Source organism: Triticum urartu, chromosome 2, assembly GCF_003073215.2.
Source record: "Triticum urartu cultivar G1812 chromosome 2, Tu2.1, whole genome shotgun sequence".
Classification (NCBI taxonomy): domain Eukaryota; kingdom Viridiplantae; phylum Streptophyta; class Magnoliopsida; order Poales; family Poaceae; genus Triticum; species Triticum urartu.
Window position 1 is genome coordinate 396,295,175 of NC_053023.1, and position 72,089 is coordinate 396,367,263.

General features: G+C 48.8%; 2 protein-coding genes across 2 annotated transcripts; both read left to right on the forward strand.

Annotated features, from left to right (window-relative positions):
• The first annotated feature begins 19,026 nt into the window (after window positions 1-19,026).
• LOC125541580 lies at window positions 19,027-20,075 on the forward strand. Its single transcript, XM_048704950.1, has one exon. It carries the CDS (start codon window positions 19,190-19,192, stop codon window positions 19,781-19,783), a length of 594 nt encoding a protein of 197 aa, XP_048560907.1. The 5' UTR covers window positions 19,027-19,189; the 3' UTR covers window positions 19,784-20,075.
• Window positions 20,076-29,980: 9,905 nt separating this feature from the next.
• Window positions 29,981-31,251, forward strand: LOC125541581 (ribonuclease 3-like). The gene is made up of 3 exons (XM_048704951.1): window positions 29,981-30,239; window positions 30,380-30,535; window positions 30,697-31,251. The coding sequence occupies exons 1-3, from the start codon at window positions 30,129-30,131 to the stop codon at window positions 31,120-31,122; spliced, it is 693 nt and encodes a 230-aa protein (XP_048560908.1). The 5' UTR covers window positions 29,981-30,128; the 3' UTR covers window positions 31,123-31,251.
• The last annotated feature ends 40,838 nt before the right edge of the window (window positions 31,252-72,089 follow it).

Below are 72,089 nucleotides of genomic sequence, written 5' to 3' on the forward strand. Positions count from 1 at the left end.
TGACTCTGATTGCTGCCTTGATTCCCTTGGTTGCCTTGGTTGCGCTCTTGGAGAATTTGCATGATCAGCTGTGTGTTTGCATTGGTTGCGGGCATCACAGCTTGCCATGCCTCTGGAGGAGGTGGAGGTGGTGGCGGATCAGGATTCGGAGTCGTGCGCGTTGGAGGAGCCATCCTGAAGAGGTTGACCACCATTAGCACATTGACAGAGAAATATTGAAGCTGAATCCAACGGAATGAAAATTGCAACATATAGTCTTCACATCCGAACAAAATGAACGAATGCATTCCTCTTGAAATGGTCACATATCCATAAATTGAGAAGCCACGTAGAATTAAGGTAGAGAAATAAATCAACAAGGTACGGATCAAGAACGAATAATCGGTAAGAAATCCCAATCTCAAACCAATATCCGTGGAAGAAGAACTAGAGCTACTAGAATTCCCACCTATGAAACTCCCGAACCTTTCCGGTTATGCAATCAGGTGTTGGGGATACAGGGGAAGCATAATATCTCACCCAAACTAGCAAATCCTACATCCAGCTGTATCCATCCTTCAACACATAACCAAGAAACCTTCGGAAACCATCTACCTCAACCTTCGAAAAGCATCTGTTATACAAGTTATGGCGATACTCCCGAACTCCCGCCCCAGTACTAGGTGGCGTCGAGGTTATCTCACCAACGAACTGCATAAAAGAGATTTTCGATGTCGGCGTACTAAACTCAGGTATTCCAGAACTGCAACGATAAAATTATGATGACAACACCTCAGAGCTCAACTCCCCGGGACACTTCCACTAAACCCCTGACAGGAGGCACCAAGACAATGTTCTCATCATAAAACCATCGGAACGATTCCAAGATACCCGCGTGATCCTAAAAAAAATTTAGTGAAATTTGAGAAGACAAGAGTCAAATCTCTACGTCAGGATGCCTTACCAGAGCGATGAGGAGACTGGGAAGTAAAAAGAATTCCTAAACTCTCCGATATATAATTCCTAATGACTCAAAACATTTTTCTAGACACAACTCGGCCGCTAAAAATGATCAAGCAATGGGGCTCCTAAGGTCGGGGAAGGCTCTGATTACCAACTTGTAACACCCTCGATGCGACTATAGCTCCCACGTGTCGAGGCACGACTTAGAGACATAATCGCATTGAAGGTGTATGTCGCAAGTTAGGCAATCTTCACAACATCCCATGTAATATAAATAATAAAGGGGCGATAACATAGTTGGCTTACACTCGCCACGTCAATCAAGTACATAAATAACATTACATCATCCAAACACTCATGGCCCGACTACGGTGCCAAAATAAAAGAGAACCCAACATGCGACAACGGTCCCGTTCACCCCCAACTGGGCACCACTACTGATCATCGGGAAAGGAAACATGGTAACGTTGAGAGTCCTCGTCGAACTCCCACTTGAGCTCATACGCGTCTCCTGGAGCGGAATCATCAGGCCCTGCATCTAGTGTAATAGGAATCTGTGAGCCACAGGGACTCAGCAATCTCGCACCCTCGCGATCAAGACTATTTAAGCTTGTAGGTATGGCAAGGTAAACATAAGTGAAGCTGCAGCAAGCGACTAGCAAATATGGTGGCTAACTTATTCGCAAAAGAGAGCGAGAAGAGGAGGCAAAGCGCGAGCGAGAAACTAGCAAGCAACCTGCGCAAACATTACTCCAACACCGTGTCCACTTCCCGGACTCCGCCGAGAAGAGGCCGTCACGGTAACACACTCAGTTGATTCATTTTAATTAATTAAGGTTCAAGTTATCTACAACAGGACATTAACAAATTCACATCTGCCCATAACCACGGGCACGGCTTTCGAAAGTTCAATCCCTGCAGGGGAGTCCCAACTTAGCCCATGACAAGCTCTCACGGTCAATGAAGGAATAGATCTCCTCCCAAGACGTTTCGATCAGACTCGGTATCTCGGTAATTCAAGACAACTCCGACAATGGTAAAACAAGTCCAGCAACACCGCCCGCTGTGCCGACAAATCCCGATAGGAGCTGCACATATCTCGTTCTCAGGGCACACCGGATAAGCTAAGCGTACGGGAGCCAACGTAACCCAAGTTGCCAAGGGACGGCCCCGCATGGTGCTCTAGGTTGGACCAACACTCAGAGGAGCACGGGCCCAGGGGGGTTAAAATAAGATGACCCTTGAATCCGCGAAACCCAAGGGAAAAGGCTAGGTGGCAAATGGTAAAACCAAGGTTGGGCATTGCTGGAGAAGTTTTATTCAAGGCGGACTGTCAAGGGGTTCCCATTATAACCCAACCGCGTAAGGAACGCAAAATCCGGGAACATAACACCGATATGACAGAAACTAGGGCGGCAAGAGTGGAACAAAACACTAGGCGAGAGGCCGAGCCTTCCACCCTTTACCAAGTATATAAATGCATTAAGATAACAAAGTAATATAATGATATCCCAACAAGTAATTAAATGTTCCAACAAGGAACGGCCTCCAATCTTCACCTACAACTAGCAACGCTATAAGAGGGGCTGAGCAAAGCGGTAACATAGCCAATCAACGGTTTGCTAGGACATGGTGGGTTAGAGGTTTGACATGGAAATTTGGGAGGCTTGCAATAAAGTGGTAGGCATCGTGGCAATGGCATGGTAAAAGAGCGAGCAAACTAGCATAGCAAAGATAGTAGTGATTTCGGGGGTATGATCATCTTGCCTACACAGCTGTCAGAGTTGACTAGATCCTCAAAAGCAAACTCAACGGGCTCCTCATTAGCGAACTCGTCTCCCGACTCTACCCAAACAAGACAAACAAGCAACAAGGATACAATCAACTACGTGCAAACTCAAACAACACGATGCAAAGATGATATGCTTTGCGGGATGCGATGCGGGATGCAAAATGCAAGATATGATAGGAAATGCATGAACCTGGCCTCAACTTGGAAAACCAAGTGTGCCACTGGAAAGATGAGATGAAATCGCTTGAAAACGATATAAAGAACGCCGGAATCAGAGTTACGGTTTGGAAATGGCAAGCGATTCAAAATGACACCGGTCTGCGATTTACAGCAAGTAGGCATCTAAATGCAATGAGATGAACATGCTACAGCACCCAAACATGACAACAAAATACATTGAAGGGATGCACACAAGATTCTTAACAAAAGTCTAGCACTGAGCTACGGCCAATTCATCCATTAACAGGTTCAAATAAACATGGCAAAAATGCAAATGACAAACAGATCTCAGACTTTGTGAAATTAACACTTGTCTGGAATTTCAGATCAGGTAGCCCTCTTCAGAGCAACAAAACTACATGCTACAGGACCTGAACATGGCAAAGTAAAGAATGGCATGGAGCTATTCAAAGAGCTTAACAAAAGTCCCTTAGTGACCTTGAGCCAAAAGGGATCAGAAAATACAATTGCAAGCATGTGAACATAGCAAAACATAATCAGTTTCAGACTTAGTGAAAAACTGACACATGCTGAAATATAACTCAAGTAGGCATGTTTACGAGCTCGATGCACTCACTACGGTGCAAGTCATGGAAAGACAAGCATACACCCATCAAGAAGGCACAGAATGCAAGCTAGACATGGCAAGAACAATAGCATAGCATGCACGGATCAACTACAACATCACCGGCAAAATTGCAAACAAGTTGACAATCTGCCCAGACTCACAAAGTAGCAAAAGTAGAGCTCGATTTAGGGTGCTCCATAATTGCAAACAAAGACATGGATGGATAGAGCACTACAAGATTAACAAAACTCCCTTACTGATCATCCTCAAAAGAGGCACGGATCACTAGGAAACAACAAGAACATATGGCATCATGAGATAAACAGATCCAGGACTTGGTGATATTACTAAGTCCCTGAAAACAGAATTAGCAAGTGCACCACTTTGCAGGCTTGCACAAGTCATCACACACATCCTAAAAATACATGGGTTGCACCTCTGGAAAGATGACAAAACCCTTAACAAAACACATGTAGAGCATCAGGTCATAGCATGCACACATTAATCATGGCAAAAATGACAAAAGTGCTAAACGGAGTAACAGATCTGACAATTAACTCAAGTAGCCCTCTTCTAACAGCATTTCGGGCATCAAGATGAACTCAAATGAAAATGATGCAATGGAATGAAATGATGTACTCTCTGAGGTGAACATTTTGATATGCTATATGCATGAATCGGAGCTACGGATGCAAAGTTACGGAGCCGCGAACATGAGCACTTGGATCGGAATTTCTAGGACTTGGTGAAAAAAAATCAACCTCCGGATTAGGGTTTACTGTAGCATCCGGATCTGGATCCGATCTCGCCAGGGCACGGGCGCCGAGGTTCACCGGAGGAGGCGGCGGGGCGAGGCCGGTGGAGCTCGTCGGCGTGAGGGAGAGGAGGAGGACGGCGGGGCCGGGCAGCGGACGTCGAGGAAGCGGGCGCGGCGAGCTCCGGCGGGGGTTGGTGGCCTCGGGCGGCACGGACGAGGCCGGACCCGGGCGGCGCGGCGAGCTCGCCTGAGGTGGCGTGCGACGGCGCGGGTCGCCGGAGCAGAGGAAGAGCGGGGCGGCTCGGGCGGCGGAAGGAGGAGGGAGGCGCGGCGGAGGCACGGGCCGGGGAGGGCCTCCCGCGGGCCGTGGCGGGCTTCGGCGGCGGCGAGCAGGCGACGCACCACGCGGCGGTCGTCGGTTGGCGGCGGGGAGGAATCGGACGTGTCCGTCGGTGCAATTTTTGTCCGGCGGCGCGCGAGACGAAATAGACTAGGGTTTCGGGGAAGAAGGAGATCCGAAAATCGGGGGGGTGTTTAAATAGGCATAGAGGGAACTAGGAGAGTCCAAATGAGGTGCAGTTTTCGGCCACGCGATCGTGACCGAACGCTCTAGATGATGGAGCAGAGTTAGGTGGGTTTTGGGCCAAATTGGAGGGGTGTTGGGCTGCAACACACACGAGGCCTTTTCGGTCCCTCGGTTAACCGTTGGAGTATCAAACGAAGTCCAAATGATACGAAACTTGACAGGCGGTCTACGGTAGTAAACCAAGGCCGCTTGGCAAGTCTCGGTCCAATCCGGAAATGTTTAATCCCCACACACGAAAGAAAGCTAGAAATGACCACCGGAGGAGAACGAAGCGCCGGAATGCAAAACGGACAACGGGGAAAATGCTCGAATGCATGAGACGAACACGTATGCAAATGCAATGCACGTGACGACATGATATGAGATGCATGACAACGATAACAACACACGGAGACAAAACCCAAACCCGAGGAAATAAATATAACTTAACGCCGGAAACGGCAAGAGTTGGAGTACAAATAGGGAAAGTTATATCCGGGGTGTTACAGCTATTGTTGCAAAGAGGTTAAATCTTAACCGTACTAAGGGCCCCGTCCTTGGAGGCATCTTCGCCTCGCGCCTCGCTGCACACTTTAATATACCTATTAGGCATTATGAGAAGGAAGAGAAGTTGATGCCTCTTGTTTTTCTAGACTATAAGAGTATGACAACGCATGATTTTATCGTTAAGAATAAGGAAAAGATGCTTAAGTACAAGCTGATATTTGATAAAAATCACCCTGAGACTATTACTTTGCCTGCTCCTTCCTTGTTTGACTTATCTGCAGGCAAGTACCTTGTTCTGCCGGAGGCCATTCACGCCTACCGAAACCCCACACCAGCTACAGAGCCAGAGCCGGAACCACAATTTGATCCTCACCGGCAGTCTGTTTATCAGTGGAATCCGGAAGAGATCGCCAACCAGTGGCACCAGGGGGATTCATCTCAGTATGACCCCAACTACAACTTTGGATATCCGCCAGGCCAGCCGTGGCCATAGACCAACTTAGGCCAAAAGCCTAAGCTTTGGGGAGTATGTATTTCTCACCGACATTACATTCATGTTCACACACTCATGCTAGTTGTCGGTGCTCATACTTTTTCATTGTAATATCCATGCTAGTTTATTTTCCTTTTTTATGCTTTCTTCTTGTGTGTTTGATAAACCTTAGAAAACCAGAAAAATTAGTTGTATATTTTTAGCTAGTTTACTTTTCATGCTGTAGTAGTAACTAAAAAGAAAACCCAAAAAGATTTCTTGTTCTTATTTTTGCTTGTTGGGAGCTTTCTCGTGTAAATAGTTTTATTTCTTTTCTTTTTCTTTGGGGATCGAGAGGAGAAGACCATGATTAAAATGATTGAGTGGCTCTCATATGCATTATTGTTGATCTAACAAAGAGCCCATATTACCTTGTCTTCTCTCTTGAATTGAATGCTTGCAGATTCCAGCTTAGTCCAATGCACGTGCACTATTATTATTATCCACACTATTCGATCGTGCAAGTGAAAGGCAATAATGATGATTATATGATGAACTTATTGAGATGAGAAAAGCTGGTATGAACTCGAACTCTCTTGTTTTTGTAAATATGATTAGTTCATCGTTCCTGATTGAGCCTGTTATGAAAGAAACATATTTGCAATGACAATTAGAGATTATAGTTGCTTATGCCATGCTAAATTAGCTTGGAGCTTATAATGGTTTGCCTTGCGTGCCAACATGCTATTAAAATGGTTGTGATGTGGTATGATAGGGTGGTATCCTCTTTTGAATGATTCAAGTGGCCTGACTTGGCACATGTTCACGCATGTAGTTGACACAAAATCAACATAGCCTCTACGATATTTATGTTCATGGTGCATTATATCCTACTCATGCTTGCATTCGGTGTTGATTAATTTTAATGCATGTTCATGACTGTTGTCGCTCTCTAGTTGGTCGCTTCCCAGTATTTTGCTAGCCTTCACTTGTACTAAGCGGGAATACTGCTTGTGCATCCAATTCCATAAACCCCAAAGTTGTTCCATATGAGTCCACCATACCTACCTATTTACGGTATCTACCTGCTGTTCCAAGTAAATTTGTATGTGCCAAACTCTAAACCTTCAAATAAACATTTTGTTTTGTATGCTTGAATAGCTCATGTATCAACTAGGATTGTCTGTATCTTCCATGCTAGGCGGGTTATTCTCAAGAGGAGTGGACTCTGCTCCTCACTCATGAGAAAATGGCTGGTCACGGGGATGCCCAGTCCCATGCTTTATCCAATCAAATCAAAATAACTGCAAACAAAACTCCCCCGGGACTCTTGTTAGTTGGAGGCACTCGTTGTTTCGCATGGATTGATGCATGTTGGTGGAGGGGGAGTATAAACTTTACCATTCTGTTTGGGAACCGCCTATAATGTGTGTAGCATGGAAGATATCAAGATCTCTCGGTTGTTATGTTGACAATGAAAGTATACCGCTCAAAATATTATTCATATCTATTTCAAAACCGAGCTCTGGCACCTCTACAAATTCCTGCTTCCCTCTGCGAAGGGCCTATCCATTTACTTTTATGTTGAGTCATCATCCTCTTATTAAAAAGCACCAGTTGGAGAGCACCGCTGTCATTTGCATCCATTACTATTAGTTTACATTGAGTATGACTTGACTGGATCTCTTTTACCATGAATTACAATGTCTAGTCAGTCCTTCATCTTTAAAGGTGCTCTGCATTTATGTTTTGCGGTCTCAGAAAGGGCTAGCGAGATACCATCTTGTCATATCATATCATGATTGTTTTGAGAAAGTGTTGTCATCCGAGATTTATTATTATTGCTCTCTAGTTGATTATGTCATTGATATGAGCAAACATGAGACCTATGTGTTATTGTGAATATGGTTAGTCCATAATCTTTGCTGAAACTTGAATGCTGGCTTTACATATTTACAACAACAAGAGCAAACAGAGTTTGTAAAAGTTTTTCTTTATCACTTTCAGTTTATCAACTGAATTGCTTGAGGACAATCAAAGGTTTAAACTTGGGGGAGTTAATACGTCTCCGTCGTATCTACTTTTCCAAACACTTTTGCCCTTGTTTTGGACTCTAACTTGCATGATTTGAATGGAGCTAACCCAGACTGCCGCTGTTTTCAGCAGAATTGCGATGCAGTTATTTTTGTGCAGAAATAAAAGTTCTCGGAATGACCAGAAAATCAATGGAGAATTATTTTGGAATATATAAAAAATACTGGAAGAAAGATCCACGTCAGGGGGCCCACCACCTGTCCATGAGGGTGGGGGCGCGCCCTACCCCCTAGGCGCGCCCCCTGCCTCATGGGCCCCCTGACGCTCCACCGACCTCAACCTTGACTCCATATATTCACTTTCGGGGAGAAAAAATCAGAGAGAAGGATTCATCGTGTTTTACGATACGGAGCCACCACCAAGCCCTAAACTCTCTCGGGAAGGCTGATCTGGAGTCCGTTCGGGTCTTCGGAGAGGGGAATTCATCGCCATCGTCATCATCAACCTTCCTCCATCACCAATTTCAAGATGATCACCGCCGTGCGTGAGTAATTCCATCGTAGGCTTGCTGGACGGTGATGGGTTGGATAAGATTTATCATGTAATCGAGTTAGTTTTGTTAGGGTTTGATCCCTAGTATCCATTATGTTCTGAGATTGATGTTGCTATGACTTTGCTATGCTTAATGCTTGTCACTAGGGCCCGAGTGCCATGATTTCAGATCTGAATCTATTATGTTTTCATCAATTTAAGAGAGTTCTTGATCCTATCTTGCAAGTCTATGGTCACCTATTATGTGTTATGATCCGTTAACCCCGAAGTGACAATAATCGGGATACATAATGGTGATGACCGTAGTTTGAGGAGTTCATCTATTCACTATGTGTTAATGCTTTGGTCCGGTACTTTATTAAAAGGAGGCCTTAATATCCCTTAGTTTCCAATAGGACCCCACTCCCATGGGTGCAAGTTCTTTTCCATAAGCACGTATGACTATATTCGGAATACATGCCTACATTACATTGAGGAACTGGAGCTAGTTCTGTGTCACCCTAGGTTATGACTGTTACATGATCGATCGCATCCGGCATAATTCTCCATCACCGATCCAATGCCTACGAGCTTTTCCATTTATTTATTTTGACAGAAAGACGGTAAGGGAACCCCCTACAGTATAATTGGTGCAACAACCCCAAATTGCAAGTACCATGCCTTGAACCTGGGTGGGTAGGAAGGCATCAGCTTTTCCATTTATTGTTCTTCGCTTATTTACTTTTCCGCTACTACTATTACAATCACTACAAAACTCAAAAATGTTACTTTTGCTACCGTTACCTTTTGCCACCGTTACCACTACTATCATATTACTTTGCTACTAAACACTTTGCTGCAGATATTAAGTTCCCAGGTGTGGTTGATGTTGGAAATATGCCCTAGAGGCAATAATAAATTGGTTATTATTATATTTCCTTGTTCATGATAATCGTTTATTATCCATGCTATAATTGTATTGATAGGAAACTCAGATACATGTGTGGATACATAGACAACACCATGTCCCTAGTAAGCCTCTAGTTGACTAGCTCGTTGATCAATAGATGGTTACGGTTTCCTAACCATGGACATTGGATGTCGTTGATAACGGGATCACATCATTAGGAGAATGATGTGATGGACAAGACCCAATCCTAAGCATAGCACTAGATCGTGTAGTTCATATGCTATAGCTTTTCTAATGTCAAGTATCATTTCCTTAGACCATGAGATTGTGCAACTCCCGGATACCGTAGGAATGCTTTGGGTGTATCAAACGTCACAACGTAACTGGGTGACTATAAAGGTGCATTACAGGTATCTCCGAAAGTGTCTGTTGGGTTGGCACGAATCGAGACTGGGATTTGTTACTCCGTGTAAGCGGAGAGGTATCTCTGGGCCCACTCGGTAGGACGTCATCATATGCGCAATGTGACCAAAGAGTTGATCACGGGATGATGTGTTACGGAACGAGTAAAGAGACTTGCCGGTAACGAGATTGAACTAGGTATTGGATACCGACGATCGAATCTCGGGCAAGTAAAATACCGCTAGACAAAGGGAATTGTATACGGGATTGATTAAGTCCTTGACATCGTGGTTCATCCGATGAGATCATCGTGGAACATGTGGGAGCCATCATGGGTATCCAGATCCCGCTGTTGGTTATTGACCAGAGAACGTCTCGGTCATGTCTGCATGTCTCCCGAACCCGTAGGGTCTACACACTTAAGGTTCGGTGACGCTAGGGTTGTGAAGATATGTATATGCAGTAAACCCGAATGTTGTTCGGAGTCCCGGATGAGATCCCGGATGTCACGAGGAGTTCCGAAATGGTCCGAAGGTAGAGAATTATATATAGGAAGTGCTGTTTCGGCCATCGGGACAAGTTTCGGGGTTATCGGTATTGTACCGGGGCCACCGGAGGGGTCCCGGGGGGCCCACAGGGTGGGGCCACCTGCCCCGGGGGTCCACATGGGCTATAGGGGGTGCGCCTTGGCCTATATGGGCCAAGGGCACCAGCCCCTATAGGCCCATGCGCCTAGGGTTTCCATATGGGAGGAGTCCCACTAGTGGAAGGCACCCCTAAGTGCCTTGGGGGGGAGGGAAACCTCCCCTGGCCGCCGCACCTAGGAGATTGGATCTCCTAGGCTGGCGCACCACCCCCCTTGGCCCTCCTATATATAGTGGGGGAGAGGAGGAATTTCATACACCAGCCCCTGGCGCCTCCCTCTCTCCCCGTTACGTCTCTCTCTCATAGTATAGGCGAAGCCCTGCTACTGTGACGCCCTGCATCCACCATCACGCCGTTGTGCTGCTGGATCTTCCTCAACCTCTCCCTCTCTCCTTGCTGGATCAAGGCGTGGGAGACGTCACCGGGCTGTACGTGTGTTGAACGCGGAGGTGCCGTCCGTTCTGCACTTGATCATCGGTGATTTGAATCACGACGAGTACGACTCCATCGACCCCGTTCACTTGAACGCTTCCGCTTAGCGATCTACAAGGGTATGTAGATGCACTCTCCTTCCCCTCGTTGCTGGTTTCTCCATAGATAGATCTTGGTGACACGTAAGAAAATTTTGAATTTCTGCTACGTTCTCCAACAGTTGAATTGACAACTCAGCTGCTAATACTTGAGAATATTCTTTGGCTCCCCTTGTGTCGAATCAATAAATTTGGGTTGAATACTCTACCCTCGAAAACTGTTGCGATCCCCTATACTTGTGGGTTATCAAGGCGTTGCGATGAGGCCAGACACCGAACCCGGAGGCTCCCTGAGGTTGATAAGGTCGTGAGGCCGCCCTCAGTTGTTTATCACCGGGACGGACCATGGCGCTTCCGCCCTTGCACGGGCATAGCCGCTCCTCGGCAGTGTCAACTGCCAGTGCGGAGCATGGTGCTTCCACTGGAATGTGGGAGGGGACTCCCTACTGTGAGAGCCTCCGGGGCGTGTACAACCCCGCCCTGACACGTGGCTTGCACGGCAGGGCTAGACGAGGTGTGTCTGGGCACTCGTGAGCCAGCGCGGAACTCACGAGGCCCTACCTCAAGGAGGGTTGCACCTGGTCTTGATTCTTGTTTGCTGTGGTGGTCCTGCGAGGTGGTTAGACAACCTGCGTCAAACGAATCTCCTGAGGTTATCGCGTGATAAGGTCAAGCACCAACGGCCCCAGGAGGTGATGTGAACGGGACCGTCCCGCCAGACAGAGCTCAGCCGTTGGATTTATCGACGCTGCATGGACGGGCCCGAGCACCGACGCCGTGCCTAACCCTCTCACGCGAAGGGTTCTGAAGAAAGACGGTCGACGCGCGGCTCCCGTGGTAGGTGACGATTAAGCAGGTGATAGTCATAGATAGGTTAAGCATGGAAAGCAAACATGCCACTGGGTCAGGCCCGAGCGGCTTGGGGATGATGCAGCCCGAGGGGCGCCCCCAGGAAGGTAAGCTAAAGACATAAACAAGAAGGGATACATGCCACAGGGACGGACCCACGCGGCCTGGTAATGATGCAGCCCTGAGGGCGCTCCCAGCTAAATAAACTTGGAAAATGTCTCATGATTCTGTTGATGAAGGAGTGTTGGGGCAGCTGAAGGTACGCGGCGAAGGGGTTGCTCCTCACGAGTCGCCGGGGCCCTGAGCCTCGGGAGGCTCTGGGGGTCCAGGCGGTTCCTTGAGGACCGTTTCCATCTCCGCCAGGACTGCGTGGTGCCTGGCCTCCTGACCTACCATGACGCTCCGCAGGTGGCACTGGAAGGCAGCAGCCACGCTCGGCAGGCCCAACGGCATGCGAACGTAGTTGTGAGGTGGACCCTCGCAGCATCCAGCACGCGAAGGCTAGAAGCGCTCCTGAGACGCGGCCCTGTTGAGCCCTGGGATGTCGATGCAGACGATAGCTCACCACCCTCGTCGGGGTGGGGAGCAGCGCCAGGTGAGCGGTGATCGCCGTGCATGGCCCTCGCATCCTGAAGTTCCTGAGTGGTCTTGGTAATGAACTCCTGAGCGTTGGGCGCTCCTCGCCCTCTGTCCTCCTGAGGGAAATGTGCCACGAAGCATGCCTCCAAATGGTGCCCGAGCGCCTCCCTCGTAATGTTGGCAAGGTCTGAGGCCCTCCAGAAGAGAGCCCCCGAGCCCTGCCCAAGGAGGGCGCCGGGCGCGCCTTCCTATGCGACGGAGGGAGGCGCCCAGGTGCGGGCGCTGATCCTGACATGGCGCCACTTGCGGCGCCGTTCTCCTGAGGCCCAGCACAGAGTAACTGCTTCTTCTTATTGGGGATGGCCTCAGGAGGGTACTCGCCCTTGCTGTCGGGGTCGTCGATTGCTGCATCTTGGAAGGCACGCTCGAGGGAGCACACTGCGTCTCTTTCTTCGCAGGGGACTGTGATGATGTCGCCGCTTCCTAGCATCTTTAGGACGTTGTAGCTGTGGTGGGTCACTGCCATGAACTTAGCCAGGGCTGGATACCCGAGGATGGTATTGTACGGAAGACGGATGTGGACGACGTCAAAGTCGATGAGCTCAGTGCGGTAGTTGTCGCACTGTCCGAAGGTGACTGGGAGGCGGACCTGCCCTATCGGGGTGGTGGAGCTATCGGTCACTCCTTAGAAAGGCTTGGTAGGCTGAAGCTGATCGTAGGGCACTTGAAGGTTGTCGAACATCTCGACGGACAGGACGTTAAGCCCTACGCCGTCGTCGATGAGAGTCTTGGTGACCTGCACGTTGTTGATGACGGGTGAACAGAGCATCGGGAGAGCGCCAGTGGTGGCCGCACACTTGAGCTGCTCTGCCGAGCTCAAGGTAATAGCGCACCTGGACCACCTGAGCGGACGAGTAGCCTCAAGCTTGGGGAGGACTGCGTTCACCTCGCGAGCAAACTGCTTGAAGATACGCTGTGAGGCTGGGGCTTGAGCTCCGCCCAAGATGCAGGCGATAGCACGCGGCTCCTGGAAGCCCCCCAGCGCCCTCGTCTTGATGGTGGTCGTCATTCCTTCTTGATGGTGGCGGCAGTGGAGGAAGCCCAGCGTTGCCCTAAGGACGGTCCTCGCGAGGCTGATCCCTCTAGGCACCCTCGTGACGCTGATCCTGCCAGTGGTCCTCACGAGGCCGGTCGCGCCACTCCTAGCGTGGGCCCCGGTCGTCCCAGCGTCCTCCGCCATGTCCTCCTCCTCGGTCGTAGCCTCGGTCGTTGCGCTTGGGGCATCGACCAAAGCGTCCGTCGCAAATGGCCCTGAGCTCTTGACAATCGTTGGTGTTGTGGTTATGTTCGTTGTGAAAGGCGCAGAACGGTCGACTGCTCTTGGATGACTCAGGCTGGTCCCTACCGCACTTCGTGTCTGGCTCTGCCATGAGTACGGCCGCTCCCTTGTGCTTCACGTCCTTGGCCTTGGCTTTCTTCTCCTCTAGGTCGGCAGCCGGGAGCTCGAGAAGGGAAAGGCGCCCTTCCTCAGCCCTCGCGCACTTGGTTGTCCGGTTGAACAGCTCCAGGGATGTGCATAGGTCCTCGTGGATGGCGAGCTCCTCCTTCATCTTGACGTCGCGGACGCCATCGGAGAACGCAGAGATGATGGCCTCGTCCGTCAGCTTGGGGATCTTGAGACGAACGTTGTTGAAGCACTATATGTACTTCTGGAGGGTTTCCCCTGGTTGTTGCTTGATGCGGCGCAGGTCACCCACGGCCGGGGGGCGGTCGCGAGTGCTCTGGAAGTTGGCAATGAAATGGTCACGCATCTCGTTCTAGGAAGAGATGGAGCCTGGAGGTAGGTTCAGGAGCCACGAGCGTGCGCCATCCTTGAGAGCCATGGGGAACTAGTTCGCCATGACTTTCTCATCGCCGTTGGCCGCCTTGATACTCAGCTCGTAGAGCTGCAGGAACTCCGCGGGGTCGGAGGTGCCGTCGTAGCGCGCAGGCTGGTCTAGCTTGAACTTTCCTGGCCAGGCGACACTACACAGCTCGGGGGTGAAGGCGCGGCAGCCCGCCGTGGCCACCGCGGGTCATCGTGGAGGCAGAGCTTGGTCGTGGTGCCCCTACGTCGCCGCAGCACGCGGCGCATGGCCCTGTCGCAGCAAGCAATCCTGGCGTAGCGGAGCTGGGAGTAGTGGAGCGTTTCCTTGTGGACGGGGAATCTCTTGGCAACTTCTTTCTTCGTGCGCTGGCACATGGCGCGGTGGGTCGCGCCGCTGGGCTGCACATCTTGGAGCGAGGACGCCGTCTTGACGCGGGGGAGGCTAAGGTGCTCCCTGAGCCGCACGCCTCGGCGCAAGGGTGCCATCTTATTGCAGAGGAGGCGGAGGCGCTCTATGAGCCACGCCGCCCGCAGCTGGGGGCGGGTGAGGTAGCGAGAAGGATGGTGCAGGAGAGCCTCCCGCGGCGCTGACGAGCTCGGCGATGCTGTCCAGCCAGTCCTCATAGAGGTCGTCGACTGGACGGTAGCGCAGAAGCTCGCGTGCCATGAGCAGCGTGGCCTGCGCATCCATGGGTGTGTGGCGAGCGTGAGATGACGAGCCGGCCGGAGTCAGCAACGGGGCGACGGTGTGGCCGTCACGGCGCATGGAGGGATGCAGCGAAATGGCTTGCTGCTCGTTTGCCGCCGGACCGGTGACGGCGTTAGCGGCGGGTGACGGAGAACGACAGGGAGGCCCGCCTATTGGGGCTATCTGAGCAACACGGGCGGCGAGTGCGGCCCGGCGCTCTGCGCGAGTCCGGCGAGCGTCGGCCATGAGCTTGGTGGAGTGACGAAGCGTGGGTCGATGAAGAAAAAGGTTTCGGCGCACCCCTACCCGGCGCGCCAAATTGTTGGATTTCGGGTTCCGGTAAAACCCTTAAGGTTCAAACACTGGGGTGCGCACGAAAATCTTTCCCTACCGAATCACGCCCACAACCTCGCCACGATCTCTAGCCTAGCTCGACGAACTCGCAACACAAGAGACACAAGATTTATACTGGTTCAGGCCACCATTGTGGTGTAATACTCTACTCCAGTGTGGTGTAGTGGATTTCCTCTCGGACTGAGGATGAACAGTACAAAGGGAGAAACAGCCTCCTGAGGCAAGGTGTTCTTGTGCTTGGTGGGTGTGTGGATGGATTGGATCTAGTCCAGGATGAGATGGTTGAGGCTCTATTTTCGTTGACTCCTACTGTGGTGGCTAATCCTATTTATAGAGGCTCTTGTCCTTTCCTCAAATATTGAGCAGGAAGAGAGCCAACAATGGCCAATTTGAAAGGGGACAGCTAGTACAAGTTATCCTGATAAAAGCAGTCTTCGTCTGTCAAAGGCTCTGGTGGTGACGCCGCCTTGGGCTCCATGGTGACTTCTGTCTTGCCGACCTGCTAGTCTTGGTCTCGTTGCACCGATATGGAAACCTTTGCTTGACGCCTCGGTACTCCTCGCCTGCGCTTGCCTCCTTAGCACCAAAGAGGAAATAAGGACACTGTGCGCGCTGGCGCCCGCCTCATTGGAACCTCGCGAGGTTTGCCTTGCCTTGATCTCTCCGCCCCTCGTGAGCCAGCCTGATGAGGCCGCTCCCGAGGAGGTCTTGTGTCGTCCACCTCGCGAGGCTTGGCCCCTCGCGAGGGTCTTGAATGCTTGTTGGTGAAGATGGGTCGTACAGGCCCACTTGCAGAGCCACGCCGTGGGCCGCAGGCAGGCAAGTCTAGGGACCCCGTTCCCAGAACGCTGACACATAGCTACGTACTTACTTTCCTGATAATTAGGTGAATTCATGATAGTTTGAAATGATCTACATGGATGTCACATTTTTTTAGAGATTTAATCCCCTGGTTAAGTGGTGTGCATCAATGCTGCTGTATTTTAAGGTAGTGGTCAAAACGCTAACTAGGATAAATTGTGAGGAGCAGATCATAGTTTTTGGCTATTATTGTAGAAATTCATTGTATTATCCTTTGCTATGACACTGATGTCTTTTCATGGCTGCATAAATTCATGGAGTGATTCCTCTTTTCTTAACTCCTTTTACATGTCTTTGCATTACCACAACAATGCCACAAATATTCATTCATCTATGGTGTTAATTAAGAATAAAGAATAGTAGCATTCAGAAGGGTAGGACTTTATTTTGTAACTTAACCATTAATGTGAATGTGTAGTAATAATGCTGCAGGTATCTAACTGATTGCAATAAGGTTTTTACATTTATTATTTATAAGTCAAACCTTGCCACTTGGATCCTTCTAATGGATTGTCTTTCATGCATGATGATGTGTGCGTACTAGAGGTACACGGCGAAGAGAGAACACTCTCTTTGAATCATTGCCATTATGAAACATGTAACTAAGTATCAAAGTTGAGTACTTCGTACCATAGACAGAAGGTCTAGATGGAACTGCACAAAAATGGTTTATTTTATTGGAATACAACTATTATTTTACTAGACATGGGTGCTGAGCAATTGGACAAGAGTTTTGAAGAGAGGGGTTGCAATGTTGGAACGAGAGGGAGAGGGGGGAGGTGATTTACTGGATTTTACTTTTTATGTATTGCTCTGTACGAATGTTCAAAATTGCTTCGCCTTCGGTGAGCCACTTTGGAGGTCCACAAAGTTGCATATCAGTAGTGGAGCCGCTTCAAGGTCGGGTGAGGAGGTGATCCGTCATTTTTTTTCCTTTTGTGGTTGCTGTGGTGGTGTCGTAGGCAGGTGGTGGGCGTTAGTGTCAAGTTTAAGGTGTACGTCAGTCTTGAATGTATTTCTCTTTCTTGGTTGGTGTTCCTTTGTGCAAAGGCTAGCATTCTGCTGTTTTCCCAGTTTTGTCACGTCGATGTTGTATATGCATTCTGACAATGTTCAAAAACAATCCATGAAGGGTCCTGAGGCGATGTCTTGGGAAGGGACTGAAAATCCATTGAGTTTTATACAACAAAATGATGTTTATACATGTACAAACAGTAAATTTAAAAGTCAAATTGGGCATGGCAACGGTCAGGCATTCTATTGTGTTTTTCCAACGCGCCATCCATGGTTTCTTGACAGGACAAAGAGAAGTGTTCGGATGTGTAATCAACTCAGCTGTTGATTTGATTGGGAGGTGGCATCAATAGAGGAAAGGAGAAGAAAACACTAAGCGGCAACAACAACCTGCAAGTGTTTTGTGTCAGTGGGAGCTGTCAGGCATGGACCAAATGTCTAGGGCTTCTTGCTTTGACTCTTGCTGGGCTAGGCAAGGTTAGCTCTTGCAATGTATTTTTCACTTTGCAACGATCAAGCTTTAAGAAATTGTTGCGTACATGTCTTTCAGTACTATTTTATCGCATGTTTCATCTGTGCTTTCATGATGTAGTGATTTGGTAAGCTTTCTAAAAATTGTTATTATTGTAATCATTGTGGTCGAATAAAGTTGGAAGCTTAATCTTCAGCAATTTTTGTTTTAGCTTTACTGTGATCACTGAGGATATCACAATGTGATATTGTCATCTACGTGGTGAATGTAGCCACTAATATCTCTTTCAGTGTTGTCCAAATCCAGACTTCAGTTTGGAGGTAATATCTGCTTGTGTCAGTCGGTTTTGAACTCTCAACTAGAGTTGCTCATCTTTCATTATGCTGGTAGAGTGTGGATGTACAAAAATTGTTTGGATATGTATGGATGTGAGATCTTACATACATCGTTCTGTATTAAAAAATTGTTTGAATATGTATGGATGTGAGATCTTGCATACATCTTTTTGTATTCACTATGCCCATGTCAAGTCTAGCAGCAGATTAAAAACTTCACCCATATAACCATTAAATTTGTCCAGGAGTGCTTGAGTAAATGAACCAGGATGAAGTTAAAAAAATTATCTTCATCCCGTATAAAGCTTAATGTTTAAGATTCTAGGATATTTTGTAGCCAGCGAATGTTAACAGTAAGTAAAAATAAAGCTAAGCCAAAATTAAATTCTGAGTTGTGGACGAAGGAGGGGGGAGGGGAGGGGGGAGAGTGAGTGAGTGAGTGTGTGTGTGTGTGTGTGTGTGTGCGCGCGTGAGAGAGAGAGAGTTTGAGAGAGGGGGGGACTAGAGAGAGGGGGGTGAGAAGGGGAGGGAGAGAAATGGAAGGTACAATATGCATTGTATTTATTATAGGTGCGATAAAAATATTAAACTAAATGCCCGTGGCAATTCACGGGCATTCTACTAGTAGTAAGTATAATATGAAACATTTTATGAGAGCGGACCGATTCATTTTGCGTAGGCTTAGGCTTTGTTTGGAAACTCTCCACTCCGCTTCAATATTATTAACTCCATAAAACTGTGAAGCTCGGTTTTAGCAGCTCCCTGAAAATAAGCTAAAGAGAGCGCAGTGGAGGGAGTAGAGAGGAGCCGAACGCGGCCTTAATCTCCGGCTTGGGGCATATGCTAAGGCCCAGCTGAACGGATGAGACTTGCCTGCTTCCCCGTCGTGTACCCATCCATACTCCCGTCTACGTGGCTTGATTTGATTGAAACAAAATAAAGTCCGGCTTCATTTTTTTAAAATCAGGGGAAAGATGATTAGATTAGAAAGAAAAGAAAAAAAAACAACTGTATGATTAAGTGGAAGCACGGAAAGCGAGCAGGCAAGTGGGAAACCCAGTTGAACAAGCGTGCGCGTGCGTGCATGCATGGGAGGCCCCAGTGGCCACACATTGGTTTTTTCTAGGGAAGCGAGTGGCCACACATATGAGACGAACATGCCGATTTCCACACGGAGAAGACAGCTCTCGACCACACATACATGCATAAGCTTATTATAATTTGGCTCCTTCCTCCGTGCATGCATGCAAGTTTGGCTGTTCAACTCGTTGCGTTCCGTGACGAAAGTCTGCGACAATGGCGATCGCGACACCTCGCAGCTCCCTCATCATCTTCTTCGTCCTCCTCGTCTCGGCCGCTTCCTTCGTGGTCGATGGTGGCAGCATCGTCAAGGAGGCCTGCGCCAAGACGCCGCAGCCGAGCGACTGCGAGGAGCTCCTCAAGTCCAGCACCGCGACGGACGCGAAAACGCTGGCCCAGGCCGCCGTCGCCGCCGCCGCGAAGACGGCCACCGAGGCTGCTACCGCGGCCAAAGCGGAGCGGGACAAACTCCCCAACGGCAAGACGCAGTGGCGGTGCATGGACAGCTGCGCGGCGGGGTTCGATGAGGCGGCGACAAAGTTTAAGCCAGCCGCTGGCGGGAACGCCGCCGGAGCCGACGCCCAGCTCACGGCGGTGCTGGACTTCGTGGTGGTGGATGAAGATGTGGAGAAGTCCAAGGACTGGGAGTGGAAGTGGAGCTGCAACGAGTGCAAGGCCGACCCCACCGCGCCGGCAGGACTGGTCGCCAAGAACAAGGAGTTCGACAAGATCATGGATATCATACCTGCCATCATCAAGCAGGCAGTCGCCGGCACGGACAATTCCACCAAACCGGCCGCCAAATCCTAGGGAGCCACCGACGCTTCATTATGACTACTTTCAACCTTCGCCGTTGATGCATTGCCATTGCGCCATCCCGTCTCATCCACACCAGTAGGCTGTCGTGATAGTCGTTAGAGAAGCTGATCACTCGAAGCCGGCGACACTGGCTTTAGCTTTAGCACGACAATTTACTGTCGTTATTTCTATTTTTTAGACAAATCTTTTCGTTCTTAAATGTGTTCCTTTTGGTACATTTTGGATACGAGATGTGCTTTGGTTTGGTACACACTCTTTTCGAAAGGAGATTAAAACATAATCCTTCAACTACCACTATTGAAATCGGAAACTTTGCCCGGTATCAAGCGTGCATTTTTTGGGGACTTTTGCCAAGTACAGTTTTTTTGCACTCGGCAAACAACTCTTTGCCGAGTGTAATTTTCTTTCATTGGGCAAAGAACTCTTTGGCTAGTGTCTTTTTCTTTGCAGTTGGCAAACACTTCTCTTTGCCTAGTGCCTTTTGTATGCACTCAAAAAACATTTATTTTCTATTTTTCTATTTTCCTTCTCATTTCTCTTTGCCGAGGACCGCAAACACTTCTTTTCCGTTTCCCTCTCCTTTTTCTTGTTTCTTTCCTTCTCGTACATTGTTTGGCTTTTTTTTCTTTTATGCTCTGTTCTTTTCTATATTATTTATTTATTTTATTTTTTCCCTACCTCCCTCTCCATTTCCTTTCATAGGCACTGAGCGAACTTTTAGGCACTAGATATTTAGTGAATATAAAAAAAATCAACTACAAGTGCATGAAAAAGTTGGTAAATTTGGGTTGATAAATCATATTTGTCTTCTTAGTACATATAATTTAGGCCTTATATAAGAAAAGAGAAGGAATTTTAAATATGTGGGTGCCAAGACTGGACTCTAAAAATGAAGTTTGTTGGTTTTAAATTCTGAAAAATTCAAACAAAGTTTGAAAAGCATGAAACCCGGCAGGGTGCCCTCATATGACACATACAGGCTGTGGTAAAAAATTGCTAAGGTTTCCCAAATTGTATGACTACACTCCTTAGAAATTGGACAATCTCCGGGGAAGAAACGTGGTTTCAAGAGGGATCGAGTGAGGTTTGAAAGCAATGTGACCACTGCTTCAGTTGGCATTGAATTATTATTCTTACACTCAAGATGCATCATCACATGATCCATGTAAAAATTTGGCATCTTTCGGGGTTCGTTTGCTATATTTAATCATTGAGTACATTTCTAGAATTTAGTGAACATAATAAAATTTTGAATGTGCATGAAAATTTGGCAAAATTGAGTTGAAAAATCATATTTGTGTTAATTGATTCTGTGTTTAGGCATTATACAAGGGGGGAAGTCCATATATGAGGGTGCCAAGACCCGAACCCAAACATGGAGTTTATTTGTTTTTAAATTTCAAAAATTAAAAACAAAGTCCGAAGAGCATGAAACTTTGGCATGTTGTCACTTGATGATAATTAGAGGCCATGGTAAAATTTTGAGAAGGTTTCGCAAAAGTTGTTACATACAATGTTTGAAATCGAACCATCTTTGTGGAATAAACGTGGTTTCGAGAGGAAACGATTGGGATTTGAACGCGATGCGACCATCACTTCATCTATTGGTCTTGATTTTGTTTGAAAGCGTGCGAAGCCCCGCGCCAACACGTCATCCAATTCTGCAAGACGGAGAAATGCAGCAATGCCAGTGAGCACTGGGTCTAATACAACTGCATATAAGAGGAAAAAAGGACACGACACAAAAGGAGAGAAGCCACCGCCAACGGTAAACAGAGCACGAACACAAATCTAAGGTGCTAGGAAAAGCAAAAAGTTGGCGACACCAAGTAAGCTCGAAGAAGCCCCTGCAAAACAAAGCGAGAGGAAGGACAGTGTGCATCGCATTCGACAAATGGCATAAAACAACAAATTTGAAGGAAAAACGCAACGACTTAGTAAAAAAGACCGAAACACCCCGACTCGAACAAGCCGGGTACCTCATGGGGCAGCGGTCATGCCCGATCCGGCTCGCGAATGAGGCAGCTCGCCGGGGAGAGAGAGAAAAGAAAGAAGAAGAAGACCAAGTCAATGCCCTCGTTGCATCTTTTTTTCCAACTCAGTCTGATTAAAGGGCCCGACCAATTAGAAAAGTCACCACAGTCTTCCAGTGTATTTTGCTACTGTTAAACATTGTGTGTGGCACATTTTGTCAGAATTTGTACATTGTTAGTTTTGTGCATACCATGACACTATTGTGGTGGTTTTATGCATTTCACTCAAGTAATTCACAGGTATACACTTCACTTTGGCCAAAACAAATTGACTTAAACTGCTCCAAGTTCCCAGCGAGATTTATGAGGGTGCCAAGACGCAACTCCAAACATGGAGTTTATTTGTTTTGAAATTTCAAAAATTAAAAATGAAGTCCGAAAAGTATGAAACTTTGGCATGTTGTCACTTGATGATAATTAGAGGCCATGGTAAAATGTTGAGAAGGTTTCGCAAAAGTTGTTACATACACCATTTTAAATCGAACCATCTTTGTGGAATAAACGTGGTTTCGAGAGGAATTGTTTGGGGTTTCAACGCGATGTGACCATCGCTTCATCTGTTGGTCTTGAATTTGTTTGAACGTGTGCGAAGTCCGGTGCAAACACGTCGTCCAATTCTGCAAGACGGAGAAATGCAGCAATGCCAATGAGCACCGGGTCTAATACAACTGCATATAAAAGGAAAAAAAGGACACGGCACAAAAGGGGAGAAGCCACCGCCAACGGTAATCAGAACCCGATCACAAATCTAAGGTGCTACGAAAAGCAAAAAGTCGGCGCCACCGAGTAAGCTCGAAGAAGCCCCTGCAAAGCAAAGCGAGAGGAAGGACAATGTGCATCGCATTCGACAAACGACATAAAACAACAAATTTGTAGGAAAAACACAACGACATAGTAAAAAAAGAGTTAATTACACCGGTGATGTTAGAACTTGGCGCAAACGGTCACTTTAGTACTAGAACTTGTGGAGTACATCGAAGTGATGCAAAAACTTGGCTTGGACGTGCAAATACGGTGATACTCGTGTTTGTATACGCTGGAACAAGTGACAAGGCAATCCAGCGTGGCTTAGAGCCCATCGTCGGTGACTGCATGGTGAAGGGGCCTTGGATTTTATTTTTTTTCTCAGGTGTACAGTAATTTATATGTGTGGCATCGGATGATACTTCACAAATTTTATAATAAAATGAAATGAAAATTAGCACAACATGGTATTAGAACCAGCGACCAAGGTTTCAGCATGCAAGGCTAGCCACCAGCCCACAGCTCACTTCACGACATTTCAGCATACGCAAATGAGAAAAAACTTACGACCGTGTAGTCTCATGTCAATTTATATGTCTATATCAAAACGTGATCGTGCCCTGCAATTTATGTTAGTTTTATTTCATTTTCGAAATTTATAAAAAATGTAAATTCTACACCCTCCTATCCAAAATAAGTGTTGTGATTTTGAATTAAGATTAGCTCAACCTTAGTTTAAACTTGTGACACTTATTATAGACCGAAGGGAGTAATAAATAAATTGTATACATATAAATAAAATAAATTAGACAAAAATGCTCACTATTAGTTAAAAAACAATCAATTTAAATTATAAATTATTTTAAAAAAAATAGATTTTTTATATTAAATAAAGTATTAAAGTAATTTTCGGAAATATGTATATTTAATCAAATTAAAATAAAAGTAAAAAATACATGTTTTTAATAAATTTCATGTTTTATGTAAAAGTGACCGTGTTTTAATTTGTTTTATGTTGCTTAAAAGTGTTCGTGCATTTCACTAAAGTTTGTGCGTTTTCTAAAAATATATATGTATTAAAAAACAGATATATGTTTGGAAACCAATATGAGCCTAGTGTGCCCTTGGACTGTAGATTCCCAAATGAATACATATATACAATTGTATGTATAATTATAATTTAGATATTTTTTCAAATTTGGAAAAATAGAAAGAAAGAATAACATGTTTTAAATGGGCCACACTAACTGTAGTCTGTTTTAGCCCAGCAGTCGTTCTGTTGTAGACATAAGGATTGATATCCTCTCTAGCCTTCAAAATTCCATTGTTTGTATTAGTAGGCATTCCTGCTGGTGTCTCTCAGGTCGCTGGTTCAAAGATCCCACGGCCGTATTATTTTTCCCGAATTAATTTTTTTAGTTTACGTTATTTAGTCAAAATATATATAGGTTTAGTATCCATTCCCAACATCAAATGTTATCTTGCTATGTTGGCTAGCTGCGCGCACCTGTTAGACCCAGGGCACTGGTTCGAATGTCACTTCAGCATATTTTTCATTTCATTCTATTATAGATATGTGGCCATTACATCTGGAAAAAAATCCGAGCTTTTTTTTGTAAAAAGAGCGCGCCACCTGTTCCCCTTTGACCATGCAGTCACTGGCGGTGGGCCCTAAGCCATGCTGGCTTGCCTCGTCACCGGTCCCGGCGTATGCAAATACAGTTTAGCACTATATTTGCATGTTCAAGCCAAGTTTTTACACAACTTCAATGTACATCACAAATTTTAGCACTAAAGTGACCATTTACGGCAAGTTCTAGCACCACCAGTGTAATTGACTCTAAAAAAAAAGACCGAAACACCCCGACTCGAACAAGCTGGGTACCTCACGGGGCAGCAGTCATGCCCGATCCGGCTCGCGAATGAGGAAGCTCGCCAGGAAGGGAGAGAAGAGAAAGAAGAATACCACCAAGTCAATGCCCTAGTGGCACCTTTTTTGCCAACTGGGTTTGATTGAAGAGCCCGACCAATTAGAAAAGTCGCCACATAAATTAGCTTTGTTTTCTAGTGTATTTTTGCTATTGTCAAACATTGTGTGTGTCACATTTTGTCACAATTTGTAAAGTGATAGTTTTGGGCATATCATGACTTTATTGTGGTGGTTTTATGCATTTCACTCCAGTAATTAGCAGGTATACACTTCACTTTGGCCAAAACAAATTGACTGTAAATGCCCCAAGTTCCCCGTGAGATATGTAGCTGATGCAAACGAAACAGTATTTATTCCTCAAAAAGCCTTCTGATAGTGGAACCGCCAAGCCCAAGCCGTCCACTCTGTGCTCAGTTTCAAGGTTTCTCTGGTTCTGGAGGGTATTCCCCCGCATGCTTGGGATATGGGAGTTGCTGAACATCTGCTGGGCTCGTCCTGTTTGGTGGACATGGTGCCACCAGAGACCAGCGCGCGTCGTGACCTGTCTGCGTTCCGGTTGTCGGCCTGGACGGCGGACCCTGATGCCATCCCCTCTCTCCGATGGCTGGCTATCCAGCCAGGCTTGCCTGCGTCGTTGATGGAGCCATCTCTGCTTCAGTATAAGATTCTGATCCACCTGGACTCGGTCACGGACTTCGCCGGCAGGGACGAGCCGTTGTTCTTGGGTGTCTCGTCGGATAGCGGACAAAGCGGTTTGCCATCGGATGGGAGAATCGGTGCAAGTTGTGGTGGCGCGGCAGCACCGCTCAGTCGGCCTTGGAGGTTTGGTGTCAGGGACACGAGAGGGTCGGGGCCGACGCCAAGGGCTCGCGACGGCGACGTTCCTTCGGCTCGGCTGCTAGCCGGCGGCGACTGGCGCCTTCTGCCGATGCCTTCATCGGTGGGAGGGATGGTAGCGGGGCCCGCACTACCTGTCCGGGACAGGCTATCTGTCAGGGTCTCTGCTTTTGACCGATTAACCACGCAAGAGGGACCCCTGAGCGCTTCGAGGAGGAATTCTAACGGTGGAAGCCCTGGAATCGGCGGTGTCGCGGCACGGCACGTGCCAAGCCCCACGCGCCAGGGCTCGGTGGGGCCTCAGGATCAGCGTGTGGCCGTCCCACCTACCGTGGATGCGACAGTTGTGACCGCTGATGGGAGCAGTGACCCGGTCGTGGGTGGTTCAAACCGGCCAATAGCGACGGAAGAGAACATGTCAAAAGAGCTGGCCACCGTTGTCACCACCCAATCTCTTGCTGGGGCTGCGGCTTCGGGGCCACTGGTGGAAAGCAGACTGTTCGCCCCCTCGAGACAGCTTCATGCTCTGTTGTGCGGATTGGCACAGAGGCCAAGGAAGATGCCCGCACGGCTGGTGGAAGCCCTGTTTGCTTTAGCGCGGATCCAATCGCGTCGCTGCGCGCGGATCCCAGCGGGTAGGGACAAGAAACATCCGGATCCCACATCAGGCCTTGCGGGACGACGACAAGCAAGGAATCCCAAAGCTCAGTGGAGGCACGAGACCCAAGGACAGAGGAGACATAAGGGATGGGACGCACGGACGTGATCCATGCAACCACCCAATTGGTGGAAATGGCAACCCCATGCAACGTCGCCCATCCCAGCCAGACCGAGCAGTTGGAGCGTGAAAGGAGCCTGGAGTTAACTACAGTCCCGGTAGTTTTCGACTCTAACATGCTTGTCGACTCCACGGAAGGGATGACAGCTCGGGAAGCAATTGCCTACACGCGACTGAAGAAATTCTGCTCCAACATCGTTAAAAAACTTGCCCCCCCCATTGCTACGTGAAGTGTCGGCACTTCAGCCTGAGGCGGAGCCATTTACCCCCAAGCGCACTACTAGATCTACCAAGAGATCCGCCGGAGCAAATACCACCAAGTCCAATAAGGTGGAGAGTGTGCTGCTGCGTGCACTTGGGTTGGTGCCTGAAGATATGACGGTGGACGACGAGGCAGTCAAGGAACTCCAAGAGTTGTTCGACTCTCCACTTAGAGAGCAACACGTGAGGGTCGTAGCGGCGTTATTCGGCAAGTGTGTCCCAACCAATGAGGAGCTTTCACGTCGGACTGAGGTAGCGATCGGCGTGCTATGAGCATGTCGCCGGGTGTGGGTGTGGTTGATTCGTTTCCATGGATCACAACCCGGAGATTATTTGCTGGAATGTGAGAGGGTTGAACAACCCGGCCAAGAGGAATGTAGTTAGGGAGTTCCTTTCATCTTTAAGAGTTAACCTAGTTTGCTTGCAAGAAACTAAGCTTGAGCTTGTAGATCAATTCATGGTTATGCAATGTTTAGGACCATCCCTTGATGGCTTTGCTTACTTGCCGGCTGAGGAAACGCATGGAGGTATCTTATTGGCATGGGACACTACGCGGTTGTATGTGGATAACATCCAATTCGACACCAACTTCCTGACTGGCAAAGTTCACCAGTTGGATGGCAATGAGTGGTGGATCTCGGTGGTATACGCGCCACAAGGAGACATGCCGAAAACTCAATTCCTGCAAGATCTTTATGATAGAAGGCTGCTTTGCCCAGGGCCTTGGATGTGCCTCGGTGATTTCAACATGATCCTTAGGGGAGCGGAGAAGAGTAATAACAACATCAACAGAGCAATGATGAGCAAGTTCCAAAATTTCGTCGATGACCATGAGCTCAAGGAGCTTTACATGCACGGACGCCGTTTTACTTGGTCTAACGAGATAAATGTGCCAACATTCACCAAGATTGATAGGTTGCTCGTTTTCGTTGATTGGGAGCTCTCTCACCCAGACTACCTGCTTCAAGCGCTATCTACTAGCGCTTCGGATCACGCTCCTTTACATCTCTCCACGAGCAACAACTTTCAAGCTAAGCATCGCTTTCACTTTGAGCTCTATGGACAAAACTTGACGGTTTCCATGAGGCGATTCAGGAAGCTTGGGTCTGTAGCAATGCTATCTTCAACCCGTTTAAGAGGTTGGACGCGCTTTTCAGGAACACGGCAGCTTACTTGCAATCGTGGGGGCAGAAGAAAACTGGAAACATAAAAATGCGCATGAGGATTGCTAATTGGGTGATCGCCTGGTTGGACAGAGCTCAAGAGCTCATGACTCTAGCCCCGATGGAGCTTTGGCTGCGCCGAACTCTTAAGTTTGCGCTGCTAGGGCTGGCCTCCCTAGAGCGCACAATCGACAGACAGAGGTCTAGGATTCGTTGGCTGGAGGATGGAGATGCTAACAGCAAACTTTTCCAAGCGGTGGCGAAAGGGAGACGAACCAAGAACTTCATCCCCTGCATCAAGCGGGGCGATGAACTCATCACCGAGCAATCTAGGAAAGAAGAGGTGTTCTCGGAGGCCTTTGAAAACCTGCTTGGCAAGGCCGGCGCAAGAAGAGGCTCACTGGATCTAAGCTACCTGCAAATGCTAAGTCATGACCTGCATGAGCTAGAGCTCATTTTCACAGAAGAGGAAGTTTGGAAGGTGATCAACGAGATTCCGGCGGACAGAGCACCTGGCCCGGATGGGTTCATCGGAGTGTTCTACCACATCGCCTGGCCAGTTATTAAAGGTGATATTATGGCTGCCCTCATGAAGCTGTTTGTTGGAAACGGGAGAGGTTTTTACAAACTTAATGGCGCAGACATCATTCTAATCCCCAAGAAGCCAGAGGCCATGGAAGTGGGAGATTACCGTCCTATTAGTCTCTCGCACAGTTTCGCCAAGCTCTTTGACAAACTGCTTGCCTTGAGAGCTCGCCCCTGCATGTTGGAAATCATCAAGATCAATCAGTCCGCTTTCATCAAAGGGAGAAACATTCACGACAACTTTCTGCTCGTTAGACAAGTGGAACGCAAGCTGCGCGGCCGAAAGGAGAAGGGACTCTTCCTCAAGCTCGACATATCAAAATCGTTTGATTCATTGTCCTGGCCTTTCCTCATGGAGGTTCTGAGAGCTAAGGGCTTCGGCCAGAGATGGATTACGTGGATTTCGCTGCTTCTCCAATCAGCCAATACCCGTGTGATTGTCAATGGAGTACTAGGCAGGCGGTTCCTCCACGCCAAAGGTCTTAGGCAGGGCGATCCGGTCTCGCCGCTGCTCTTCGCAATTGCCATGGACTCCCTCACCTATGCCATGAAGGAAGCCGCGGATGTCGGAGTGTTGAGCTCGTTCAGAGGCATCGCGGTGAATCAGAGGCTCTCGTTATAAGCTGATGATCTTGCCCTGTTCTTGAGACCGTCGCTTCAAGATCTCACATTTGTTAAAGCCGCCCTCGACATCTTTGGTGAGGCGTCTAGCCTCAAGATCAACTACACCAAATCACAGGCGATCCTCATCAGGCAAAATGAGATCGATCGGCAAAGAATGGAGACAGTGCTGCAATGCAAGATTGCTAAATTTCCTTGCCGTTACCTAGGACTGCAGCTGGCGATTCATCAACTCTCCCGTGCAGACTGGCAACCCCTCCTGGACCAGGTCCGGCACTTTATCCCGGCCTGGCAGCGTGGCTTCATTCAAAGGCCGGGCAGACTGGTCCTTGTCAAAACGGTGATCGCGGCTAGGCCAGTTCATCTGCTTTTGGTGCTTGACCCTCCTGCCTGGGTTTTGGAAGATATCAACAAGTGGATGCGATCCTTCTTTTGGGCTGGTGAGAAAAGTCATGGAGGGCAGTGCCTTGTTGCTTGGGAAACGGTTTGCAGGCCGACGAGCTTTGATTTCTAGGGTGTAGGTGTGGTGTGTGTGTAGGTGTGGTGTGTGTGTAGGTGTGGTGTGTGTGTAGGTGTGGCTTCAGCAAAGGAGTAGATTCAGAGGGAAGGCTAAGAGATCCGTGGACTTGGTCGTGATTCTCATCGCATGGGCACTCTGGAAGCAACGCAATGCACGAGTCTTCAACAACAGACCGCGACAGAGATCCCCCCTGCGGCTTATAGATGATATCCAACGGGAGATTGAGGATTGGAAGAAGGCCGGTCTCGGCGGTGTTGGAGCTTTAGATGCTTTTACGAGAGAGTAGTCTTTGATTTCTAGGGTGTAGGTGTGGTGTGTGCCCCCCCCCCCCCCCCCCCCCCCACCAACGACTTGTTTGCATCTCGTTCGGGCTCTTGTACATATTATTCTACCTTCTATAAAAATATGGTATGTCTTTGGCGTACTCTCGAAAAAAAAATCTAAACACATCTCCCTGATTTTAATGCGGGTGGGCTTGTGCCTCTACACCCAGTAAACCCCTCATCCCTGTAACATTATGTATGTGTAGCAAAGCTCTTTATTCCTTGGTGATTTCCGTATGTTTTAGTAGTTGTGTATGCTATCTTTTTATGGCTGGACCCGTGGATTCTACAATTGGTTCGGCTGCTTGGCTTGCACACCTCGCCACCCACAGCCATGCTTCCATCTCTGGCATTCCCGCAAGCCCAAAAGTGCAAGCAATTAAATCCTCCTTGGAATGCACGTTCCGGAAACCTGGCATTTGCCGTGGAGTAGATCCACATCAACGCAGCCTATAAATCCGCAACACCAACGGAAGCTTCCATCTCATCTCATCTCATCTCCGAAGAACCATCAATACAACCAGCAAAGACATCCAAAGCCATGAAGTTGCAGTGCTCCCTGGCCCTCCTGATCGGCCTGAGCGTCGGCTGCGCGGCAGCGCAGGAGAGCGGGAAACAGGCGGGCTACGATTTCTTCTACCTCGTGCTGCAGGTGAGTGCGCGTGTGGCCGGTTCAGTTCATCGGTCGTTGCAGCCTTGCAGTTGCCGAGACGTGGTCTACGTGCTGCTTGGTTGCTGATGGATGGTTCGTGCCGGCGGTTGGCCTTGGTGTGTGTGTGTGTGTGTGTGCAGTGGCCGGGGTCGTACTGCGACACGAAGCAGAGCTGCTGCTACCCGCGGTCCGGCAAGCCGGCGGCGGACTTCGGGATCCACGGGCTGTGGCCCAACCGCGACGACGGGTCGTACCCGCAGAACTGCAACCCCGACAGCACCTTCGACCCCTCCAAGGTCACCCCTTCTTCTCCATCGCACGCATTATTCGTTTCCCGGAATGACCTTGCGTGCACGCACCGTTGTTCCTTCTCGCACGAGGTGCACCACCAAAAAAAAGAAGCGAGAGGGACGGTCCAACCAAAAGTGACGAGAAATGTACTGTGTGTTGGGTGCAGGTGAGCGACATCCTGAGCAGCCTGCGCAGCAGCTGGCCGACGCTGGCGTGCCCGACCAACGACGGCCTCCGCTTCTGGGCGCACGAGTGGGAGAAGCACGGCACCTGCGCGCAGAACCTCTTCAACGAGCACGGCTACTTCCAGGCCGCCCTCCGCCTGCGCGGCCAGCTCCGCGTCCTCGACGCCCTCGCCACCGCCGGCATCTCCCCCGACGGCGGCTACTACACGATGGGGGCCATCAAGGGCGCCATCCAGGAGGGGACCGGGTTCGCGCCTCACGTCGACTGCAACCGCGACGAGTCCGGCAACAGCCAGCTCTTCCAGCTCTACTTCTGCGTCCACGCCGACGCCTCGCGCTTCGTCGAGTGCCCCATCCAGCCCGGCGGCAGGCCCTGTGGCAACAGGATCGAGTTCCCGGCTTTCTGATCATTATCTCCTCCAACCCATGGAGTCATCGTGTGTTCCTTAATTTGCCTCCCGATTCGTAGATATTCATTTGGTTTTCATTTCTTGCCGCTGGCAGAATAAACGTGTGCTCGTTTTCTTTCTTTTTCCCATTAACTTGCATGTCAATGACCTGATCTCAGGCAGCAATTGAAGTTACGACGAGCACTGTTCAGTGGCCACTAAACAAACTAAAGTATTAAACTCATAATACTAGTATTTGCCATCCGTGAAGCTGGTGGTTCACAGGTTCCACGTCTTGTGTACACGCCACAACAATTTCACCTGTCACCCGTGCCGCAACACAAAACACCTGAACTCTAGCAGATATATTTTGAGATACATTCTCATGGTTGTGAACTCCGATTGTACCAAAACCGTTGGCGGGGGTCATCCAACGACTCCAGATACACCACTGGCCGATCGAATAAATGAAATTTTCTAGGACACTGCTAAGTAGCGTGGACTCTAACCACACTGGCCCATTAAAACCCTTCACCCGCGTCATTCGTGTTTTCTTTCTGATGCATGCGTCGCATTCATGCCGCCTCAGAGCACGCAGCGGCCGACATTGATACCACACGATGTGACCGGAGAGAGGGCGGCGCTGAGGCCCCTGGCGCGATCTAGATTGGATCTCGTGGTTCTGAAACTTGCGGCGGCGGAATAAGTATTTCGTCAACCCCCGTGGGGTTTTTGGAATTTTAGAGTATTTTATAGAGCCAGAGGTAGGTCAAGGTGGTGCCCGTGGGCCCCACTACCCACCAGGGTGCGCCAGAGGCCCCTAGCACGCCCTGGTGCCTAGTGGGCCCCACGAGCCTCTTCTCGTGGCCTCCAGAAATTTCCAGGGTCTGGCAGTGCCCCAGCTCCACCCCATGGGACACCGGCGCTCAGTCATGACACGACTGTCACGACAGCAGAAGGTCGGCCATGGTCAGCTCCAGTCCGGCTGCTGGGAGCTCTTCCGCAATGTCGTCATCCTCACTTGCATCGACTGCTGCTTCGTTTAACGAGGCACCACCCATGCCATCGCCACCACTTTGCCATCCATCACCGCCGCACCGCATGGTTATGCACGCACTGGGGTGCATTGTCCGAGCAACCGTTACCCTACTGACGAGTATTTGTGTGCAGCTTCGACGTCCTCTCCATCGCCCATTCCGTCATCAGCTCGTGTGGTCCTTCGTGACCCGCACTGGCTTGCTGCGATGCAAGAGGAGTTCGATGCCTTGCAACCTAACCGTACCTGGCAACTCGTTCCCTACCCTCGGCATGTCAATGTCATTAGCGGAAATGGGTGTTTCGTCACAAGACTCATCACAACAGAATTCTCGAGCGCTACAAAGCGCGTTGGGTGGTTCGTGGCTTTCGTCAACGAGCCGGCATGGACTTCACTGACACCTTTGCTCCGGTCGTTAAGCCGGGCACGATCCGCACTATCTTGCAGCTTGCGGTCTCCCGTGCTTGGCCCTTGCATCAGAGGGACGTCTTCAACGCCTTTTCTCAACGACCATCTCGACGAGCAGGTCTTCTATCAACAGCACATTGGGTTTGTGGATGCTACCATTCGGATCATGTGTGCCTGCTCTCACACTCACTATGGGCTCAAGCAGGCTCCCCGTGCGTGGTACCAGCGCATCGCCGCATACCTTCAGCAAGTTGGGTTCCGAGTAACTCGCTTCGACGCCTCGTTGTTTGTGTATTGCCACGGCGATGTCACTTCATACCTATTGCTCTAGTCGATGACATCATCTTGACGGCATCATCCGGTGAGCTTCTTCGACAGCTCACCGCTCAGCTTCAGTCCGAGTTTGCCATCAGGGACTTGGGCCCCTTGCACTACTTCCTCTGGATTGAGGTGGTGCGCCGTGTTGATGGGTTCTTTCTACACCAACAAAAGTACGCTCATGAGTTGCTCGAGCGCGCCAGCATGCTTAATTTCAAGCCCGTCGCCACGCCAGTTGACACGAAGGCCAAGCTTTCTGCCCTTGATGGATCACCTGCATCGGATGCTTCATTCTATCGCTCCATTGTTGGTGCTCTTCAGTACTTGACGCTCACTCGGCCGGACTTGACATATGTGAAAGTGCGTTATATCGACTAGAGGGGGGGTGAATAGGCGATTTTTATGAAAGTCTTCAAAACGTGAGAGTTGTGAAGACAAACAGTGAAGATCATGCCTATTACTATGCAGCGGAAGTTAGATTACACTAGGCCAGCCATGGTCATGTATTCAATAGAGTGAAAGCGCAATGACAAACAGCTTCAGTGTAATAAGGATCAGGTAGGAAGAAGTTATGAAGTCAAACATATCATACATTCATGTTGTGAAGACAAAAGATAAAGCAAGCATGCAATGGCTTCACAATGAATAACTGTAAGAGAAAGGAAGTGAAGATGAAACCAGTGACACGGTGAAGACAATGATTTGTTGGACCAGTTCCAGTTGCTGTGACAACTGTACGTCTGGTTGGAGCGGCTAGGTATTTAAACCAAAGGACACACAGTCCCGGACACCCAGTCAAGGACACTTAGTCCAAGACACCCAGTCCTCACCGTTTTCTCCTTGAGCTAAGGTCACACAGACCTCGCCCAATCACTCAGGTAAGTCTTCAAGGTAGACTCCCAGACCTTCACAGACTTCGTTCACTGACAATCCACAATTTCTCTTGGATGCTCAGAACGCGACGCCTAACCGTCTGGAGGATGCACAGTCCTCAAGTGTAATAAGTCTTCAAATCACACAGACACAAAGACTTAAGTGATGCCCAATTACTCTGGCTCTGGGTGGTTAGGGCTTTTCTCCTCACTGGGAATTTTTCTTTCAAAGGCTTCGAGGTGGGTTGCTCTCAAACGACAAAAGCCGTGTACTGAAATCTGAGCAACCAACAGTTTATGGTTGTGGGGGGTGGACTATTTATAGCCACTTGGCAACCCGACCTGATCTGTCCGAAATGACCCTGGGTCACTAAGGAACTGACACGTGTACCAACGGTCGAATTTTGAACTCACACGGCAACTTTACTTGGGCTACAAGTAAAGCTGACTTGTCTGACTCTGGACAATATTTTCTCTCAAAGTCTTCGCTCGAAGACATAGGATTTGAATTAGGCATCACTTCAGTCATTCTGACTGGTTCTCTTCGACCCCACTTAACAGTACGGTGGTTCCTATGACACAACATGAATGAAATAAAACTACGAAGGATCTAGGTCTTCGAGTTCCAAAAGCTTCATAGGGAGTCTTCTCATGTCATTGTCTTCAATATGAATATCTTCATAAGCCACCATTGTCTTCAATGTCTTCGTACATTTTTAGGGGTCATCTCTGGTAGTAAAACTGAATCAATGAGGGACTTCTACCTGTGTTTTCCTGCAATTCTCACAAACACATTAGTCCCTCAGCTAGGTTTGTCGTCAATACTCCAAAACCAACTAGGGGTGGCACTAGATGCACTTACAATATGTTGTTCAGCAGGTGTGCCTTCACATGCACTCCCCACGAGACTCGCACTGGAACTCGGTGAAGCAGATTCTCCGCTACATCCGTGGTACCATGGCATTTGGTCTCACTTTGATGACATCCTCCTCCATCGAGATGGTCGCATACTCCGATGCAGATTGGGTTGGCTGCCTTGACACTCGACGGTCCATGTCCGGTTATTTTGTCTACCTCGGGTCCTCGCTCATATCATGGTCGTCCAAGCGTCAATCCACGGTATCACGCTCGAGTGCTGAAGCGGAATACCGTGCAGTGGCCAACGTTGTTGTTGAGTGCTCTTGGTTACGACAACTTCTTCACGAGCTACGTCATGATGTGTCCAAGGCTACAATGGTGTATTGTGACAACGTCTCTGCCATCTACCTCTCCACAAACCCCGTTCATCATCGTCACATGAAGCATATTGAGTTGGACATTCACTTTATGTGCGAGCAGGTGGCTCTTGGGCGAATGTGCGTCTTGCATGTACCCACCGCTCAGCAATTTGCAGATGTCATGACCAAGGGGCTGTTGGCGTCCATCTTCGAGGATTTTCGGTCCAGTCTATGCGTCACCAATGAAGTATCGACTGCCGGGAGGGGGGGTGTTGAATATGATTGTATCAATGTAGATTTGGTATGTTAAGATTGTGTTTTACTCTTGCCTAACAAGCCAGACCACCTCTGTATCACCAAAGAGATTAAATAATGATCCAACAGAGCAACTAGGAAGAAAACTGTTTAATGGCGGAGATGGAGAGCTCTGATGCCCCCGAGGGCGAAAATCCTCGGCCTCCCGACGTGCGGCCGTCCTTGCCGCCGGCGACCCAATCGTCACCGCCTCTGGCAGTGCCGCCGCCGCGGGTGAATGAGGACGGATCGGCTCGTCCTGACTCGGATCTCGGGGGATCCATCGGGGCGGAGGCGATTCAGGAGAGGGCGCAGGTGGAGAGGACGACCCCGGTGCAGTGGCGCGTCCATTTCACCGATCGCGACTCCGGATGGATCGAGGGTCGTCTCTCAGTATCTCCGGTGTCCCGTTGGGCAGCGCTGCGTGATATGAACAACGACATCCTCGCCGGAGAATACTTAGATGCCGATGTCCAGATCGAGGTAGGTTTTCGGATTCCTATTGACGTATACGATGTGGTTGTCGATTGTTGCATGCAGGTAGTTCAAGAGGAGACGGTGGATCTCGCCGACTTGACGAAGACGCCCGAAGATCAGAGATCGGAGGCGATGCCTAGCGGGGCGACTGGGGCGACGGCCTGCGGGGCGACCGCGGGTGCGTTGCCGGGTGCCGCCGGCGATCGACGACGGGTGGGGGCCGGTTTTGGGCACTAGCTGGTGCCGACGAGGACGACCCGGATGGGGACGCGGACGAGGCGCCGCCATCACCGCCGTCGCCGACGCCTTCGGACCAGATTTGCGAATTCTTCCATGCGGGCTACACGAAAACGGAAGTGGCGACGACAATCGATAAAGTGCTGCCTCTCGACGATCCGGCCAGGATAGGGTTGCACAAGGGAGAGAAGGAGGAGATGGTGCGCCGCGTGGTGCATCGTCGGACGGCGGCGACGGCGGTAAGGCCTTGGAAGGGTCCTATCCCGAAGGTCAGTCTTCCTAACCTTACCATTTTTGATTTAATTCGGCCGGAATCTTGGACTGTTGTTAAGAGGAAGAAATCGAGAAAGGCGGTGGCGGTGGCGGCGCTGGCACCGGCGATCAGAGAGATCAGTGAGATCCGTGCCGACAGGACTCGTCGTTTGAATTTGCTCTTGGGCCTCAGTGGCTCCGATCGGGCAACGGCTGACTTGGGCCGGCCTACTGATGGGTATGTGGCCCATAGCGAGGCAGCTCCTCTTGGACCGTTAGCTGGGTATGTGTCCCAGCCTAACGTGGACTCCATTCGGGCGACTGAATACGTGGGGGCTGTTCCCTGCATGCGTGCGGTCGATCATGAAGGTTCGTGCGATAAGCCGCCGTCGTTGTGCCCTAGCTGGATTCGTAGGAGAGGGACGCCGGGGTTTCGTCCTTGTGGCCCGGGGAGAGCGGCGCGCATTCCTCCTCTCGGGTCCATGGCTGGACGTGGAGCTGCGGCGCCGCCCGCCAAGAAGCCGGCCAATGCTGCAGTTGGTCGGGGTGGGGCTGCCGCGCCGTCGGGCGGGGCGGCACAGCCGCTGACTGCGAGTGCGGGGCGCGGGGCCCTGGGGCCGCTTGGCCAGAGGCCGCCGGCGAGCAGTGTTGTGCCTACGGGTACCCAGGGTCGCGGCGTCGGCCACGCGGGCGTTCGGCCGCCGGGGCATGTGTCCATGCATGCTACGGCCGGAAGGGGAGGGCCCAGGCCTCCGGCACCGACTGCGGCGTCCGTGGCTCAGCCAGCTGTGGGTCGCGGTGGGCCTCGGCCTCAGGCGCTGGGTGTGGCCGGTGTAGCTGCCACTGGTCGGGGTGGTGGTGTGGCCCTTGGGGTTGTGCCGGCGCCTACGGGCGGCCAGCCTCGGGCCGCACCTCCGCCGCACTATGTCGCAAGGCCACCTCAGAACCGGACATGATGTGTATGGAGATGGACAACATCGTGGTTCCTCTTCCGCGGGAGGAGGTCATGGTTACGCCTGGCAGAGTGACGGGTCTACTGAGAGACCGTTCCTCGATCCTCCCGGTGGATTTGTCGAAGGAGCCTCAGGTCCGAACAACCGCCAGAGAGGACGCTACCGCGGACATCGTGGGGGTCGGGGTGGCCGTGGGAGGTATCGCCGACAACCTCCGCCCCCGGCTGGTGGTGACCACGCAGCGGCAACCGTGGAGACCGATCACGCTCAGTCTACGGACCTCACTACCCAGGCGATGGAGGTGGTGACGGCCCTGGCTAGTGTGGAGGTACCTGCTTCCGGGACGACGGCTGAGGTTACTGACAGGTCTGATTTTGAGAGGGTGGCCAAATGGGCGCGCAAGAAAGAAAGGATGCTTTGCTACCGTTGTGGTGAGAAGGGCCACTTCATTGCTGAGTGTGTGGCGGAGCTATGTGAGTCGTGCGGTAAGCCAGCACATACATCTGGGGATTGCCCGTTTTTGCGTGACCAGGCTCCGGCTCTGACAATGTATGGAGTATATTGTGCGGAGCTGATGTTCTTTGAGTCCTCGGCAGCGAGAGAGATTCCGGAGGAGACTCAGAGTATGACCACCGGGATTGTGAAAGCGGCCCAGGGTGAGGTGACTGAGGCTCAGATTGTGCGGAGGCTTCAGGAACTGGCACCGGGTGAGTTCCAGTGGGCGTTGGTTGCTCTTGAGGATAATGTCTTTAGGGTGGATTTCCCCTCTGTGGATGATTTGCAGAGACTGCTGAGCTTCGGTCTGTGTAGGGTTCCTGGCACAAAGTGCATCCTGGAGTTTCATGAGTGGAAGAAGGTGGAGCCTAAGGGCAAACCACTTACGCAGGTCTGGTTGAGGTTTTTGGGAGCCCCGTCCAAACCGTTGCAGGATGTTCGTGTTGTGGCCAGCATGGGTATTATGGTTGGGAAGACGGAAAGAGTAGATATGGCTTTTACTCGAGCTCATGGAGTAGCCCGGCTTCTAGTGAGTGTTCTGGATATTGAGTTTGTACCAGATAAGGTCAACTGGACTTATAGGGGAGAGGTTTTCCCGCTCGAGATTGAGTTTGAGGACTCTGATCTGTTTGCTGAGGCCATTAATGGGAATGACGTGGATATGCACGAGGGTGATGACAGTGAGGGTGCTAGGGGGGCACCGACTGAGGAGTCTTCGAGGGAGGGGACTAACGGTTCTGGCACCAGTGCTTAGTTACCCGGGGTTGGGTCCGGGGTTGAGCTGGCACCTTCACCATCGGTGCCTATGACTTCGCTGAGGTTTGGGTCCTTCGAGCCAGCCTCTGCCCCTCCCAGACTTTGGAGCGACATGGTGGATTCTGATGATGTGTTCGAGCGTACGCTCCCTTTGTTGGAGTTTGAGGGAGCTGGCGGGTCTTTGCCTGGACCTATGGAGACGGCTTCGTCGCCGAGGACTTTGGTTGGAGATGGGGACGTTAAGCCCTTGGTTGCTTCACCTCCCCCTGTCTCACCTGTGGTCGAGGTTCCGGAAATGATCTCTACGCTCGAGTTGGGGCTTGGGGGAGGGGAGTCGGGGCAGGTGGCCTCGACAACTCCCATCTCTCTACCATCACCAGTGATCCAGGTCTTGGAGGCGTCAGCGGGTGTTGCCACAGCTGGCCCGAGGTAGGTGGCCTCGGCTATTTCGTCACCGGTGGCGGCGATGGTGCCCGCGACCTCTGTGGCGCTGGGGGGGAGGGTTCAGGGCAGGTGGCCCTGACTCCTCCTTCTTCTGTGGCGGTCAGGAGGACCGTCTCGCCGACAACGCTGGCGCGCCACTTGGCGCCGAGGGATGGGGCAGGAGGGGGGAGCGGGCAGGTGGCCCCAGCTGTCCCATCTCTTGCCCTACCCATGGGGCACTTGTCCGAGGGGCTTGGGAGCCCGCAGCCGCCTACTCTGTTTACTAGAGAGGAGGTAGTGGCCTTTGGCGGGATCCCGGACCCGGTCTCGACGGGGAGACGGATGAGTGCTCGCGTTCAGGAGCTTCCGGAGGTGGATGATATGCAGCAGCGGTGCGCTATGAGGGCGGCCAAGCTTCACGATGCTGCGATATCTTCTGGTATGTCCGTCAACATATCTAATACTTTATTGCATTTTTCTCATAAGGAGATTATTAATAATGCAAACCAATTGGGAGTTTCACTAGGTGTTACTGATAGTGAGATCTCCAATTCGGTGAATGATCTGTTAGATTTGGAGGCGGAGCGTGTCTTAGAGACTATTCGTAATCTTGCAGTGGTTAAACCCATGAATGATGATGAGATTGATGCGTTAGGGGTTAGAGTGCTAGATAATCTGTGTGCAGATCTAGCACCTTCTAATCATGAGTCGGAGGACGATGATGTGCCCCTAGATGTTGCAGCTGTTAATTCCGTTGAGCCCGGTTATGAGGACCGGGCGACAGAGCCCACTAAACCAAAGCGTAAGTGGAAATGGAAGATTTATCCCGATTCTGCAGTTCGTAGGAGTGCTAGGATTCGGACTACTAAAAAATTCCATGACGAAATATGAAAGAAATCTTTTGGAATAGCAGAGGTCTGAAGGACTTGGCTAAAAGAAGGTTTCTTGCTGAGGCTTCTCTGGAACATCGGTTAGATTTTATTGCTCTATCGGAAACCGGTAGAGATAATTTTGCGCCGTAGTTTCTATCCTCTCTTGCGGGTGGTATTGATTTCGATTGGCATTGTCTCCCTCCACGAGGAAGATCGGGAGGTATCTTACTGGGTGTGAGATGCGATTCCTTTGAAGTCCGGAGTGTAGTAATGGGTGACTTTGCGATAAAGTTTCGAGTTAGGTCTAAAGTTGATGGGTTCAACTGGGCTTTGGTCGCGGTTTATGGTGCCGCACAGCCCGAGCTTAAACTGGAGTTTCTGGCGGACCTTGTTCGAATCTGTGGGTCCGAGCAGCTTCCGATTTTGGTTGGGGGTGATTTCAATATCGTTAGGAGGAGAGAGGAGAAAAATAATGATAACTTTGACGGCAGGTGGTCGTTTATGTTCAATACCATTATTGAAAGCTTGGATCTGAGGGAGATAGAGCTTTCTGGTAGAAAGTTTACCTGGGCTAATACTCTGCCAAACCCGACATATGAAAAGCTTGATCGAGTTCTCACGAGCGTGGAGTGGGAACAGAAGTTCCCTCTTGTTACGGTGCAAGCTCTCACGCGGGGAATTTCCGATCACACACCATTGTTCATCGACTCAGGGGAGCCGAACCATATGGGAAACAAAAACACCTTCTCATTTGAGATGGCCTGGTTCGAACGCGAGGGGTTCTTAGACCTCATAGCCAGGGAATGGGCCAAGGGTGTAGGAGGTAGGACGGCGGTCGAGCGTTGGCAGAATAAAATTAGGCATTTGAGAAGTTTCTTGCGGGGTTGGGCTAAGCACCTCAGTGGGGTGTATAAGATCGAGAAGGATAGGCTCCTTTCTCTTGTACATGCCCTGGACATAAAAGCTGAATCCGTGATTTTGCTGCCTCCTGAGCTCCAGATTAAAAATGAGGCGGAGAAGAGGTTGAAAGAACTTCTCCGCGAAGAAGAATTGAAGTGGGCTTTGCGAGCTAAGGTCCGCAAAGTGGTCCAAGGGGACGCGAATACTCAATTCTTTCACCTCATTGCTAATGGTAAGCACAGAAAGAAGCAGATCTTTCAACTTGAACAGGATGAGGGTACTATTTTAGGTCGGGATAATCTCAAAACCTATATTACCGAATATTATGGACAGTTATTTGGACCTCCGGAGGATAATTGTGTGTCCCTCGATGAGTCCAGGACTGAGGATGTGCCTCAGTTGTCTGATGCCGATAATGATATCCTGGTTGCCCCATTCTCAGAGAAGGAGGTGTTTGATGCTATTGCATAAATGAAAAACAATAAGGCTCCCGGACCGGATGGGTTCCCGGCTGAGTTCTATAAAAAGTGCTGGCACATTATTAAGGGGGATTTACTACCTATGTTTCATGATCTATTCTCTGGACAGCTTCAATTATTTCACTTGAATTTTGGAACTATCACATTGCTCCCTAAGAAAACGGATGCTGTGAGAATTGAGCAGTTCAGGCCGATCTGCCTCCTCAATGTTAGTTTCAAAATCTTCACCAAGGTCGGGACCAATAGGCTCACACAGATTGCGCATTCTGTGGTGCAACAATCCCAAACTGCTTTCATGCTGGACAGAAACATCCTTGAAGGGGTGGTTGTTCTTCATGAAACGCTCCATGAAATCCACTCGAAAAAATTAGATGGAGTAATTTTTAAGGTGGATTTCGAAAAAGCGTACGATAAGGTCAAGTGGCCATTCCTCCAACAGGCATTGCGTATGAAAGGTTTTGATGAAGCCTGGCGCCGACAGGTCGAATCCTTTACGCAAAAAGGGAGTGTGGGAATTAAAGTGAATGACGATATAGGTCATTACTTCCAGACACATAAAGGCCTCAGACAAGGAGATCCGATGTCCCCTATCCTGTTTAACATTGTGGTGGATATGTTAACAATTTTGATAGGAAGGGCTAAGGAGAATGGTCAAGTGGGTGGTTTGGTACCTCATCTTCTTGATGGAGGTGTATCCGTCCTTCAATACGCTGATGATACAATCATCTTTATGGAGCATGATTTGGCCAAGGCGAGAAATATGAAGCTGGTGTTATGCCTTTTTGAACAATTGACCGGGTTAAAGATTAACTTTCATAAGAGCGAGTTGTTCTGCTTTGGTAGAGCCAAAGACGAACAGGAGTCTTATAGGCAATTGTTTGGGTGCGAGTTGGGGAGTTTACCTTTCTCATACCTTGGTATTCCGATACACCATCGTAGGCTGACAAACAGAGAATGGAAGTGCATCGAGGATCGATTTGAGAAGAAACTGAGCTGCTGGAAGGGTAAGCTCATGTCTTACGGAGGCCGTTTGATCTTAATTAATTCGGTGCTCACGAGTATGCCTATGTTCCTCTTATCGTTCTTTGAGGTCCCAGTTGGTATTAGGAAAAGACTGGACTTCTATCGGTCGCGTTTCTTTTGGCAGGGTGATGAACTTAAAAGAAAATACCGGCTTGCTAAATGGGACATCATCTGTCGACCGAAAGACCAAGGGGGTCTTGGTCTTAGTAAGTGGTTGTGGAAGCTTTCCTCCGGGACTGAGGCCATGTGGGCGCAGATCCTCCGCAGCAAGTACCTCCAGACTAAAACATTATCCCAGGTCACAGTCAGGCTAACTGATTCGCCTTTCTAGAAAGGACTAATGAAAGTCAAACAATCAATATTCAATAGGACGAGGTTTGTTATTGGAAACGGTGCAAGTACACGTTTCTGGGAGGATACTTGGCTTGGCGACTCACCTTTAGCCATTCAATATTCATCTTTATATCGGATTGCTCAACGACGTGAGGTGTTCATGGCAACGGTATTTCAATCTATCCCTCTTAATATTCAGTTTAGACGGTCCTTAGCGGGCAATCGTTGGGAAGAATGGCTCCATCTAGTTAGGAGACTAATGGAGGTTCAACTTTCTCACCAACCCGATGGATTACGCTGGAAGTTGACTAGATCTGGAGTATTTACAGTTAAATCAATGTATATTGATATTATTAATTCGAACTCCATTCCAACTTCCAAGTTTGTCTGGGCTGTCAAAGTTCCTTTAAAAATTAAAGTGTTTATGTGGTTTGTCCATAAACAAGTTATTTTAACAAAGGACAACTTGATAAAGCGTAATTGGACAGGACCTACTAGGTGTAGTTTCTGTGATCGGGATGAGACGATTAAGCATCTATTCTTTGATTGCCCGTTGGCCAAAGTTATTTGGCGGACGGTCCATATTGCTTTTAATATTACTCCACCGAATTTTGTCAACGCATTATTTGGGACATGGCTTAATGGGGTTGAGCCTGACTTAGCAAGACATATTCGAGTTGGAGTTTGCACTTTATTGTGGACTATCTGGAATTGCAGAAATGATTTGGTTTTTAACAGAACATCACAAATTCATTTTTTGCAGGTTATTTTCCGAGCTACAACATTGATCCGTTCATGGTCGATACTCACTCCGATGGAGGCCAGGGAGCATTTGGTTACTGGATCTATCCGTTGGGAGATGTTAGCTCGGGATATCTTCAACCGGTTTGGATGGCGGTCATGTAATAGGATAGACAATTAGTTTACCTATCTATTTTTAGCCAGCCGGTTGTGGCGTCTTTTCCTGGCTAGTTTGTGTATCTAGCCTTTTAGGCTCTGTGTGAGCTGTCTTTTTCTTTTTTTTCAGTTGGAGACTTTGGAACCTTGTTGGCCCTTTTGTTTATTTGGTTAATAAGATGGCCGTATGCATCACTCTGATGCAGAGGCCGGGGAGCCCCCCCTTTTCGAAAGAAAAAAATGCCTACGGCATCATCAATCATATTGTGCATTGCAAAATATCCATAGTCTACAATGAGAAACCGGAGCAACATCCGGTCTAGTCTTTGTAGAATCTCCACATTGGACAATGATGGCGCTGTGTAGTATTTCTTTTGTTTGATCAAAAAGGATATACACCTTCTAGCAAGCTCGCCTAAAGCAGCAGAAAATAGCCCCTCCATCTTGCAGCTAAGAGGGGGAAATACTGGTATGGAGTTTGATCGGTTCATGCCAAGTCCATATCTCAAACAAATGATGTTTACTTAACTACGTAGAGGGAATGAAGGTCACGAGCTCATGGCTTGTCCCTGCTATTATTGTACTATCAGTCAGTTAAATCTTGGATAGGAATAGCTACCTGTGCCATGTGATGTGATAAGGATAGTGTCAGAGCCCAATTGCTGCACTGATAAGCTCAAACACTTGACAGGATGATATATGAGGCTTGTGAAAAATGCTAGAAGCAACAAGGACAATGGCTTTGTATAGCCTTGTATAGTCCTATTTTCTAGCTACCTAGCTCTTAGTTTGATAGTCTGTACAAACAACCATAAAATCTTTACAAATACACGCAGAAACGCAGTACAATACTACTGTTTCCCGTCAAAAAAGGAAAAAAATACTTTCCATTTTCATCTTATTTCTTTACCTTTTTCCCATCAAATTAGATGTAGTAGTTCGCACTTCAAGAACTACAGCAGGAGCAGTACACGCTCCTATTTTTCTCATTGCATTTGACCATGGGTTCTAGCTTGGCATCAGGGACAAACTACAGGGGGGCATCAATCGCTCTCGCCTCTCAGTGATTCCACTTGTTATGCAACTTGTGATGATTGGGCCCAAAGAGAGACATTGGCTATATGTACATCAAGAATGCTCCAGGTTCCACTCAAAAAAAAAAAAACTCCAGGTTAGCCAGCCATGTCGACCAAGTGACTATGATGATATCCTACAGGTAATTCTGGTCATTGTCAAGGTGGTTAGTGACATTGACAGCATATCTGGTCCAGCATCTAAACACAGCAGGTCGAAGAAGAGAAAAGGTCTCTCTGGATTATTGTACTGGACTTGTTAATTTGTGCTGTTATGAGTTAGTATTTTTTGTATATCTTCACCTGTCTGTTCATGTACTTATTTACATAAAATAATCCATCTGGGTGTTTATTATAGAATGATAGATGCATGACACGGATAAACATTTGAGCTATAATAGATAGTAGTACTTCTGAGTGGTTTCAATTCACGCAGAAGAGTACTAGTCATCTTCGTTGCTAACACTAGAGAGAAAAAAACCTAGTTTTCTGTCCAAGTACTTATGGAGAGGCATTCGCTTGAATTGCAGGTGAAACTGGCCATTCAGATCAACATATATATCATAATCAACAGCCAACATGCACAGTCAACGCCGAAGACCACAACAATTTTGGAGAAGCTATGGCAAGTGTTGTTAAAAGTTAGGAAAAGATGCTCAGTATGGGAAGCTATCATCAATAACAGTTGGATATCCAAAATCAAACAACTGTCAGACACCCAGGGTTCTTCGGGATCACATTGCTCTCTGGCAGTCGCTACACAATTAAATTTCTATGATCACTGACAACATCTCTTGGAAATAGACGTCCGCGGCCAATATTCAGCGGGGAGTGTTTATCTGATTCAATTCCAGGGCCTCATTCGCTCTAGATTGGTCGATCTGATCTAGAAAAAAGCGTGTCCCACAAGCCCAAGCTTTCAGCATGAATTGCGATGCGAGGTCACTGCCTCACTGCCGACAGGCTAACCAGACGTGGAGTGGTCGATCTGATCTGGAAAACAAGTGCGTGTTACAACCCAATCTGCATCCCCAATGCCGCTGCCACGGCCACCCTGAAACTTATCTGCGCATGTCTCGCAGCCACTTCAACTTACCTGTATCATTAGCGAGCGCCTAGCGATGCAGAGGGTGCAGCTGCGTTCTTGGTGGGAGAATGGTTATGCTTCAGCTCAGTCTTGGAAACTCATTTCTCTAACGAGTCAAATCCTTGTGAAATAAGGAAAGAGAAACGGAATGCCATCACGGTCCCCGTCCGGTGGACAATTAATCTGGAATGAAAGGAATGGCTGATTCTTTCGCGATGAAGCAAAGAGCACATATGCCTCCTTCCAATATATCAAAGACGACGTTGCTATTTGGAAGCTGCGGCCATGTTCTAATCTGCCTCCCATAGCGACGAGCATGACAAACTTGCTAAGGCAATACCCTTCTACGACAGGAAAGAAGACTTCTGCTAAAATTGTGCCACATGATACATTCGTCATCTCAGCCTTTTAGAGTTTTGCTAGAATATTGTGGTTTTGTTTAAACCACGGTTTTATATTTTTGGTTATGCTTGGCATAAACAAATACACCAGTTTCACAAACCGTAGTATCTCTAATACCATGCATTCAGATCTTTACTGCATGTGCCTTTCTTCCTTGAGATCCTCGTTCTTCTTTCTTGGGCTGGGATATTTGGATGGATCACAACACTAGAAGAAAAAGATACATCCATCCATAACATTTTGGCCCGAACGGAAAAAAAATGTCACAGAAGTGTAATAGTGAAATATTCAATTCTGAACCCGAGCTTATCTGCATCCGGTGAATATTAAAACCAAAAAAATAATAAAATATTCAAAAATATCTGATTTTCTTTTTTATGTGCAAGATGCTTAAGCGCGTGATGTCCGTGCAAATTTTCAGGGTGTTTGGACATTTGAGGAGCTCATGGCAATTTTGTCTTTTTTGCCACAAGATCCTCGAATGTCCAAACTAGGACAAATTTTGCGCGAACAGCATGCACAGGAGCATCTTGTACTCCAAAAAGATTCAGATTTTCTTTTTCTATTTTTGTCGATTTTAGTGTTCATAGAAGAAGCATAAGAGCTCGGGAGCCAAAACGCCGTGTCATGAAAACACATATTATCATGGATGTGGTGGGCATCTACTTCTATGATAAAAAAAATTATGACTGAAAATGGAATTTTTCCGACTGGCGGCACACTTGCATGACATTTTTTGGGTCTTCCATGATGTAAAATAATCGTGGTAGAAGTGAGTGCGAGATTTCAGTATCTCTTGGATTAGTTCTGCCTCGCACGTGTACATGGGTGGTCGAACCCGAGCGAGATACAAGGTAGTTTAAGGGATCTCGCATGTTGTGCAAGCCTTCGCATTATCGAACCCGAGATCGATTGACACTCATGCACTTTGTAGCTCCCGATCTAATGATCGATGCTTGTGCGCGGAAGCAGTTACACGTACATTGGAGGCCCCTGTTGCATATGCACAAGATCGTATTCGCATACAGAGAACCCCATCGATCGATGCGAGTCTCTCTCGCTAACTAGTCTGCTTATGTGTGGCGTACGATAATTGGAGAAGCTGTATGCGCTGCGATCGTGCGTGGTAGTGTACGAGGCCTTCGTATGCCCGAGGGTAGTTGATGTGTTTGCATTGCGAGGAGCTCCCACGCTTGTTGCGCCCCTTGTGTGTGATACGTAGAAAGTTGACAACTGATTATCGAGGAGCCCCTCTCAATGTACAGTACCCTATTGCTGCCGCGCAGTACTCCTGCCCCATGCAGTTGCCTCTTGATGCACATGACCGCATTGCGACTGTCATGTGGTATCCCCGCCCCAGCTGATTGGCGCTCAATGAACAGGACTCCGTTGCACGGTATCGGCACATTAAAATTCGTTGCTTCTTGATGAACAGTGTCCCGTTACAGGTTCCCTGCTGCTGCATACCCTCACCAACCTGTGCAACCGTTTGTTGCCTTTACTCCGTTGCTGCATGCGTAACTACCCCAGCCGGCCGGCTGTTGCTCACCATCAGACATTGCCTTTCGATGTATAGTAGCATTGGTCGTATGCGCGAGTATTTTGCATGATTGTTCGAGACCACAACCATATGTATGTACTACGTACTAGGCCCGTAGTTTTACAACATTGCCATACATGTACACGTTTAGGACGGGACTTCGTGATCTGCTAGGTCTGGGGGCAAAGTTTTTAATATGGTTAGTACGACACATAGGCATGCGATCTTTCGACTCTATAACGATGAAAGTGTCTTTTGAACTTGAGAGAAAAGTGTTTTCTAGATGATATTATCACATCGCCGATACCAACATATAGGACATGCAATTAGGAGACCCTGAAAGTGGGCCGGAGATTTACAATTCTTAACCTACAAAATGTTGTAGGCCTAATTAGGACTTTTAGAGAGGAGGCATATTGCCCGGCTTTAGCACGCTGAAGCCCTTACAAGTACAAATCCAGGTCTAAAGAGGTTCGCCGAAAAGAAAAGAAAAGAACATAAAAGTAGAATGGTTCGATATAGACCCATAGGGCCGAGGCACTAGGCCAAATAACTAACGATGCAAGCCGGCGCCGCCGGTGAAGCGTAATGAGGTGGGCCCTGACGGCAGAGGCCCTCAGCCGCCCTGCTGATCCTCATGGGTCCTATGCCTGCCGTAACTGGGAGACGAGCGTGCAGAACTTTTCCAGTAGCACCTCGATAGTTGAAGCATCCTCTGTCTTGTTCAGTGGTTTCCATAGTTGCATAAAAATGATCATTTTATATATGATATCAGCCGGGTATTTAATGAATTTGCCCTCAATTACAGCTTTGTTGCGAGCATGCCATAAGGCCCAAGCCATTGCCGCAAAGACAAACAAAGTAATCCTACATGGGCGGCCAGACAATCATGCGACTAGTGTATGGAAGGCTCCAAACGAAATGGGAGCCCAATTGCAACTAGTAGTATCACGGATAACACCCCAAAGGAGTTGTGCCCGGATGCACTTGAAAAAGATATGATTGGTATCTTCGATTGCACCGCATAGGGGACACCGCCCGTCCCCTGGGCCATGTCGTTTCTGAACCTGGACACCTGTGGGCAGCCTATCACGGACCAACTGCCAGAGGAAGATTTTAATCTTAGTAGGGATACGTGCCCTCCAAATGTCCATTGCTTGGAACGGAACCGCTCCGTTGTGTAAGGCCCGATATAAGGATTCAGTCGAGAACTATCCTGATGGTTCTAATTTCCACCGGAATGAGTCCGGCTCCGCATTTGGTGTAATAGATTGTAACAGGGCCACCAACTGGTCCCATTCGACTCTTTCCACGGCCCCAATGGAGCAACGGAACTGAGGGGCCCATTGGCCGCCCCTCCAAATCTCACTGACTAACGCATTCGGTGCCATTGTTATGGCGAATAGCCGGGGGAAGGCGGTAGTGAACGGCTCTGGCCCGAGCCACACATCCAGCCAAAAGACGGTGGATTGCCCGTTGCCGATCTGATGAATAGCACCCAGGCAAAGGAGGTGCCTAATCTTAACAATCGCTTTCCAGAACGATGAGTCATTTCTTCCTGTTGCGGTAGACAGCGGGGCTTGTTGTAGATATTTGTGTCTGATGATTTGTAACCAAAGGCCGCCTTGGCCGGTAAGTATTTTCCAAGCCCATTTTGCCATTAAACAGCAATTCATGTGCTTGGTATTTATGAAGGAAATATGCCCTAGAGGCAATAATAAAGTTGTTATTTATATTTCCTTATATCATGATAAATGTTTATTATTCATGCTAGAATTGTATTAACCGGAAATTTAGTACATGTATGAATACATAGACAAAACAGAGTGTCCCTAGTATGCCTCTACTTGACTAGCTCGTTAATCAAAGATGGTCAAGTTTTCTGACCATAGACATGTTCTGTCATTTGATGAACGGGGTCACATCATTAGAGAATGATGTGATGGAAAAGATCCATCCGTTAGCTTAGCATAAATTATCGTTTAGTTTTATTGCTATTGTTTTCATCATGACTTATACATGTTCCTCTGACTATGAGATTATGCAACTCCCAAATACCGGAGGAACACCTTGTGTGCTATCAAACGTCACAACGTAACTGGGTGATTATGAAGATGCTCTACAGGTGTCTCCAATGGTGTTTGTTGAGTTGGCATAGATCAAGATTAGAATTTGTCACTCCGATTGTCGGAGAGGTATCTCTAGGCCCTCTCGGTAATGCACATCACTATAAGCCTTGCAAGCAATGTGACTAATGAGTTAGTTTCGGGATGTTGCATTACATAACGAGTAAAGAGACTTGCCGGTAACGAGATTGAACTAGGTATGATGATACCGACAATCGAATATCGGGCAAGTAACATACCGATGACAAAGGGAACAACGTATGTTGTTATGCGGTTTGATCGATAAAGATCTTCGTAGAATATATAGTAGCCAATATGAGCATCTAGGTTCTGCTATTGGTTATTGAGCGGAGATGTGTCTCGGTACGCCGTGCAGCGGTGGGTGTGCACAGTAGATGTCCGTCAGAACATCGTGCCCACGCCCACGCAGATCGAGAAGAGGAGGAGTGGTGGAGATGGGAACCCCTTCCCCCCCGCCTCTGGTGCTCACTGCCGCCCCCCCCTCCCGCATCGACCTCCTTGACCACGAGCGTTGGGCGGATTGGGCGGCGGAGGAGGACCTGGCCGACGCGGCTGCGGCTGCAGCGGGTCTCCTTCCGAGTGGCCGCCATTTTGGTGACCGACTCGCTGCGCTCGTCTCCGGTGAGCTGCCCCCTCTCCCCCATCCGAGCGCTCCCCTCCCTGCGCAGGGGCCACCTCGCCCCTCCCATTTCCCACCTTCCCCGTCACCAGCGCGGTCCGACCCTCCGGTCGGGAGGGCAGACTTCGGTCGTGCGGCAGTTTCTTGGCGTCGGGACACCCCCTCGCCGTCGAGCTTGTGCCCCTCCTCCCTCAGTTGGCCTCCTCTGCTTCGGGGATGGCCTCGACATCGCGCGGCGTGCCCAAATTCCGTGCCTTTCTCCCCTCGCCGGCTCCGGCCAGCCCGGCCGCCAACGTCCCGCGGGCGGTGCTGGCGTTGCGCCGCCACCCCCTGGCCGTACGTGGGGAAACCCTTCCCTCCCACAGCGACCAGTCGCGTATTGGGCTGGGCCGCCTGGAGCGCCTTGGGCCTCTGGTGTCGGGGGGCTTCCCTTCTTTGGGCCGTGGGGTGGACCTGGGCCTCGCCTCGTCTCTTGCTGGAGGCCCGGGCGATCCTGCTCCAGGGCCCGAGCCGTCCTCTTCTCTAGGGCATGTGTGCTCCCCTGCTCTGCATTCCTCCCCCCTTCCCGCACCATCCCATCCCGCGCCGCCCCCGACCCCCTCCTCCATCCCTGCACCGTTCGTGCTCTCTGCTCGGCCCCTGATGCCGCGCGATGTGGGGGATGGGGCTCCTCGCCCGAAGCGCCGTGCTGACGAGCCTGCGGACCGTCGCCTGGCTGAGTCTTGGCGCCCCTCCCCGGAGGCCTCGCGGAGGGAATCCGAGCTCCGCTCCGAGCTCGTGTCCCGAGGCTCTGCCCCGACTTCGGATCCCTTCGGGAGGGAGGACCGGCCACGTGACTGTTCGCCGGACCACTGGCGGAGCCGTGGGCGTGAGCGGGACCGCCGCTCCCCTCCCCGCCGGTCGCGATCCCCGGTGCGCTCTGGCCGCGCGGAGCAATCCCCTCCTTGTCGATACAATCCCCCCCAGCGTCAGCCACAGCTCCCTCCCTCAGGTCCCGGCGCCACCAATCCCGCGGCGCTTTCGCGAAGAAGAAGAAGAAGAAGGCTGGCCAGCGGTGCGGTGGTGGAGCTGGCCAGGCTTCCTTCATCACCCACCCGATGCCGGCCCACCCGACCGCGCAGGAAAAGGCCACCTCCTGCGCTGCCTCCTGCTTCAACTGTGGCCAGGAAGGCCACTGCCAGGTCGACTTCAAGGAGCCTCCGGCTTGTTTGAAGTGCAAGGGCACAGATCACCCCGCGATTCTCTGCCTGCTTCAGCCAGAGGAGGGGGAGCTGATGCTCTACGGCCATGCCTTGGATGATTTTGGGTTCTTCCAGATGGATTTGCCCGTGGTCGCGGCTGTGCCATCCCTGGCTGCTCTCATCTCAGTCCTGGAGGGCCGGTCGGCTTCCCCGGCGATCATCACCGAGGAGCTCCGTCACCTCTTCCGCCCGGATTGGGACTGGGAGGTTGTTCCGATCTCTGATCACGAGTTTACAGCGGTGTTTCCAGACCCTATCAGCCTGCGCTACGGCACGCACAGTGATCAGCTCACTTTGGCTCTCAACAAGCTCACCGTCAGCATCTCGGTGCCATTGGTGGACCCTATGGCGGTGGCCAGTCTCTCGACGGTGTGGATTCAAATCCGGGGACTACCGCCGACTGCCAAGAAGGAACGTGTCATTCGGAACATGTCTAGACTCCATGGCAAGATTGTGCAGGTGGATGGCCCCTCCCTCATCCACGGACCGGCTGTTCGTGTCAAGATCAAGACTCCCGATCCAACTAAGCTGCAGACGACAGTCCATATGTTCTTTGGAGATGCTGGATATGACCTCAAGATCTCGGTGGAAGGGGAAGCTTTGGGCTCTTCCCATCCAGTGACGGATGATGCGGCACCCGGGTCCGATGGCGACTTGGGCGGTGGCCCACGCTCCCACGGTGATGGTCGGTCACCGCGCAGGCGCAGCCGTTCACCAAGCTCCAGCGGAGAGGATGAAGACTCCCCTACACCTCATGCGCCACCCTTGCCAGGGAACAAGACAGCGACTAAAGAGCTCTCTCTGACCCATGATGCTCCTGCACAAGATCCAATGGAGGATGTGGATGCCCGTGCTCTCAACGATATGCTCGAGGATGATTCGCCGCTTCGCCCCTGCGCGGCCCTCTCCCTGCTCCTTGGCACTCCCTTGGTTGCTTTGTAGCCGGAGACACTCAGTGGTGCAAGCGACGTCAGCCTGGAGGTCTGCCCCCCTCCTTCCCGCGCATTGCCTCACCCGCCATCGCCCGGACATCATCGCCACCACCGTCGCCGCGGGCTGGGTCGGGCGCGACCTCCCCGGTGAGCAGAACTGGGCAGGTCCGCCCCATAGCGCCTCCTCGTCCTCCGAAGGGCAAGGGTCGTCCTCGTTTGGCGTCGTCTCCGGCGACGGTTACGCGGAGGAGTGCACGGATCGACTTGGCCGCGTGCACACCTGGTGCGTCCCCCAATGCAGTCGAGAAGGCCGCTCGCCGGGCTGCGGCCCGCAACCTGGACTCAGGTCCGTCACAACTCCCCCCTGTTCTTTCGGCTGTTGATTGCTTGCTTATGGATGATCCATCCGATGGGGGGATCCCGGTGGAGGAGGAAGAAATGGACTCCTTCTCTGCACTTGCTGCTGTTCCCTTAGGTCATCTAGCCCTTCTCGCTAAGGACTCTGCAATCGTCTTTCGCGGTGAGAAGGGTCCGGCCCTCGAACAGATCTCGGCCATCAAGGCTAAAGAGATTCTTGACGGCCATCTTGCGGCCGCTAGGGCCCGCGAGGCTGCCGCGGCTGAGGCTGCTGCGACCCCCAACACACAGCCCGTGGGGTTGGCAGGGTGGCCTTCTGCTGCCCTGGCCGAGGTTCGTGGCCGTACTCGGTCGCTCATGGCTCAGCTTCATCGGGCTCTTAGCGCATCCATAGCAGTGGGGTCCAGTGTGGACCCCCTAGAGGAGTAGTATGCGTGCTCTTTTCTGGAATCTTCGCGGATTCGGCCATGATGGTCGGCGTCGCCAACTAGTGGACTACATGCGCGAAGAGAATATTGATATAGTGGCAATCCAAGAAACGATGAGGACCGAGTTCTCTCTCTCGGAACTTGATCGATTGAGAAGACACTTGTTTGCATGGCACTGGTTGCCATCTAGTGGGGTGGCGGGCCACTCCGGTGGCATCCTTCTCGGGGTGAAGGATGACACCTTTGAGGTTGGCTCCATGGATCGCGGAGATTTCTTCGTGAGTATGGAAGTATGGGAGAGAGCAATTAACTTCAAATGGGAAGTGATTGTCGTTTATGGCCCGGCTGACCATAGCCGCTCCGCCGCTTTCCTCGCCGAACTGCACGCCAAGATTAGGGCGGCCACTCTCCCCGTGATCGTTGGGGGTGACTTCAATCTCCTTCGCTCCGTAGCAGACAAGAATAATGGTCGGGTTGACCAGTCAGGCATGCAACGTTTTAACGACTGGATTGCCGACCTCGAGCTCCGGGAGTTAGATAGGGTCGGAGCCCGCTTCACCTGGACTAATAAACAGGTGAATCCGACCCGAAGTGTTCTCGACCGGGTATTTATATCCCCTGAATGGGAACTCCGGTTCCCCTTAGCTACTCTACAGGCCATCACTAGGATTGGATCCGACCATGTACCACTCCTACTATCATCCAGGGATGAGCGCCCCTGACCGCCCCCTCGCTTTCGGTTTGAGTCGTTCTGGCTTCGCCATCCGGGATTCATTACGGCCGTCCGAGATCACTGGATCGCAGCTCGTGCTGAACCTCACTGGACTATGTCAGTCATGGACGAATGGCATCACCTGGCCAAGCGATCCCGACAATTTATGAAGGGGTGGGGTGCAAATATTGGACGAGACCTACGGGTCCAGAAGCAGGCTCTACTGATGGAGATCCGAGCTCTTGACATTCGGGCAGACGGCCCGGGTCTATCTTCGGAGGAGTGGTCCCTGAGATATAGTCTGGAAGATACCCTCACTAACATCTACGCCAAAGAGGAAGAATACTGGCGCCAGCGTGGCGCTGTCAATTGGGTCCTGTTTGGCGATGCCAACATGGCTTATTTTCAGGCCATCGCCAATGGCCGTAGGCGACGTTGCACCATCCCCATCCTTTGGGATGGGGACCGATTGTTACAGGACCCGGATGAGATTCAGGCTCATGTTGATGGGTTCTATACAACCCTGTTTTCCGCCCGGCCGCGAGGGGGCCTCGCGCTAGCTGAGAACTTCTGGGAGGAGCATCTCCATGTTTCCTCCGAAGAGAACCAAACCCTCCTTAACCCCTTTGAGGAATCTGAGGTAGAGGCCATCATCAAGTCCATGAACCCGACCTCTGCCCCGGGCCCAGACGGTCTCCCGGTTCGGTTTTTTCAAACTTTCTGGCACACCATCAAGGGTGAGATTATGGAGCTATTCCGGGAGTTCTCGAGGGGAACCCTTGATGTATCTCGCCTGAATTATGGGATCATTTCTATAATTCCCAAGTTCCAGGGGGCATCAGATATTCGCCAATTTCGCCCAATCACGGTGATTAACGTGATCTTTAGGATCCTAGCTAAAGGGTGCGCCACTAGGGCGGCTCTGCTGGCTCCAAGGATCCATCACCCAAACTAGTCGGCGTTCACTAAAGGCCGATTCATTCTCGATGGGGTTCTAGTGCTTCACGAGATCCTCCATGAGGTCAAGAGGAAACACCTCCGTGCGGTTTTTTTCAAGATAGATTTCCATAAGGCTTATGATACGATCCACTGGTCCTTCCTCCGTGAGGTCATGGAGAAGCGTGGGTTTGACCCATATTGGATAGCTCGGGTGATGCAGCTGGTTACGTCCGGCCGTACGGCGGTCAATATCAACGGGGAGGTTGGCCCCTACTTCTGCACTGCCCAGGGGGTCCGCTAAGGTGATCCCCTATCCCCCTTCTTGTTCAACCTGATTGTGGATGCTCTTGGCACAATCTTGGACAAAGGTCGGCGGGCGGGCCATATCAAGGGGGTATGCCCGCACTTAGTCGGTGACGGGGGTATTACTCACCTCCAATATGCACATGACACCATCCTCATGGTGGAGGGCTCGGATACTGACATCCAAAATCTGAAGTTTCTACTCTTGTGTTTTCAAGAGATGTCGGGCCTGACAATAAACTTTGCCAAAAGCGAAGTAATGGTACTAGGATACTCAGAGGAAGAATCCCGGCGCATAGCCAATAGGTTGAACTGACGTCTTGGCTCGTTCCCGACCACCTACGTTGGCCTCCCGATTAGCGATTCCCGCCTCCAGGCAAAGGATCTTCGCCCCACGGTGTCCAAACTCCAACACAGGATCGAACCATGGCAAGGGAGGTGGCTATCCAAGGCGGCCCGGGTCGTGTTGATGAACTCTTCCTTGGTTAGCCTGCTTATGTACCTGATGGGATTCTATAGTTTGCATGAATCCCTTCATCAGGAAGTCACCAAGTACTTGTCCCGGTTCCTCTGGGCGGGCCCAGATAATAAACAAAAGTATCACATGGTAAAATGGTCTGAGATTTGCAAGCCAAAGGACCAAGGAGGCTTGGGGGTCATCTCGTCCAAACGAATGAACATAGCCTTGCTCTCCAAGTGGCTATGGCGCATTGAGACAGGAGATGGAGGCCTATGGCTTCAGGTCATCCATGCAAAGTACCTACGTGGACAGCCCCTGGCCTTCGCCCCCCAGTCGGGTGGCTCCCAGTTTTGGCAGGCAATCATCCAGCTTATGCCGGTCCTACGGATTGGAACATCCATCTTGGTAGGGACCGGCACCAACACCCTGTTCTGGCTGGACCGTTGGTCGGGTGACCGACCATTTGCTCGGCGTTTCAACGCGCTCTTCTCTATTTGTGTCCGACCGCACCTATCCGTGTATGCGGCCCTCACTGACCTAGGGGCTATAGCTTTCCGCCGTACTTTTGGACCATTAGAACGGGCCCAATGGGATGAGATGCTTCAATGCATTGCTCTTCACCCTTCCTCCTCGGAGGAAGACTCATTATCTTGGTCCCTGGAACCAAGTGGGAGGTTTTCTACCAAGTCCCTATACCGCGCCATGCTAGCCACCACGGGCCCAACCGAAATGACCCTTCTCTGGGAGATTAAGCTACCATTGAAGATTCGCATCTTTCTATGGCAATGGGTGAGGGGCCGTTTACCTTCGGGTACGGAAGTTAGAAAACGGAATGGCCCCGGGGATGGTCTATGCCCCCTATGTACCATACCGGAAGACTCCAACCATATTTTCTTCTGTTGCCCGACGGCAGTCCTCCTCTGGAGCTGTGTCAGGGAGGTGATTCGTGGTGATTGGAACCATGATAACCTCCCCGATTTATTTCAGGCGGTCCTAAGCCAAGACGCCAGGACACGCCCTAGCTTGTGGGTAGTAGTAGGGGCGATTGCATGGACGTTGTGGACGGCTCGCAATAAACTCGTGATTGAGCATGTGATTCCATCTCGTGCGACTGATTCTATTTACAAACTATCTGGCTTCTTATAGCTATGGAGACCGCTCAGCAAGCGGCGTGATCGGGACTTCATCGACTAGATCATCTCGGCCTTACGCTCCACCACAGGAACATTGGCGCCTCTGCTACCACCTCCACCACCGGAGCCAGATTAGTTAGACTTTGATCCTCTCTTTTGGGGTTGTTTGGCTGTGCCCCTAGCGATCCGTTCGTTGTTGTACTTCTGTTATGCCCTGTGGCAACTTATTTTCGTTTCTTTGGTGGGACCTTTTGTTGGCCGCGACTGTTGGATTTGTTGTGGTGGTTTCTTTATAATCTAAAGCGGGGGGAAACCCTATTTCATAAAAGATGTGTCTCGGTCATGTCTACATAGTTCTCGAACCCGTAGGGTCCGCACGCTTAACGTTCGGTGACGATTTGTATTATGAGTTATGTGATTTGATGTACCGAAGGTTGTTCGGAGTCCCAGATGAGATCACAAACATGACGAGGAGTCTCGAAATGGTAGAGACATAAAGATCGATATATTGGAAGGCTATATTGGGACATCGGAAAGGTTCCGAGTGATTCGGATATTTTTCGGAGTACCGGAGAGTTACTGAAATTCACCGGGGGAAGTAGTGGGCCTTAATGGGCCATACGGGAAAGGAGAGAAGGGCCTCAAGGGTTGTCCGCCCCCCCATGGCAAGTCTGAATTGGACTAGGGAGGGGGCGGCGCCCCCCTCTCTTTCCTTCTCCCTCTCCTACTCCTTCCCTCTCTCCCGTCTTGGAAAAGGAAGGGGACTCCAACTAGGATTGGGAATCCTAGTTGGACTCCCCTATAGGCGCGCCCCTCCTAGGTCGGCCTCCTCTTTCTCCCTCCTTTATATACATGGGCAGGGGCACCCCAAAGGCACACCAAGATTTGTCTTAGCCGTGTGCGGTGCCTCCCTCCACAGTTACACACCTCGGTCATATCGTCGTAGTGCTTAGGCGAAGCCCTGCGCCGGTAACTTCATCATCACCGTCGCCACACCGTCGTGCTGACGAAACTCTCCTTCGGCCTCAACTGGATCAAGAGCCCGAGGGACGTCATCGAGTTGAACGTGTGTTGAACGCGGAGGTGTCGTACATTCGGTACTTGGATCGGTTGGATCACGAAGACGTTTTACTACATCAACCGCATTACTAAACGCTTCCGCTTTCGGTCTACGAGGGTACGTAGACACACTCTCCCCTCTCGTTGCTATGCATCTCCTAGATAGATCTTGCATGATCGTAGGTATTTTTTTTTGAAATAATGCGTTCCCCAGCAGTGGCATCCGAGTCAGGTCTATGTGTAGATGTTATATGCACGAGTAGAACACAAAGGAGTTGTGGGCGTGGACATATACATATTGCTTGCCGTCACTAGTTGTTTCTTGATTTGGCGGTATTGTTCGATGAAGCGTCCTGGACCGACATTACATGACCACGTTCATGAGACTGGTTCTACCGACGTGCTTTGCACACAGGTGGCTGGCGGGTGTCAGTTTCTCCAACTTTAGTTTAATCGGATTCAATGAACAGGGTTCTTTTTGAAGATCAACAAGCAATCACTATACCATGTTGTGGTTTTTATGTCGTAGGTAAGAACGGTTCTTGCCAAGCCTGTAGCAGCCACGTAAAACTTGCAACAACAAAGTAGAGGATGTCTAACTTGTTTTTGCAGGGCATGTTGTGATGTGATATGGTCAAGACATGATGAGATATAAATTGTTGTATAAGATGATCATGTTTTGTTAAAGTTATGGGCAACTGGCAGGAGCCTTATGGTTGTCTCTTCATTGCATAAGTTGCAAGCGCCATATAATTGCTTTACTTTATTGCTATGCGATAGCAATAGTTGCAAAAACAATAGTTGGCGAGACGAACATGTGACGACACGTTGATAAAGATTAAGATGATGGAGATCATGGTGTCATGCCGGTGAAGATGGAGATCATGACGGTACTTTGGAGATGAAGATCAAAAAAGGCACAAGATGATGATGGCCATATCATGTCACATATTTTGATTGCATGTGATGTTTATCTTTTATGCATCCTATTTTGCTTAGTATGACGGTAGCATTATGAGATGATCCCTTACTAAAATTTCAAGGTATAAGTGTTCTCCCTGAGTATGCACCGCTGCGACAGTTCGTCGTGCCGAGACACCACGTGATGATCGGGTGTGATAAGCTCTACGTTCACATACAATGGGTTGATACGTCTCCGTCGTATCTATAATTTTTGATTGTTCCATGCCAATATTATTCAACTTTCATATACTTTTTGGCAACTTTTTATATTATTTTGGGGACTAACATATTGATCCAGTGCCCAGTGCCAGTTCCTGTCTGTTGCATGTTTTTGGTTTCGCGGAATATCCATATCAAACGGAGTCCAAACGGGATAAAAACGGATGGACCTTATTTTTGGAAAATATGGAAAATTCGGAAGAAAAATCAACGCGAACCAGTGCCCGAGGTGGTCACGAGACAGGGGGCGCCCCCCCCCCCGGCGCGCCCCCTACCCTCGTGAGCCCACCGAAAGGCGGTTGACGCTCTTCTTTTGCCGCAAGAAAGCTAATATTCGGAAAAAATCACGGCGAAGATTTCAGGACAATCGGAGTTACGGATCTCCATATATACATGAAACGGTGAAACAGAGTCAAGTGAGAACGCAGAAACAGAGAGACAGAGAGATAGATCCAATCTCGGAGGGGCTCTCGCCCCTCCCACGCCATGGGAGCCAAGGACCAGAGGGGAAACCCTTCTCCCATCTAGGGAGGAGGTCAAGGAAGAAGAAGAAGAAGAAGAAGAAGGGGGGCCCTCTCCCCCTCGCTTCTGGTGGCACCGGAGTGCCACCGGGGGCCATCATCATCATCGCGATATTCACCAACAACTTCACCGCCATCATCACCAACTCTCCCCCCTCTATGCAGCGGTGTAACCTCTCTCTTACCCGTTGTAATCTCTACTTAAACATGGTGCTCAACGCTATATATTATTTCCCAATGATGTATGTGTTGGGGAACGTTGCAGAAAACAAAAATTTTCCTACTCATTTCACCAAGATCATCTAGGAGTTCATCTAGCAACGAGTCATCTAATGCATCTACATACCTTTGTAGATTGCGCACGGAAGCGTTCAAAAGAACGGTGATGATGTAGTCGTACTCGACGTGATCCAAATCACCGATGACCAGCGCCGAACGGACGGCACCTCCGCGTTCAACACACGTACGGGACGGGAGACGTCTCCTCCTTCTTGATCCAGCAAGGGGGGAGGAGAGGTTGATGAAGATCCAGCAGCACGACGGCGTGGTGGTGGATGCAGGGCGTCATAGTAGCAGGGCTTCGCCAAGACTACGCGGGAGAGACGTAACGGGGAGAGAGGGAGGCGCCAGGGGCTGGGGTGAAATCCCTCCTCTTCCCCCCACTATATATAGGGGTGCCAGGGGGGTTGGTGCGCAGCCTAGGAGATCTGATCTCCTAGGTGCGGCGGCCAGGGGAGGGTTTCCCTCCCCCCAAGGCACCTCGGGGTGCCTTCCACCACTTGGACTCCTCCTTGGTGGAAACCCTAGGCGCATGGGCCTAGTAGGGCTGGTGCCCTTGGCCCATGTAGGCCAAGGCGCACCCCCTACAGCCCATGTGGCCCCCCGGGACAGGTGGCCCCACCCGGTGGGCCCACGGGACCCCTCCGGTGGTCCCGGTACAATACCGATAACCCCGAAACTTGTCCCGATGCCCGAAACAGCACTTCCTATATATAATTCTTTACCTCCGGACCATTCCGGAACTCCTCGTGACGTCCGGGATCTCATCCGGGACCCCGAACAACATTCGGGTTACTGCATATACATATCTTCACAACCCTAGCGTCACCGAACCTTAAGTGTGTAGACCCTACGGGTTCGGGAGACAAGCAGACATGACCGAGACGACTCTCAGGTCAATAACCAACAGCGGGATCTGGATACCCATGTTGGCTCCCACATGCTCCACGACGATCTCATCGGATGAACCACGATGTCGAGGATTCAATCAACCCCGTATGCAATTCCCTTTGTCAATCGATATGTTACTTGCCCGAGATTCGATCGTCGGTATCCCAATACCTCGTTCAATCTCGTTACCGGCAAGTCACTTTACTCGTACCGTAATGCATGATCCCGTGACCAGACACTTGGTCACTTTGAGCTCATTATGATGATGCATTACCGAGTGGGCCCAGCGATACCTCTCCGTCATACGGAGTGACAAATCCCAGTCTCGATCCATGTCAACCCAACAGACACTTTCAGAGATACCCGTAGTATACCTTTATAGTCACCCAGTTACGTTGTGACGTTTGGTATACCCAAAGCACTCCTACGGTATCCGGGAGTTACACGATCTCATGGTCTAAGGAAAAGATACTTTGACATTGGAAAACTCTAGCAAACGAACTATACGATCTTGTGCTATGTTTAGGTTTGGGTCTTGTCCATCACATCATTCTCCTAATGATGTGATCTCGTTATCAATGACATCCAATGTCCATATTCAGGAAACCATGACTATCTGTTGATCAACGAGCTAGTCAACTAGAGGCTCACTAGGGACATGTTGGTGTCTGTTATTCACACATGTATTACGATTTCCGGATAACACAATTATAGCATGAATAAAGACAATTACCATGAACAAGGAAATATAATAATAATGCTTTTATTATTGCCTCTAGGGCATATTTCCAACAGTCTCCCACTTGCACTAGAGTCAATAATCTAGTTACATTGTGATGAATCGAACACCCATGGAATTCTGGTGTTGATCATGTTTTGCTCTAGGGAGAGGTTTAGTCAACGGATCCGCTACATTTAGGTCCGTATGTACTTTACAAATCTCTATGTCTCCATCTTGAACATTTTCACGGATGGAGTTGAAGCGACGCTTGATGTGCCTTGTCTTCTTGTGAAACCTGGGCTCCTTGGCAAGTGCAATAGCTCAAGTGTTGTCACAAAAGAGTTTGATTGGCCCCGACGCATTGGGTATGACTCCTAGGTCGGTGATGAACTCCTTCACCCATATTGCTTCATGTGCTGCCTCCAAGGCTGCCATGTACTCCGCTTCACATGTAGATCCCGCCACGACGCTTTGCTTGCAACTGCACCAGCTTACTGCCCCACCATTCAAAATATACACGTATCCGGTTTGTGACTTAGAGTCATCCAGATCTGTGTCGAAGCTAGCGTCGACATAACCCTTTACGACGAGCTCTTCGTCACCTCCATAAACGAGAAACATTTCCTTAGTCCTTTTCAGGTACTTCAGGATATTCTTGACCGCTGTCTAGTGTTCCTTGCCGGGATTACTTTGGTACCTTCCTACCAAACTTACGGCAAGGTTTACATCAGGTCTGGTACACAGCATGGCATACATAATAGAACCTATGGCTGAGGCATAGGGGATGACGCTCATCTCTTCTATATCTTCTGCCATGGTCGGACATTGAGCTGAGCTCAATTTCATACCTTGTAACACAGGCAAGAACCCCTTCTTAGATTGATCCATATTGAACTTCTTCAATATCTTATCAAGGTATGTGCTTTGTGAAAGACCTATGAGGCGTCTCGATCTATCTCTATAGATCTTGATGCCTAATATATAAGCAGCTTCTCCAAGGTCCTTCATTGAAATACTTTTATTCAAGTAGGCCTTAATGCTGTCCAAGAGTTCTATATCATTTCCCATCAAAAGTATGTCATCTACATATAATATGAGAAATGCTACAGAGCTCCCACTCACTTTCTTGTAAACGCAGGCTTCTCCATAAGTCTGCGTAAACCCAAATGCTTTGATCATCTCATCAAAGCGAATGTTCCAACTCCGAGATGCTTGCACCAGCCCATAAATCGAGCGTTGGAGCTTGCATACCTTGTCAGCATTCTTAGGATCGACAAAACCTTCCGGCTGCATCATATACAATTCTTCCTTAAGGAAACCATTAAGGAATGCCGTTTTGACGTCCATTTGCCATATTTCATAATCGTAGAATGCGGCAATTGCTAACATGATTCGGACGGACTTCAGCTTCGCTATCGGTGAGAAAGTCTCATGGTAGTCAACCCCTTGAACTTGTCGATAACCCTTAGCGACAAGTCGAGCTTTATAGATGGTCACATTACCATCCGCGTCTGTCTTTTTCTTAAAGATCCATTTATTCTCTATGGCTCGCCTTTCAACGGGCAAGTCAGTCAAAGTCCATACTTCGTTTTCATACATGGATCCTATCTCGGATTTCATGGCTTCTAGCCATTTGTCGGAATCCGGGCCCGCCATCGCTTCTTCATAGTTCGAAGGTTCACCGTTGTCTAACAACATGATTTCCAAGACAGGGTTGCCATACCACTCTGGTGCAGAACGTGTCCTTGTGGACCTTCGAATTTCAGTAGGAGCTTGATCAGAAGTATCTTGATCATTATCATTAACTTCCTCTCTAGTCGGTGCAGGCACCTCAGGAACATTTTCTTGAGTTGCGCCATTTACCGGTTCAAGAGGTAATACTTCATCAAGCTCTACTTTCCTCCCACTTACTTCTTTCGAGAGAAACTCTTTCTCTAGAAAGGACCCATTCTTGGCAACAAAGATCTTGCCTTCGGATCTGAGGTAGAAGGTATACCCAATAGTTTCTTTTGGGTATCCTATGAAGACGCATGTTTCCGACTTGGGTTCGAGCTTCTCAGGTTGAAGTTTCTTGACGTAAGCATCGCATCCCCAAACTTTTAGAAACGACGGCTTAGGTTTCTTCCCAAACCATAATTCATACGGTGTCGTCTCAACGGATTTCGATGGAGCCCTATTTAAAGTGAATGCGGCAGTCTCTAAAGCATAGCCCCAAAAAGATAGCGGTAAATCGGTAAGAGACATCATAGATCGCACCATATCCAATAGAGTGCGATTACGACGTTCGGACACACTGTTACGCTGAGGTGTTCCAGGCGGCGTGAGTTGCGAAACTATTCCACATTTTCTTAAGTGTGTGCCAAACTCGTGACTCAAGTATTCTCCTCCACGATCTGATCGTAGAAACTTGATTTTCCTGTCACGTTGATTTTCAACCTCACTCTGAAATTCCTTGAACTTTTCAAAGGTTTCAGACTTGTGTTTCATTAAGTAGATATACCCATACCTACTTAAATCATCAGTGAGGGTGAGAACATAACGATAGCCACCGCGAGCCTCAACACTCATTGGACCGCACACATCAGTATGTATGATTTCCAATAAGTCGGTTGCTCGCTCCATTGTTCCTGAGAACGGAGTCTTGGTCATTTTACCCATAAGGCATGGTTCGCACGTGTCAAATGATTCATAATCAAGAGACTCTAAAAGTCCATCAGCATGGAGCTTCTTCATGCGTTTGACACCTATGTGACCAAGGCGGCAGTGCCACAAGTATGTGGGACTATCATTATTAACCTTACTTCTTTTGGTACTCACATTATGAACATGTGTAGCATCACGTTCGAGATTCATAAAGAATAAACCATTCACCATAGGAGCATGACCATAAAACATATCTCTCATAAAAATGGAACAACCATTATTCTTAGATTTAAAAGAGTAGCCATCTCGAATTAAACGAGATCCCGATACAATGTTCATGCTCAAAGCTGGCACTAAATAACAATTATTAAGGTTTAAAACTAATCCCGAAAGGAGATGCAGAGGCAGCGTGCCGACGGCGATCACATTGACCTTGGAACCATTCCCGACGCGCATCGTCACCTCGTCCTTTGCCAGTTTCCGCTTATTCCGCAGCCCCTGCTTTGAGTTACAAATGTGAGCAACTGCACTGGTATCAAATACCCAGGAGCTACTACGGGCACTAGTAAGGTACGCATCAATTACATGTATATCACATATACCTTTTGTTTTGCCGGCCTTCTTATCCGCTAAGTACTTAGGGCAGTTCCGTTTCCAGTGACCGCTTCCCTTGCAATAAAAGCACTCAGTCTCGGGCTTGGGTCCATTCTTTGGCTTCTTCCCGGCAGCTTGCTTGCCGGGTGCGGCAACCTCCTTGCCGTCCTTCTTGAAGTTCTTTTTACTCTTGCCTTTCTTAAACTTAGTGGTTTTATTGACCATCAACACTTGATGTTCCTTCTTGACTTCTACCTCCGCTGATTTCAGCATTGAGAACAACTCAGGAATGGTCTTTTGCATCCCCTGCATGTTGAAGTTCATCACAAAGCTCTTGTAGCTTGGTGGAAGCGACTGGAGGATTCTGTCAATGACCGCATCATCCGGGAGATTAACTCCCAGCTAAGACAAGTGGTTATGCAACCCAGACATAGTGAGTATGTGCTCACTGACAGAACTATTTTGCTCCATCTTACAGCTGAAGAACTTATCAGAGACTTCATATCTCTCGATCCGGGCATGAGCTTGAAAAACCATTTTCAGCTCTTCGAACATCTCGTATGCTCCATGTCTCTCAAAACGTTTTTGGAGCCCCGGCTCTAAGCTGTAAAGCATGCCGCACTGAACGAGGGAGTAGTCGTCAACACGTGTCTGCCAAGCGTTCATAACGTCTTGGTTCTGTGGTACGGGAGGATCACCTAGCGGTGCTTGTAGGACATAATCTTTCTTGGCAGCTATGAGGATGATCCTCAGGTTCCGGACCCAGTCCGTATAGTTGCTGCCATCGTCTTTCAGCTTGGTTTTCTCTAGGAACGCGTTGAAGTTGAGGACTACGTTGGCCATTTGATCTACAAGACATATTGCAAAGATTTTAGACTAAGTTCATGATAATTAAGTTCATCTAATCAAATTATTAATGAACTCCCACTTAGATTATACATCCCTCTAGTCATCTAAGTATTACATGATCCGAGTTAACTAGACCGTGTCCGATCATCACGTGAGACGGACTAGTCAACGTCGGTGAACATCTTCATGTTGATCGTATCTTCTATACGACTCATGCTCGACCTTTCGGTCTCCTGTGTTCCGAGGCCATGTCTGCACATGCTAGGCTCGTCAAGTCAACCTAAGTGTTTGCATGTGTAAATCTGTCTTACACCCGTTGTATGTGAACGTCTGAATAAAACACCTGATCATCACGTGGTGTTTTGAAACAGCGAACTGTCGCAACGGTGCACGGTTAGGGGGAACACTTCTTGAAATTATTATGAGGGATCATCTTATTTACTACCGTCGTTCTAAGTAAACAAGATGCAAAACATGATAAACATCTCGTGCAACCAAATAATAAACGTGACATGATATGGCCAATATCACATAGCTCCTTTGATCTCCATCTTGGGGCTCCATGATCATCTTGTCACCGGCTTGACACCATGATCTCCATCATCGTGTCTCCATGAAGTTGCTCGCCAACTATTACTTCTACTACTATGGCTAACGCGTTTAGCAATAAAGTAAAGTAATTTACATGGCGATTCTCGATGACACGCAGGTCATATAAAAGAATAAAGACAACTCCTATGGCTCCTGCCGGTTGTCATACTCATCGACATGCAAGTCGTGATTCCTATTACAATAGCATGAACATCTCATACATCACATATAGATCATTCATCATTCATCACAACTTTGGCCATATCATATCACAACCCACTTGCTGCAAAAACAAGTTAGACATCCTCTAATTGTTGTTGCAAGTTTTACGTGGCTGAATTAGGGTTCTAGCAAGAACGTCTTCTTACCTACGTTAAAGCCACAACGTGATTTGTCAACTTCTATTTACCCTTCATAAGGACCCTGTTCATCGAATCCGCTCCAACTAAAGTGGGAGAGACAGACACCCGCCGGCCACCTTATGCAACTAGTGCATGTTAGTCGGTGGAACCGGTCTCACGTAAGCGTACGTGTAAGGTTGGTCCGGGCCGCTTCATCCCACAATACCGCTGAAGCAAGAAAAGACTAGTAACAGCAAGAAAGTTGACAAATCTACGCCCACAACTCATTGTGTTCTACTCGCGCAAGAAGAACTACGCATAGACCTAGCTCATGATGCCACTGTTGGGGAACGTTGCAGAAAACAAAAATTTTCCTACTCGTTTCACCAAGATCATCTAGGAGTTCATCTAGCAACGAGTCATCTAATGCATCTACATAACTTTGTAGATTGCGCACGGAAGCGTTCAAAAGAACGGTGATGATGTAGTCGTACTCGACGTGATCCAAATCACCGATGACCAGCGCCGAACGGACGGCACCTCCGCGTTCAACACACGTACGGGACGGGAGACGTCTCCTCCTTCTTGATCCAGCAAGGGGGGAGGAGAGGTTGATGAAGATCCAGCAGCACGACGGCGTGGTGGTGGATGCAGGGCGTCACAGTAGCAGGGCTTCGCCAAGACTACGCGGGAGAGACGTAACGGGGAGAGAGGGAGGCGCCAGGGGCTGGGGTGAAATCCCTCCTCTTCCCCCACTATATATAGGGGTGCCAGGGGGGTTGGTGCGCAGCCTAGGAGATCTGATCTCCTAGGTGCGGCGGCCAGGGGAGGGTTTCCCTCCCCCCCAAGGCACCTCGGGGTGCCTTCCACCACTTGGACTCCTCCTTGGTGGAAACCCTAGGCACATGGGCCTAGTAGGGCTGGTGCCCTTGGCCCATGTAGGCCAAGGCGCACCCCCTACAGCCCATGTGGCCCCCCCGGGACAGGTGGCCCCACCCGGTGGGCCCGGGACCCCTCCGGTGGTCCCGGTACAATACCGATAACCCCGAAACTTGTCCGATGGCCGAAACAGCACTTCCTATATATAATTCTTTACCTCCGGACCATTCCGGAACTCCTCGTGACGTCCGGGATCTCATCCGGGACTCCGAACAACATTCGGGTTACTGCATATACATATCTTCACAACCCTAGCGTCACCGAACCTTAAGTGTGTAGACCCTACGGGTTCGGGAGACAAGCAGACATGACCGAGACGACTCTCCGGTCAATAACCAACAGCGGGATCTGGATACCCATGTTGGCTCCCACATGCTCCACGATGATCTCATCGGATGAACCACGATGTCGAGGATTCAATCAACCCCGTATGCAATTCCCTTTGTCAATCGATATGTTACTTGCCCGAGATTCGATCGTCGGTATCCCAATACCTCGTTCAATCTCGTTACCGGCAAGTCACTTTACTCGTACCGTAATGCATGATCCCGTGACCAGACACTTGGTCACTTTGAGCTCATTATGATGATGCATTACCGAGTGGGCCCAGCGATACCTCTCCGTCATACGGAGTGACAAATCCCAGTCTTGATCCATGTCAACCCAACAGACACTTTCAGAGATACCCGTAGTATACCTTTATAGTCACCCAGTTACGTTGTGACGTTTGGTATACCCAAAGCACTCCTACGGTATCCGGGAGTTACACGATCTCATGGTCTAAGGAAAAGATACTTTGACATTGGAAAACTCTAGCAAACGAACTATACGATCTTGTGCTATGTTTAGGTTTGGGTCTTGTCCATCACATCATTCTCCTAATGATGTGATCTCGTTATCAATGACATCCAATGTCCATATTCAGGAAACCATGACTATCTGTTGATCAACGAGCTAGTCAACTAGAGGCTCACTAGGGACATGTTGGTGTCTGTTATTCACACATGTATTACGATTTCCGGATAACACAATTATAGCATGAATAAAGACAATTACCATGAACAAGGAAATATAATAATAATGCTTTTATTATTGCCTCTAGGGCATATTTCCAACAGTATGGCTATCCTATGATGTTTGAGTAGATCTGTTTTGTCCTAATGGCTATTTGATGATCGTGATTGGTTTGAGTTGTATGTTTTATTATTGGTGCTGTCCTATGGTGCTCTCCGTGTCGTGAAAGCGTGAGGGATTCCCGCTGTAGGGTTTGCAATATGCTTATGATTTTCTTATGGTGGGTGGCGTGAGTGACAGAAGCACAGACCTGAGTAAGTAGGTTGTTTGCGTATGGGATAAAGGGGACTTGATACTTAATGCTATGGTTGGGTTTTACCTTAATGAATCTTTAGTAGTTGCAGATGCTTGCTAGAGTTCCAATCATAAGTGTATATGATCCAAGTAGAGAAAGTATGTTAGCTTATGCCTCTCCCTCAAATAAAATTGTAATAATGATTACCGGTCTAGTTATCGGTTGCCTAGGGACAAATAACCTTCTTGTTGACAAAAGCTCTTTACTAAAACTAATTTAGTTGTGTCTTCATCTAAACAGCCCCTACTTTATATTTACTTGCTCTTTATTATCTTGCATACCTATCCAACAACACCTACAAAGTACTTCTAGTTTCATACTTGTTTCCGGTAAAGTGAACGTCAAGCGTGCGTATAGTTGTATCGGTGGTCGATAGAACTTGAGGGAATATTTGTTCTACCTTTAGCTCCTCGTTGGGTTCGACACTCTTACTTATCGAAAGAGGCTACAATTGATCCCCTATACTTGTGGGTTATCAAGACCTTTTTCTGGCGCCGTTGCCGGGGAGCCATAGCGTGGGGTGAATATTCTCATGTGTGCTTGTTTGCTTTATCACTAAGTAATTTTTATTTGCTGTTCTTAGTTGTTTTCTATCTTTAGTTATGGGTAGGAAACTCAAAATACCAAAAAAATTAGTTGTACCTACTGAACCAATGGATGAAGAACCACTCAAAATCTATCACATTGTTGAAGCTTATTACTTGGATCATCTTTGATCCCTTTGTGCTCGTGCCGAGACCCCAACTAGCTTAGTTGAGGGCAAATCTTTAGATGAGCATGCTTGTTATGTGCGACACCGTATATCTGAAAAAGGGAAACTATTATGGGGTCAAATTTAACGTTTGCAATGCTATGCTTGGAATTTATGTGAAATATATGATTTTACTTGTTGTTCTGAAAACCCTAAGAAACACCTTCCCTACCAATGTGAGTTTATTGATAATGGAATCTTATCTTCATATGCTAAGGGTGTTTATAATTACTATGATGTTCAACAAATTGAAGAATTTGTTTCTTTTAAGGGTGCTTTTGAAATTGCTTCTTTGATTGAAAAGTATGATGCTACTCTTCACAAATCTAAAATTTTTGCCATATTTAAATATTGCTATGATAATTATGCTTCTAATGCCTATGTTGAACCATATATTGAGTACTACTCCGCTGTCCAAGAAAAGACTAATATTTTGCAGGAGTCTATGGAAGAAGAAATTGATGAAACTGTGAGCTCATTGGATGAAAAAGATGATGAGGAGAGCGAAGAACAAAAGGAGGAAGAGCGGATTAGCTACCTGTGCCCATCTTCTGATGAGAGTAACTCTTCAACTCATACATTGTTTAATTTCCCTTCGTGCTTACCGAAGGATGATTGCTATGATGATTGTTATGATCCCTTTGATTCTCTTGAAATATCCCTTTTTGATGATGCTTGTGGCCAAGATGCCAATATGAATTATGCTTATGGAGATGAACTTGCTATAGTTCCTTATGTTAAACATGAAATTGCTGCTATTGCACCCACACATGATAGTCCTATTATCTTTTTGAATTCTCCCGACTACACTATATCGGAGAAGTTTGCACTTATTAAGGATTACATTGATGGGTTGCCTTTTACCGTTGAACATGATGATTTTGATGAATATAATATGCATGTGCTTGCTACTCCTACTTGCAATTATTATGAGAGAGGAACTATATCTCCACCTCTCTATGTTTCCAATACGATAAAATTGCAAGAAACTGTTTATACTATGCATTGGCCTTTACTTTGTGTGCATGAATTATTCTTTTATGACATGCCGATGCATAGGAAGAGAGTTAGACTTTGTTGTTACATGATATATTTTACTTTGTGCTCACTACTAAATTACAAATCATTGTTAATTAAAATTGGCTTTGATATACCTTGGGATCCGGGTGGATTCACTACTCGAGCACTATATGCCTAGCTTAATGGCTTTAAAGAAAGCGCTGCCAGGGAGACAACCCGGAAGTTTTAGAGAGTCATTTATTTATGTTCAGTGCTTTCATATAGTTTAAAAACAACAAAAATAAAGAGGGGAACCCAAAACTTTTTCTAAAAAGAAAAGTGAAAGTGAGAGAGACGAGCATTGTGAAAGTGGGGGACGTCCTTGAACTTTGTTCATGCCCATGGGAACTTTGTGAATCTTAATTACAGAAACCTTTCAACAAAAATAATTATCCCCTTGTACAATTCCATTGTATTATAAAAATAATGTGCCAAGGTTTGCCTTTAGGATGTTTACATTTGCTTGATGGTTTGTACGGTGCAGGACAGAAACTTTGGCTGTAGTGCGTGATTTTACATTTTTAGCTGGAATGTCAAATGGTTCTGATTCTTTTTGCACTGTCTTCCTATACAAATTGTTTATTTTTCCTAATTTGGGTATAATTTTTCAAGTATCAGAAGTATGGTGAATGTTCAGATTGCTACAGACTGTTCTGTTTTAGACAGATTCTATTTTTGATGCATAGTTTGCTTGTTTTGATGAAACTATTAATTTATATCAGTGGATTAAGCCATGAAAAAGTTATATTACAGTAGACACAATGCAAAAACAAAATATTAATTGGTTTGCAACAGTACTTAGAGTAGTAATTTGCTTTATTATACTAACGGATCTTACCGAGTTTTCTGTTGAAGTTTTGTGTGGATGAAGTATTCGATGATTGAGAAGGTCTCGATGTGAGAAGAAGAAAGAGAGGCAAGAGCTCAAGCTTGGGGATGCCCGAGGCACCCCAAGTAAATATTCAAGGAGACTCAAGCGTCTAAGCTTGGGGATGCTGGGGATGCATCCCCTCTTTCTTCAACAAATATCGGTATGTTTTCGGATTCGTTTCGTTCATGCGATATGTGCAAGTCTTGGAGCGTCTTTTGCATTTAGGTTTTTATTTTTCTTTTTATGCACCATGCTGGTATGATATAGTCCTTGGTTGATTTATAGAATGCTCTTTGCACTCCACTTATATCTTTTGAGTATGACTTTATAGAATGCTTCATGTGCTTCACTTATATCATTTGAAGTTTGGATTGCCTGTTTCTCTTTACATAGACAACCGCCATTTGTAGAATGCTCTTTTGCTTCACTTATATTTGTTATAGTACGGGCATATCTTTTGTAGAAAGAATTAAATTCTCGTGCTTCACTTATATCTATTTAGAGAGATGACAGGAACTGGTCATTCACATGGTTAGTCATAAAATCCTACATAAACTTGTAGATCGCTGAATATGATATGTTTGATTCCTTGCAATAGTTTTGTGATATAAAGATGGTGATATTAGAGTCATGCTAGTCGAGTAATTGTGAAATTGAGAAATACTTGTGTTGAGGTTTGCAAGTCCCGTAGCATGCACGTATGGTGAATC

Excerpts from the sequence above, each read along its gene's own strand:
- LOC125541581 (XM_048704951.1), top strand. The coding sequence starts at position 30,129 with ATGAAGTTGCAGTGCTCCCTGGCCCTCCTGATCGGCCTGAGCGTCGGC. Across the intron at positions 30,240-30,379 it reads TCTTCTACCTCGTGCTGCAG|TGGCCGGGGTCGTACTGCGA; the intron begins GTGAGTGCGCGT and ends GTGTGTGTGCAG. Across the intron at positions 30,536-30,696 it reads GCACCTTCGACCCCTCCAAG|GTGAGCGACATCCTGAGCAG; the intron begins GTCACCCCTTCT and ends TGTTGGGTGCAG.
- LOC125541580 (XM_048704950.1), top strand. The coding sequence starts at position 19,190 with ATGGCGATCGCGACACCTCGCAGCTCCCTCATCATCTTCTTCGTCCTC.